Source organism: Perca flavescens, chromosome 1 (genome assembly GCF_004354835.1).
Source record: "Perca flavescens isolate YP-PL-M2 chromosome 1, PFLA_1.0, whole genome shotgun sequence".
Taxonomy (NCBI): domain Eukaryota; kingdom Metazoa; phylum Chordata; class Actinopteri; order Perciformes; family Percidae; genus Perca; species Perca flavescens.
This window is the reverse complement of record NC_041331.1, coordinates 33,625,943-33,686,890: the sequence shown is the minus strand read 5'-3', so window position 1 is coordinate 33,686,890 and position 60,948 is coordinate 33,625,943. Positions and strand designations below refer to the sequence as shown.

Below are 60,948 nucleotides of genomic sequence, written 5' to 3'. Positions count from 1 at the left end.
TCTATGACACAGACAGCAGAAAGGGCTCACCCTACTCACCCTCTCAGTCTTCATGACTCAGGGATGAAAATGCTTTAATCAGAGTTGTGCCCTACGGGTCACTCCTACTCCTTGAAGGGGCGTGAGTGTCTTTCCAAATGCATCCCCAAGACCTCCATTCCCTTTCTGTTCACACAAAAAGACCAGGAGGGGCTGGCCTGTGGGCGGGGAGTATGATAATAGCCTCTAGAGGAAGTGAGCGCAGTGTAGTGGAATGTAGTTACCATTAGTGGGAGTTGAGCTGAGGCTGGCTAACAGCTAGCCTGCTATGTTGAGTTGCTGAGCTGGAGACGCAGAGGATAGTGATGAAAACATGCCTCACTTCACAGTGGTACCGGTGAAGGATCAAGCTCAGTCCAACTACGATAGTCTAGAGGGGATTAACTGGGTGGATTACAGAGACACTGGACAGGACTGCCCTGATCATCAAGATACTGTCAGCTCTGATGGTAAGTCACAACTAACTAACTTCTACTCAGCTCTTTATCTCTCAGCTTGGACACAACATGACTAATTTGAATGTTTTTAACTTGATAAATGTCTCCTAAAAGTGATAGTTCATGAGTTGGACCCAGCACAGCATGGGGCAGCCGTGCTTTGTCTAGAGAGCCCTCTGAACAGCTGGTTGTATGGTTACCATGGGAATTATCCAGGGCCAGAAAGCAGTTTTCCTACAGCAGGCAGGTCTGTGTTTGACAGCTCACTTTAGGTGAAGTGGAAGAAACACTGCTTTTATCGTTTTGGAATATTTTTGCTGCCCGTGGAAGCCTTTTAAAATAAATTCAGGGACAGATGAGTAACAAAGGGAAAACAATGAAAGGCGTGAGAACCATGGGGGAAAGACACAACGGTTGTGGGAATGTGTGAGGGGGCCCTGTACAGCCTCAACAAGAAAAGGCCTCAAGTGCTTCCGTGCACAAAAGATGGAGCTCTCTTTGTGCCAACGGAGGATTTCCTTTCACAGCGACTGGCTGCTCAACAACACAGGAGCAGATTTCTCCCTCCTCACTTCTCTTTTGCAGCTTGTCTCTCACTGTCACTCACTTGTTTTGCTTACAGCATTGAAAGAGGGGGGCAGGGGCAGTCCCAGACAGAAGATAAAGGGAAGACAGAGAGAAGACAAGGAGAGGAGCGAGGAGTTTGTAGCCGCTGGGTAGGATTATGTGAGAGCAGCACTGATTTGTGTGGGCTGAAAGCGTGAACCAACTCGGGGAACAGAGTTTTTTAATAAAAGACACACATGGGTGTGGCCTTCCAAAGAAGCACCCATGCTTTGCCAAGCGTCCAGAAGGCCAGGCTGGGTACAAACCCACACACTGACTGGCCACCCACTTATATTACCTCACCGTCATGCTGCCTGTGAGCTCAACAACAACTGAATTACATCGGAAAGTTCCAGAGTTCAAGGCTGAAGACTCATCATCTAACTATTTGTTTCTGTGTTAATGAGCCTCCAGGGAGTGAACAGCCAGTGTGTGTGGAATTTGATGTATGTGCATTTCTATGTGTTTGTAAGTAAATGTGTGAGTGTAAATGTATACATTTGTATGAAAACTTGCCATGCAGATGAGATTATATATGTTTCAGTGAGACACAGGGCTCAAGTAGACTGCATGAAGCATAACAAGAAGGAATCGAAGCACATGTTGACCTAGCTGTCTGTTTGTATATTTCTGGAATGCATGGACGTTACCGTTTAGAGCCAAATGGCATTCACGAAGTTAATACATTTATAAGATACTGTACATAACAGTGATTCAAGTGTTAAAAAGTAGTGGCCTGAATGTTGTCTAAGCAAATGTTGTCAAAGCAGAAATCTGTACTAGGCCTACATGCCTCCAAAAGGTTTTGACGATAGAGGGAAAAGCAGTTGTCCTCATATAACCCTCGCAGTTTTGTGGTTGGGTTTCACACAAGCTTGTTGCTGCCTCCCTTGTCTTCCTGCTCTCACAATTCCCCCTAACCCTCCTGGGAGAGCTTCCTGTAGCCTGAGAACAACAACAAGCATTAAACTTAGTGGGTAGCTGCAAGGATGACTGTATGATGGAAGGGTGAGAAGGAGGAGAAGAAGAAGGAAGTGAGACTGTGATGCAACGTGATAAGGTGGCGTGTTATCGCGAGGCTACATGTAATCGCAAGGCTACGGTTGGTTTTAACGTCACACACGGGGGAAAAGAAAAACAGGTTGGGATTAGGAAAAGAAGAACAAAACGTGGAAAGGACGTGGTAAGGAAAAAACACACGGAAAACGAAGTAAACATCACACGCAGGACGCAATCCCCGGTCTCCTGGGTGAAAGTCCTGTGTTTTACCCATCCACCACTCTGACCAACCTCCCTACACCGATTTCCGCCCTCTCATACTACTCGCTACAGCGTCAGTTCACAAGCAAACGCAAGGTAATGTAAGTCAATAGAACAAACGGCGTTGATAAACACGCTGAAAAGCGAGTGTGCGTCTTCATAACACGGCAAAAACTGCATACCAATTGGCGTGTCATACATACGCCACTTCATGAGATCAGCCTGTGTGATGAATGATGAGACGGAGCAAAGGGCACGCAGTACCATTAAGTTTCCAACACATGTTGGAACTAAACAGTAACAGCTACTCAAAACAATGTAGTTGACTGCATTTTTGGAACATCTTTACTGTTTTTAGTTATTTAAACATCATCCCGGACAAATATTTAAGCATACAATAAAATATCCTTTTTTTTTAATTATTATTATGCCTATTTTTTCACAAGTAGGCATGTACATATTCAATATTTCTCCGACTTGAGTTTTACATGTAGCATTATGACACATTCAATCAGTAAAAAGTTGGGTGGGAAAGTCCCAGTATTTGCTGTCGTAAAACCAATCGAAAGTGGTTGCATGTACTGGATGATTTCATCATGGGAGTGGTGGGCTTGGGTACGGTACATGCTGTATGTCTCGACCACAGTGTGACATCCGCAGCATGGACGAAGTGACATAGTGCAGAGTCTGTATTAGCTTGTGAACTCAGCTCTGTTCAGCCCAGGACAGGACCAACACTGTGGCCATTGTAACTATCCTATATTCCTGGGCAAGAGCGACTACCCTAAATTGGATTCACATTTCAGAGAGGAAAGTGTGCTGCGAAAGTCTAGCAGGAAAAGTGAGCAAGAAACACTATTTTCTATCTCCTTTCTGCCTAAGTGTCTTTTTGCACGACAAGTAGATATTCCAGGTGTATCAGTTTGAAGTAAGGCAACAAATAATATCCCATGAACTAAATAAAGCTAATGTGCAGGAGATATAACTGTTGATGTAATACATTATCCATAAATGGAATTCAATTGATATACTTACAGTTAACTTTTCATTTTCCTATGAATATAGTGCAAGCTCTTTTTTTTCTGTTATCAATCAATCAAATTTATTTAAAGTGTAATCACCATTAGACATGGTCTCAGTGCACTTTAAATTAAAGGAACACAGAAATAACAGACAGCAGCAACACAATTGAACAGCATTAAAGCAGTAATTATAAACAATACAAAACCAGCAACATAAGACAATAAGTGAAAGAGTTTGTTTGTGTAGGACGCAGAAAGGATGGTGTGTTATGGTTGGCTATAGTATAATGAGTACAGATGGGTTTTCAATCTAGATTAAAAAATGTCTACTGAGTGAGCTTCTTTAACATGTATTGGGAGGCCATTCCACAGATGAGGGGCACGGTAGGAGAATGCTCTATAACCAACAGATTGTTTGCTTACTAGGGGAATGCCCAGGAGACCAGCATCAAGGGAGCAGAGAGAGAGCGTTCTGGTGTATATGGTGTAATAATCTCAGATAAATAAGGTGGTGCGAGTCCATGCAGGGCCTTAAATGTTAAAAGAAGAACCTTAAAATCATCTCTAGCTTGCACTGGGAGCCACATGTGATCATATTTTCTAGTTTTTGTCAAGATTCTGGCTGCAGTATTCTGAGCAAGTCGAAGGCCTCTAGTGGCACAATATGGAAGACCAGAAAAAGGACATTGCAGTAATCAAGTCGGGAAGACAAATGCATGGATTACAGTTTCAGCATCACAAAATGATGAAATGGGTCGAATTTTTTCAATGTTACTGAGACGGAAAAATGCTGTCTTGGTAATAGCCTTGATGTGAGACTGGAAAGACTGGGTAAATAATATAACCATGTAGTGAAAATGTATTTTGCTTGTATTGGCCTCAAACTAAACAGGTGCTGAGAAACTGATGTAATGAGTAGATGACGTGGAGAATGCTCTTTGTGTGTTTCAACTCTAATTCAGGAGAGCAGGATGATCATTCCTGTCATGCTGTCTGGCATGCCACTCAGATAACCCTTGAGAGATTAACACACTGTGGTGGAGCAGAAATGTGGAACTGATGACAGAGTTAGAACAAATTCAGACAGCCACACACACACACACACACACACTGGTGCACAAGTCTTAACAACTCTTTGTAAGTCTAAGAAGTTTAAGTCTTTGTAATGTTCTTAAACTCTTGTGTAGTGTTCATATTTTTGTTACACAGCCAATGTTCCTGGGTCTGGTGGACCCACCACATTATTAGGCTTTTAAATCAATACAGCCATAACAATTTATGCAAAATCACTTAATAGATTTATGGTTTACTTTACTTTACCTCAATTACCAATAATATATACATCATTTATGGTTCATATTTGCCATTTGCCCCTGTGAGATCACATTTATGGTCATTTTCGTTTTTTGTGAGAAAATAAAGAAATTCAATTATAAAAAGGTAAAAAAAATAGAAACAAGGTTTTTGATCAATATTGGTGCTTATTTCTTAGAACTTAATCAGAACAGGTGAAAGTGCTTGAAATGTAACAATTTTGTAACTTTGTGTGGGAATAGCAGGTGCAGAAAGACAACATTGTTTCATAGCACCTACATTTAAATACACTCGGGTCCAGTAGACCCGAAAACCTCATATGTTATATAGTTATGTGTAGGGGGGGTGTACCATGTGCAGTCATTGAAAATAAGTTATTTTTTATGTTCTTCATAGAAAATGAGCCAAGCCCAATGAGTTTCATTTAGAAGAAATAATAAATAGCATCATTTTTCTTTTAGCAAACATTGAAAATGGATCCCACAGACCCGAATACCATACAAGGGTTAAAGATTGTGCTTTAATTGTCACACATCGTTTCCTATGATTCAACTGCCTTGCCATCCAATCATCTGCCATTTTTGTTCTATCTCTTCATTCACATCAAAGTGACAACAGGGCAAGCAAGCAGAGCAGCTCAGATGTTGTTTTTTCCATTGTGTCCCTCAGTTCTTCCAGAAGATCTCCGAGCAATCGTATTCATTCAGTGTGCCTTGGGTCTACCTTACTGCACTGCCTCAGAAATCTGTGAAAGTAGTTTGAAATGATCACTGCTGTAGCACTTTAAGATTGTGATACATGAGAAATGTCCCTTTTGGACATTTTAATACAGTAATTACAGTGCTGCTCATGAGTATTGGAACTCATGCTACAGTTGACTAAAAAGAGGAATAAAAAATCATCTTTTGGAAATTGATCTTAATGCCTTAATTGAAAAAATTAGGAAAAATCAAACCTTTGAGAACACCATGGTTTTATTTCAGTTAGCCTAATAACTGGTTTTGATCTTATGATCTTTGATCTTATGGAAAGTACCCAATGCCAATCTCTAGGTATGGTGACGGCTATGTGATGATGTGGGGCTATTTTAACTCCAAAGGCCAAGGGAACTTTATCAGGATGCATAGTTTCCTGGATCCATGAAATAACTGGCCTTTAAAAATAAAAATCAGCCTGCCTCTATGGGAATTTAACATAGGGGTGTGTATACTTATGCCCCCTGTATTTTAAGGAAGAATATGTATTTATTTATGATACATTATTCATTCACAAAGAAAATTGGTGGTCTCAAAGGTTGGATTTTTCCTAATTTTTTCAATTAAGGCATTAAAATCAATTTCCAAAAGATAATTTTTTTTACTCCTCTTTTTAGTCAACTGTAGCAGGGGTTCCAATACTCATGAGCAGCACTGTATGTTTTTAATTGGCTACAATGGTAACTGGTGGTAATGGTATAATAATAACTAAAAGTGCCTCAACAGAGCGCAAACTTGACTATTGAGTGTGATTTCTGAACAAGGATAACACCTTCTTATCTTATATTATCTTATAGGGGATATTCCTGTTTACGTTCCCTCCATTTGTGTACAAGGAAAGTGCTGACAGCCGGGTTGCAATACAGCAGTGTACAGGGGGAGTAATCTCACTATTATTTCCAAACTCCTCTGTGGACATGACAGGGTACAACTCAAGTACTGAAGTTACTAAAGGATAAACATCCTGTTGCTGACCTCCACAGTAGTGTGCTGTTTATGATATTTAAAGTAGATCATGTGTAGATAGTTTAGCAGTGACTGTTTATCTTTACCATAGACCATACAATCTATAATCTGTACATCTCTAACATTTACGCAAAGCAGACATTTACAAGAATGGGTTGTGTGTGCAGCAAATGTACAGCTTAAATGTCATTAACAATTTTGCAAAGACACTGCAGATAGACAATTCTCCTGTACAGACCACACTTTGGGTTTGTTTAGTCATTAGATCTACACACACTGATGTGCCCATTTAGTTAATTTGTGTCTTTTCAAAAGTCTGTTGTACGATGCACCTCTTCCCGCCCACCTTTACCCCCTGAGGTAATCAGGCTGAGCTACCGTCCTTTTCTCATCATTAGCACACATCAAAGCTAATATGTTTTGCTGTACGGCTCAGCAGGTTAGCATTCCAATGCTCGGTTCAGATGCTGCTCCGCATGAAACACAGCCATTACAGCTAACATTGGCCTATTGCTATAGCACACATTACATTGGTTCTTGCCACAGGCTAGGGAGGAGAAAAAAGTACAATGCAAAAAAAACAACTAGTAGCAATTTCTGAAAATATGCCTACCCACCATGTTTATTTTTAATGACCAAGATGACAGCAGTACACTTGAATGATTTAGGGATTGCCACAGACTACAAAATATGTACCCCCCTGGGCAGTTCATGCTCGGTTTGAGACAAACATTTTCATGGACATATCTGCATTCATATATGCTATTTTATTGGCTTCCCTTCTGCTTCCCTTCAGCATGTGCACTTGGCATGCCTCAGTTATATGGTATTATTTGCAATTATGACAAATACCATGCCTAACAATGTTGTATCCTGCCTCCACAGTGGTGCTTGATGCTGTAACTAACATAATGTGCAGGGTTAGGTCTGTACTGTATACACATGCAAACACATAATGACCCAACTGGACTTTCAGAACTCCTGTTTATGAGTAATGGAAATGACATTTCATATCATGTTGGTAAAGCCGGCCTATACATACTGTAGCAATACTTCAAATAAGTCATGTCAAAGTTTGAGTTCAATCGTAGGATTGGTTTCTCAATCACTATTTTGCCTTCTGCAGCTGATTGGAAAAAGTAAAGCTGGTAAGGTACAGTTGTTGTGACAGTTGTAAGTGGTCAGAGTGGCTCTGATGGTTTGGAGGATCATTTTACAGGCCCAGAAACACAAACAATGAGCTTAATATAATGGACAATAGAGAATAAGTTTACAATTTAACCAGTTGACCTAAGTCCATGCAACAGTTTTGAATTCTGAGTTTGCCCAACTCAGTGGCATAGTCACATCCAGCTATGCTTTAAAGCCATGCAGTGTATAAAAGCAGAGGGAGCTAATCGAATGAAGAAAGGAAGAAATTTACATACTGTCTCTTTCATTGTCTCTCTCTCTCTTTTACACACTTACACAGACACATGCACACACAGCACTTCCAAACACATAATCAGTACAACATTATTGCCAACTAACTGCACAAAGTAGAGTTAGCTAAGCTCTACTACTTTTCTGCCTATCAGTGTTAAGTCTTAAGTGTTTATTAAACAGGTGGTTTAGCAAAGAGGCTTTTTCAAACCCTAAGAAGCTAATGGACAGGGATATTGTTTTCCATGACTAATCTGCTTTTTTTTTTTTTAAATGCAGACACATTACTGTGAAGTTTTTTTCTGCCTTAAACATTCGGCCTACTGGTTTTGAAAATGTCCATTTGAAAGATCACTGTAAAAACATATTAACATATTCCACCCAAGTGCACTGTGCAGTCTAGATAAAGTAAACTAATGCACTGTTTGGTAAAAAGTCTTGAAGAAGTTTAGCATTAGCCGCTTTCTGGAAGTTGTAAAAAATCATAACTCATACTGATTTTGTCTTTGTAGATTTTCCTAAAACGTTGGCTTTTGACAGTCACGCACTTTGCACTTTGAAAAGACTTGACAATGTAGCATTTCTCTGGGAATTGATCTAGTTGTAAACACAAATTATAGCCAGACACCCCTGACACATAAGCAGTCTGTCAAAACATTTGTTTTGGACTTTTGTTGCTTTTAGTGTTTATTGACTGGAGCTAAATACTATGACTTAAATAGTACTTATAATCTTGGCTAATGACTATAGTGCATGTTCTTTTTTTAATGTTTGTCTTTTTCTTATTTCTGACAATGCTGTAAGTGCAGTACCCAGTGCACCCCAACACCAACACTTTATACTTAAGAAAGCTGAGAAACCTCAACAAAACAAATAATAGGTATTCAGTGGAAAAGAAAAAGTAATGTACGCCCTGCTTAACTTCCCTACTTTGATGCACCCTTCTGTAAATGTGTCGGCCCTTCAGCATAGATCTTCTAGCAGTGGTAGCAGTGGTTAGCTGTTTTGGAGGGGGCACTGGTGACATGTCGGTACATGTTGCTGTAAAGCCTCTGTGTGCACACAGCAAGACTCTTACGTGCCTTCGTAACAAGCCAGTTAATCTTTAATCTTTTTAATCAGACATTTAATGTGAAGTTATGAACAGGAGACCCCACACTGTCTCCTCATTGTTAAAGTGACTTTCATTTTGCTGGAATGAGCCGAAAGCTGAACTATTTTAGTGTGTGTGTGTGTGTGTTCCATGTGCTTGTTAGTCAGCGAGTTACCACTGTATCCTCCACTCCCCACCTCTCACCCCCCTCACTGTGCACCATGTGTTAAATCAGGCCCCTGAATGAGTATTCACCCTGGGTGACCGAGTGTCCTGTATAGTAATCGACAATTCCCCAAGCTAGAGCACAGAGTGCTCTGTTGCAGTCTTCACACATCGTATAACTATGCTTACCCACAGAGATACTAGCAGCAGTGGGACACAGAACACAGGTGAGTGAAGACTAGCATTGAAGCTCAACCAACTCACTTACAACAAAGCTGCTATACCTTCAACACTAAATATTTTTCTATTTCATGCCCTCTTGGCTAAATTGGCAGACTTCTTGTTGCAGGATTAATTTGGGTATTGAGATGCCGCTGTTAAGGTTTACATGCTCTAATAACCCAAGGTTAGGTAATTTCTAGGTAATGAGGTGTGTGCGTGCCTGCGAACGTTTGCAGTGCTACTTTGCGCGCAATAATTGCCCCAGGCACTGCGTTCATCTCTGCTTGATTCTTTTCTTCAAAAGCAAAAGTTAAAGAGAGTTGAATCTAATTATATGCCTGTTTATCACCTGGACTGTGCTTTGTCGGTCTGTGCTGCTTTTGGCCTTTCACTGCATGAGTTGTGTTTCTGAAGTTACATGGAGATTATTATGATGTTTAATTATAATTGATAGTGAGAGTTCAAAGCTAACTGAATATTGAAAAATATTGCCATGGACAAAGGTGGATTTTATATTAGGGGTGTGCCATATTATATCACTCATAATAATATATTTGTTCTAATCATGATATGAAAAAATGTATATCGTAATTATGCCAATATTCCGACTTGTTGACGTAATTGCCTAATTTAACTGTTTAGATGTGCACTTTGTTTTACTATTTGTAACAACTGATAACTCTTTTAGTTTTTACTCAATATTTGAAGGCAAACTGTTAATGTTTATGTTGACGTTTTTGTTGCAATTCTATGTTCTTGTAATTAATAATAAAATATTGTCATATCATCACAGATATACCCTGAAATATCATATTCTTTAAGGGCCATATTGCCTACCCCTAATTGGTATAGATTGTTTCCAACAAGTGATCTTATTTTAATTTTTAAGGCAATTTGGGGACAATGATACAAAGAAAATGTATATGTCCATCAATGACTGTTTATCTTGCATAATTAAACATTTAGCTTAATGCCATCATGAAGATGTACATTTTTCATTCTAAAAAAATATTGAATGGATTTTTAATCTTTAAGAAATGTATGTAAAAATTGCTTTCCCCTTAAGTTTTGTGTTACATTTGAGAAGCCTCTGAATCAGCACGGACACCGCTGGGCACTTTAACTGTCCATTGAAGTGTGGTTGTTACATTAAATAAGCATTGTCTTAAGATAGTGTGATACAGAAATTATTGATGCTGCCAATATATCTTTAAGAACAATGTTTGCTTGATTTATTGGCAGGAAAAATAACCTTAATTTAGCCCTATATAGCTCAAAAAGCAACTTTGTTTTTATTGTTAACCATAAGTCTTGTTTTCCTCTGCCTAATAGGACACGGGAATCATAAAGAAGACAGTCCATTTCTCAACAATGCTGATGCTGCTAGCAAAAAGAATGATTTCTATGACCGAAATCTGGCTTTGTTTGAGGTCTGTTATTTTTATTGCCTAATATTTCTGTCAGATGATAGACTTGCACCAAACTCATTAATTTACCTTCTTTCCCCGTTCTTCTTTCAGGAAGAGCTGGACATCCGGCCAAAGGTTTCCTCACTGCTCAGCCGCTTGGTCAGCTACACCAACATCACCCAGGGAGCCAAGGAGCATGAGGAGGCGGAGAGCGCTGAGGCCTCACGCAGGAAGACCCCCAAGGTCAGCAGTCGGGGCACAGCAGAGGAACACTATAGCCTCACTGTTTATTAGCACCCAGTCTTTGGAGGTTTAGAAACATTATCCTCCATCTCTGGCTCTCTCCCTGCCTCACTATCCAAGTTCTTGAATTGTATTAAAAGTTGTTGATTGATTGCTTATGCCTTTGCACGCTCTGCAGTCAGATCGTGGCTGCGTACGACCTGGATACATGCAAAGAGCTGATAACATGATTGAATGACCTTTAAAAAAGTACATCAGTCAATACAAATGATCAATACACTGTCATGGTCAATATTCTCCTCTCTCTCTCTCTCTCTCTTTCTATCTCTTTGCCCCCCTCCCTCTCTCCCTCTTTATCTCTATCAGTCTCCCAACATGGGCACTCTGATGGGGGTCTACTTGCCGTGTCTGCAGAACATCTTTGGTGTCATTCTTTTCCTCCGACTGACGTGGATTGTTGGGATGGCTGGCATCATGCAGTCCCTCCTGATTGTCCTCATGTGCTGCTCATGTGTTAGTATGCACACACACACACACACACACACACACACACACACACACACACACACACACACACACACACACATAGCCTACTGTGCACAGACACACAGACACACACACACACACAATCACACACACACACACACACACACACACACACACTATTATGCTGGGTTGATTACACCAACAATGTGGGCCAGCTTCTATTGCTACATGGTTGCATAAGCAGAAGACATTATTTAAGGCGAATGTCACTTTGAAATGTTTTTTTTGGTATTTTACTTAGTATGGTTTAGTTACCTTTCTTAAATAACAAATACTGTGGTCTTATTAACATCTGGGCTACATTATCTAAATATTTAGAGATACGCTTTATTAGATGGAAGCTGTGCTGGCTTTCAATTTGATCATTGGATATTACCGGAACACCCCAAGTTGCCATAGTTTTTCCATATTAATTCTATTTTTCCCTTTCTTCTGTAGACAATGCTCACGGCCATATCAATGAGTGCCATTGCCACGAATGGTGTTGTTCCAGGTAATACATTGAACTCCACTGTATTCACTGAAAATGTCGCTAAGCAAACATTTATCCAGCGTCCTTCAGCAGTACTATAAATACTTTTTTGTACAAGTAAATAGACATAAACTGCTTTTCAAATAATTACTTGCTGGACCTTGATATCTCCGGACTGCTCCGAATAGATGTAGAAGGTACATTTTCTATTACATATTCTTCCACTTGGGGGCAGCAGAGATTTACTGTTGTGTTCAGTGCATGCAGTACCGATGCTTTCCAGTGGCTTTTTGTGTGCAACACTTTGTTTTACTGTTCTAGCTGGAGGGGCATACTTCATGATCTCCCGCTCCCTTGGCCCTGAGTTTGGAGGAGCTGTGGGTCTGTGCTTCTACTTAGGCACCACCTTTGCTTCTGCCATGTACATACTGGGGGCCATCGAAATCTTCTTGGTCAGTTTGCTGAAAAATGATTCTGTGGTTATATTCCAGCTCGCATTTGTATGCCTAGATATTATTCCTAAACACTGTTCCGTAAACAAATATAGCAGCCATTACATGTGTTTTTAAATATACTGTATATGCAGTAACCTTCCTGTTGTAATTTATTTTTTCCTTAGAAATATTTGGTCCCCCAGGCGGCCATATTTCACGCTACAGACACCCTTGGGAGTGACAGTGCCATGCTGAACAATATGCGAATATACGGCTCTATCTGCCTCAGCCTGATGGCTGTGGTGGTTTTTGTAGGAGTCAAATATGTCAACAAGCTGGCATCTCTTTTCCTGGCCTGCGTCATTATTTCAATTGTTTCCATCTATGCTGGGGCATTTAAATCCATGACTCATCCCCCTGAATTCCCGTAAGTCTGCAGTTTACTAGAATAAACATATGTCCATCCATCTTTGTCCGCTTATCCGGTGACGAGTCCCGGGGGGAGCAGCTCCAGCATAAACATATGTATTAACAGTAAATAGAGTTAATTGTGGGGACCTTTATATATATTTTGTGTCTTATATGGGGGAGAGAGTGCTAATTCTGTGTGGTATTCATTCCACATGGAGAAGGAATACATGCTTTTCTATTGTTATTTTGTTTTTATATTGTATTTTCTCTGTGTTGTTATGATTCTGTCTCCCATCTGCCACTAATTAGGCCTGGGGTGCCTATTTGTAGTATCATTTTCCAGTTAAATAGTTTGAGTATAATTCAACTACTATGGTTAGAATAATAAAGGAGATATGATGAGGACCATGATGATGATGATGATGATGTTGTTGGAAATAATGAAGACTGATATAGTAATCATTTTGATTTGTGTCCATGTTATTGCTGTAGGATCTGCATGCTGGGAAACAGAACGTTGGTGAGAGATCGCTTTGATGTGTGTGCTAAGACTGTGATAAAGGGTAACATCACGGTGCCCAGTCAGCTGTGGGAAAGGTTCTGTCTGCCGGGGAACATGAGCAGCGCTCAGTGTGATGACTACTTCATCCAGAACAATGTGACAGAGATACAGGGCATCCCTGGACTTGGCAGTGGAATTATAAGAGGTACATTTATTATTAGTTGATAGTACTGTAGGGATTAAATTATACAGGATGAGATTTCATTAGATAATACATATGTTAATGTTGACTCTTAAAGGTGCTGTAGGTAGGATTGCAAAGATCCAGGGCTTAGCCAAAAAAAAATTATTTTTTGGCTAAAAAATCACAATTGGCCTTGATTGGTGCATCTGAACAAGGAGCTGTGGATTTTTGCAAATCACACTACAGGCTGTAGGTGGTACCAGAGGAGCCAGATTTTTTTTTTTATTACCTGCTTCACGTAGTTCTTCTCAAACAAAGGGTCAGTTTCAGCAAATATGACAGAAAATTTGTTTTATAAGTCTTACCTACTGCACCTTTAATGTTCCAAGTATATCTCATTACTATAAACATACTGATTAAGGGGTAAAAACGTTTTTTTTTTGTTACCATTCAAGGTAAAAAAAAAAACAACAAAAAAACTTTTGCACATGATTTTAAACAATTTTAAGAATCAATAATTGTTCTATGGCAAACTTGAATGAATAACACACAGGCCTGGTAGAATGTCACTCTCTTAGTTTGTTGCCAATGTTTTAAATGTCTGTTCTCTGTTAGAAAACATGTGGGGCGACTACCAACAGAAAGGGGAGATCTTAGAGAAAGCTGGGCTACAGTCAGTGGATGCCCATGGTGCCGTGGAGAACTTTGGCATGTATGTGTCAGCAGACATCGCTACATCATTCACACTTCTGGTTGGGATCTTCTTCCCATCTGCCACAGGTATAACATCATCACGTCATAAAGCAGAAAAAGTTCTTTTAGTGCACATACCTCAGTCTACAGTCTGTATGAAACTGTAAAATGATTATTTCCTAACATGTTTAACTTACAACTTAAATCATTTAGCAAATTATATGATTGTGACAAAAACTAAAGTGTAATGCCTCAGTGGTTAACCTGTTTAAACGTAAATCTATAATACAGACATGATTCCAAGCCAAATTGTTTGTTTTGCTTTAACTACCTGCTATGTTGTATTATATACAGTACGAGTCAAAAAGTTTGGACACACTTTCACTTTCACTTGAATGGGAAAGTGTGTCCAAACTTTTTGACTGGTACTGTATTTTTTTCTTTCTTACAAAAGTGACTTTGCACACAGTAAAATAGGGATGATTTAAACATCACTTCAATCCATCCAGCAGGGGGCATAGTTACACCGCATGTTCATGTCCTCTGTTGTTTTAAACAGTCTGTTTTGTTTTATAGGTATCATGGCAGGGTCCAACAGATCTGGTGATCTCCGTGATGCTCAAAAGTCCATCCCTGTGGGAACTATCTTAGCCATTACTACTACTTCACTTGTTTGTATCCTTATTCTGTTGACTACCCATAATAAAACTAACAGTCTTGCTCCTTCGAACGGGATAGGAAAGCAGATTTGATGTAGATCTTTGTGTCATCTTGAGCTCCTTGACCTCTCGTCTTCAGATTTCAGTTCTGTGGTTCTGTTTGGATCTTGTATCGAAGGAGTAGTCCTTAGGGACAAGTAAGTTTATGTGCGTCCTACTGCAAGTAACACTTTCTTATAAAGTAGCATTTAAAAAGATCCTATTCTTGGTCATATTCAGTCAGCATGTACTTGCAGGTTTGGAGATGCCGTTCGAAAAAACTTGGTGGTGGGAACGCTCTCCTGGCCGTCTCCGTGGGTTATTGTCATCGGCTCCTTCTTCTCTACGGTTGGGGCGGGCCTGCAGTCGCTCACTGGGGCACCCCGACTTCTACAGGCTATAGCCAAAGACAACATCATTCCTTTCCTCAGGGTGGGACCGTACATACTGTTTATAAATACATTATGTAACAACTTCACATTCTCTGAAAAAATTGCCATTGTTGCTGCAAATCAGAAATGGCTCAACAGTTACTCCATAGTCTGCTTCTTATTATTTCCAAAACATATGATCATTTGACTATTCAGGATAACCTCTAAATCACATGTTGTGCTGGAGATGTTTGCTAATATTTGAATTGCAAGCTTATTTGATTATGATGCAGTAACAAACAATACGTGATTTGCATTGCTGCGTTTGAATGTTTACAATGTTTTTGTTTCAGGTGTTTGGTCACGGAAAGACCAATGGAGAGCCTACATGGGCCCTACTATTGACTGGTCTCATAGCTGAGCTGGGCATCCTTATTGCCTCACTCGACATGGTGGCTCCCATACTTTCAATGTAAGCTTGCATACTGTTCACAAATACGCCAAATATATGACATATGCTAAGTCATTTCATAATTTCCCTTTTTGGTTTAGGCTGACTAAACCACTAATCATATAGTATCTACGTGTTGTCTATGTGTTGAAATTCTCCTTGTGTTTACTCAACAGGTTCTTCTTGATGTGCTATCTCTTTGTGAACTTAGCCTGTGCAGTTCAGACTCTTTTACGAACACCCAACTGGAGGCCAAGGTTTAAATATTACCACTGGTGAGTACAGGTGTAGCTCCACCATACTTCTTAAAGGGGGTAGGGGGACACTTTATTTTTACCAGTCAGATTGTGCTGGCTGCTATACTTATGATGTAATAGTGATGCTGTTCTTGGTATGCAAAAACATTACTTCAGGTGTTATGTGTCACACCCACAGGGCTCTGTCCTTCCTTGGCATGAGTATGTGTCTGGCTCTAATGTTCATCTCCTCCTGGTACTACGCTATTGTGGCCATGGTCATTGCTGGGATGATCTACAAATACATTGAGTACCAGGGGTATGTCTGGAGTCTAATATGCATTTGCACGTTTCTTTTTCTTCTTCTGTTGTTGCTGTCCTATAACAGTACATTCCTGTATAGTATGGGGTAATGATGGATGTCTCTGCGTTTCTGTCTGATCTATGTGGATGCTGGTGGACAGCTGGTCACTCAAATTGTCTGCTGTTCCTTATGTTTGTGTCTTGTCTCATCCACTCCCAAACAACAACAGAGCAGAGAAGGAGTGGGGAGATGGCATAAGAGGACTGTCCCTTAGCGCTGCGCGATACGCCCTGTTGAGACTAGAGGTTGGACCCCCGCACACCAAGAACTGGAGGTACAGCAAGAGTCTCCACATCTGAATGTCTCAACAAAAAAACTCCTTTTGATTGCATCTCTGAGGAGCCACATTGCATGTTGTGGTATAAAAGTTGTTTTCACATCTGTGTTCAGTGACGAGAAGAAAGCATACTCCACAAATAAAGCAGCATCAAACATGCCACACTGTCACCCTCTGACCACCATCAAATAGTTCACATTGTTATGATTGTACAAAGCCCATATGGAGTCAGTTTAAATTTAAAAAATGTTGCATTAGTGAGAAGCTTAAAGTTGTATCAAAATCCTGTCTCTACCTTCTATAAGAAATTACCCTCCAGAATTATGATAATTCCACACAAAATAAACAACATATGAGAGATTTACTACCAGCTGTTATCCATACTGACACACAACGAGTCAGTTTTGGGAAGTTGTGGCCTGAGGAAGGGATTTATTCTTTTAATTTGTAGCATGCTTGCTTGGCATTTCCAATAAGTTAGAGTGTCATCTTTTGCTCTATCACTCAGATTCTGCACTTCCTCTTTCACCACTTCCTCTTAATGCTATGGCAGCAATACTAGCTAGTCAACAATAGCTAGTCTTGATAGTTTTGAACGGGGGCAATATATCAATGAAATGTAAACAAGGCAAGCACCTTAACCCAGTAAGCACCGGCAAGATGGTTCGGAGGTCAAGAAATGTCTAGGCATCTAGATTAAAACCAGGATAAATTTGGCAGATAACAGAGTTATTATTAGTATTTTTTAACCGTTATTTATCCAGGTCAGTCGATGGAGAACAATTTCTGCAACGAAGACCTGTCACATTCACACAGTTACACATTCATACCTGGAAGCTGCCCAGTACAACCACAGTCTGATCTGCTGGCCACTGAGCAGCTCCACTGGAGCGGTTGGAGGTTAAGGGCCTTGCTCAAGGGCACCTCAGTGGTGGTAATGAGGGAAGGGACCAGCACTGCTCTTTCACTTTCCCCACCCAGATTTTATCCTGTCGGTCTGGGGATTGAACCTGGCGAGCTCCCGGTCCCAAGCTCGCTTCCTTAACCCCTAGGCCACCACTGCCAAAGATAGACGTTAGATGTTTATGTTGCGTGTAAAATGGTGGCTCGACAGCATTTCTATTTCTTTATTTAAACATGATTCAACCTGATTTACAGTGAAATACTAATTGTAGTCATTTAGATGATATAGAAGCAACAGTTATATGTACCCTAAATCTCTAAACAAACTTTCACATTTCAACCAAATGTATCCCTGTTTTAAGCTAGACGTATAATGTATATGTGTTTTGACCTGCAGAATCAACTCATATTTACTGTCTTTGACTCTGTGCACCCCAGACCTCAGCTGCTTGTACTGTTGAAACTGGATGAGGACCTCCATGTAAAATACCCTCGTCTGCTCACCTTTGCCTCGCAGCTAAAGGCAGGAAAGGGTCTGACCATTGTGGGCTCTGTCGTCCAGGGCAACTTCCTGGAAAGCTATGGGGAAATGCAGGCCGCTGAGCAGGTAAATACTAGAGAGGGGTGTACGCTGTACATGCTCTATACAATTCTCTATTGTACTCTGTTGCTGACTGTGTTGCAACTCATTGTTACAAATGGCCACCTTTTGTAATTTGAAAAGCACAATGAAGCAAAAAACATGCCTCAATGTGAATTTTCCATTTTTGTGACAGTTCTTTCTCAGCAACAGTTTTTGAAGCTTTTGTCACTTTAATCAAAGAGCATAGCTGGAAATAGCTTGTTGTTGTCACTACAGTATGGTGCCAATGAGCCATTTAATAATAATAAAAGGCATTCAATTTCAGATCAAATAACGGGGACTGGCACAGGAACCTTTTTCCTAATGTGATGTGTTTGGTGAAAAAAACAAACAAGTGAAGCAAAGTTTGCTCTTGTTTACATGACTACAACTGGAGAAATGAATCACCCATCCTCAATTCACTTAGTGTTAAGCCAATATTCATATATTATGTGTCAAGAGTTATCATTAGAGTATGTGCTATACAGGGATGGAGGTAAAACCTAATTCATTTAATTTCAACTGTTTAAAGTGCTCATATTATGTATTTTGCCTTTTTTCCCTTTCCTTTATTGTGTTATATATCTTTTTTGTGCACGTTATAGGTTTACAAAGTGAAAAAGCCCAACTGCTCCAAACAGCTCTACTGTAGTCCAGTCTTTACGTCCGTGACGAACGTGTGTCACTTTGTAACACACGTTATAATGCTCGCCTAGCTGTTAGCGTGGCACACCCTCATACTCTGCTTCTGACTGGCTAGTAGTTTTTACCTAGTTACTGCGCATTTGCAACATTTAAAATCAGGTACTTTTTTACTTTTACTTAAGTAGGGTTATCATTGTGGTACTTCTACTTTTACTAAAGTAAATATGTCTCTGGGTATTTGTACTTTTACTTAAGTACTGAGATTCAGTACTTCCTCCACCACTGGTGATGCCTCACTCTGTAGCTAAAACAGACAGGGTGAAAAGAGGAGCTGCAGCAATGTGCAGGACAACAAAAATATGGTGTTTTTTGAAAATGAAACCATGTAAACCTATTCTGATATAACCTCTAAATACAATTATGAACCTGAAAATTAGCATAATATGAGCACTTTAACATTTGTTTTGCTATATAAATCCTTATTTTGCAAGTGTGTAGTATGCACATGATCTTTTAGATCATTTTGTAGCTATGGTTTACAACTGTTTTGGTTTATCTGCTTACTCCTTATTGTAATCATGAACTACAGTTCTATTTCTGTTCTGTTTGTCCACATTTCTTCTGCCAGACCATTAAGAATATGATGGAGATTGAGCGAGTCAAGGGTTTCTGCCAGATTGTGGTGGCATCTAAGGTGCGGGAGGGTATTGTCCATCTGATCCAGTCCTGTGGTCTGGGGGGCATGAAGCACAACACTGTGATGATGGGCTGGCCGTACGGCTGGCGACAGAGTGAGGACCCTCGTGCCTGGAAGACTTTTATCAGTAAGAGTCTCACTGAAATATTGTACATACAACATGATATTTAAAAGGCCAAATGAGCATTTGCAGTATAGCAACCATATTAAATGACTTTCCATTCCAAATAACCTTTGATTGTGTAATGTTACAGGCATAGTATGCAGTTGTCACAATTAAATGCTCATGCACTAAACTAACGCCTTGCTATATTGACCTGAAAATTACAGCAATTCTGGGCTTAAAAAAAAGCTCATATAAATATAATATTTGGATGTTTGAATACATTCTGTGTTAGTTTCCATCTGGCCTGTACAGAAGTTGTATCTAAATTAATTTATACAAATAGTTAATATCCATGACTCCGTGTTTTCATCTCTACTCAGACACAGTCCGCTGCACCACAGCTGGCCACCTGGCCCTGATGGTGCCCAAAAATGTGTCCTTTTACCCGAGCAACCATGAACGCTTCACAGATGGCAACATTGACGTTTGGTGGATCGTCCATGATGGGGGGATGCTAATGCTGCTGCCTTTTCTGCTCAAACTGCATAAAGTGAGGCAACAGATATCTTTTTATTCCAATACACTACTTTAGATAGTTATAAATAGAACAAAACAAACTTTGTAACTGTAATCCTTCCAAATGTACATGCTTTCCTTTAATAATATTTATTAGTTTCAGGTCTATGTTATTTGGGAGAATGCCGTTTAGTGTTATGTTTTGTGTAAGTAATTATAGTCACATTTGTTCAGTATTGTACATAGTATTACACTTGTGGAAATACCACATGGTTATATTTGCGTTTTAGGTTTGGAGGAAATGCAAGATGCGCATCTTCACTGTAGCCCAGATGGATGATAACAGCATCCAGATGAAGAAAGATCTGGCCACATTCCTTTACCAACTGAGAATAGAGGCTGAGGTGGAGGTGGTGGAGATGGTAAGAATGCCTCTTACACAATCACTAATCTGAGCAAGGTGTTTATGGGTAGAACCAGCTCAAAACAACTCTGTAACTCTGTAATAAAAATTGCAACTGAAACCAGATGCCATAAAAAAAAAAAAAATTGCTTGACTTGAACACTTATGAATTTACTTCCATGGTCACTCCTGTTCATGTTCAACAGACACATATGTTTAAGTTGGATTAACCACTAAAATTATGTTTTGCAAATGGTACTGTAGCACGACAGTGACATCTCAGCGTACACCTATGAGCGAACGTTAATGATGGAGCAGAGGTCCCAAATGTTGAGGCAAATGAGGCTGTCCGGTGCAGAAAGACAAAGAGAGGTATGCTTTTTTGTGTTTATACCTGAAATATTTTACTAATAATATAATCTTATAAATAAAAAAAACTAATGTAACATATGCATAATAAATCACTGAAAGACTGCTGTGTTTTCATGTTTCGACTAAAGGTTGTCTTTAGAGTTGGAATTTGGGAATCTCACCTGCTCGACCTTAACTCTGCTCTGAATAACAGCGGTAGTTATACTCAGTATATTGACAACTCAGCCTCATTATATTCCCATGGCACTTGCAGGCCCAGCTGGTTAAGGACAGACACTCTTTGGTGCGTATGGGAAGTCTATACTCAGATGAGGAGGAGGAGGTGGTGGAGGCTCCTCCAGAGAAGGTCCAGATGACGTGGACAAGAGAGAAGTGTGAGGCTGAGAGGAGGAACAGGAACAATGCACCCGAGAACTTCAGAGAACTCATGAGCCTCAAACCGTGAGTCACATTCAGTTAACCTCAGTATCACCTTTACTGTAGTCTATATCCACGACGTTCCACTTCCGGGATTGCTCTGTTGCCGCTGGAAATTCCACCGGATGTCCTTTTTTTCAGCCGGATATCCATTACATTCTGCTTTCTTTGTGTTTGAATACTACGGTCGATTTATGAGGACTATTGTTAACTGCTCCTCAGATCTCTGCAGATGAATCTAGACAGCTAGCTAGACTATCTGTCCAATCTCAGTGTTCTGTTGCACAACTAAAACAACTTTTGCAGCAATGTGTGGATTAGCCAGACCTTCCTCCGCAGCGCTGTGGAGGAAGGTCTGGCAATGCAAGAATGTCTTTACTCCCTTTCAACCAGAAAAAAAAAACGTGCCGTTAAAATGCTAAACCTTTCATTTCATTTTCCCCTTCCCTTGTTGTAAGTTTCCCTATTTTAAAACAGTGAGAGCTTGCTTGGAAATAGTCCAAAAAAGTTTCTTATTTGCACAAATCCATTCTACTCACTGTCTCTCCCACTTGCTCCACTCCAGGGATCAGTCTAATGTGCGACGAATGCATACAGCTGTGAAGCTGAACGAGGTAATAGTCAACAGGTCCCATGATGCTCGATTAGTGCTGCTCAACATGCCAGGGCCACCTCGTAACACAGACGGAGATGAGAACTGTATCCTTTACCAATATGAACAAAACAGAAGGGGTGTTGCATAAATCAGGGTTTCTGCAGGTTTGAACACATCAAATTTAAGATTTTTTAAGACCTTTATGAATGAAATTTAAGACCTATATCACGACATTACAGTACAACGAAATGCAGAGTCACAATAGTACTTCAAATCAAATGATTTAAATTGAATAAAAGCGATACAGAGTAATAATGATCTGTACATACACAGCAAATTATATTTGAACTATAGCCAAAGAAAGAACTACAACACAGAATGAAAAAAAACAAAAAACATTTCAATGAGCTTTAGAGGTAGCGTTACATGGATGTTGGAAAATTAAGATTGTTTAAAATGATTTGAGACCTAGAACACAATACTTCAGAATGTAAGACTTTTTAAGGCCTAACATTTTGGTTTTAAAATTTTAGACTTTTTTTAGACTTTTTAAAACCACGCGGAAACCCTGAAAAATGTCCAGAAGACGTTGGGCCGCAGTACACATACAAAGTGTGTAGGCTATGGTGTGGCTGGTTTTACTTCTTTAACGTGTACCTCAGATATGGAGTTTCTGGAGGTGTTGACCGAAGGCTTGGAAAGAGTGCTGCTGGTCCGAGGTGGAGGTCGAGAGGTTATCACCATCTACTCATGATCAATTATTAGCTGCTACACCTTAGCATCTGCCTCATCAGAATGCATTCCGCCTCTGGACAGGAGGCAGCACCTGCTTTGCTGCCAGACAGTTCTGGGTAGACGCATGAACTTGACACTTTTATAGTAAAGTATGGATTTTTCAGTACGAAGGAGTTTTTTTTTTTTTATTTGTGTAGAATACTGGGGCACACTAGTGTGCACCTCCACCTGTATGTTCAAAACTCTGCCATTCTTTACAAATGAAAGCTGTTTCTCCTTCAGAAATCAATACTTTAGATAAGCATTTTCTTATTCACAGGTCACAAATACATAATATGTGATAATAAACCTATTTTTGAAAGACTATGGCGGACTATCCTGACTGAGAAGTACACATGTTGGTAGAACAGTTTTAGTAATATGCCAGATTTTTATTCTGAAACAGCTCTTCGATTATTTTTGAAGCACATCTCTATTTATTTATTTATTTTTTTCAATATTTCCCCACTGAGATAAAGTAAATGTTACTGTAGTTATCGAACACACTGCTTGACGTTGGTTGTGCTGTAGAGGTGGCATGCCAGCGATCATAAAGCAAGTTTTCAAAACAAGTTATAATTTATAATTTTTTTGGACAGATATTTGTGTTGTTAATATGAGAGAAAAATGTATATGCATGACTTTTGACTGTTACATTTGTACTTTTTCTACAGACCTGGAAAGCTTAAAAAGATGGCTTAATTTAAAGTTATAATCCCACTTTTGATACTATTTATGGTCTGCATTGTGTATGCAATAGCCATTAAACATATTCACACTGAATGGCAATTGTAAATACCTTTCTATTTAGTTGTTTTCATCGTTAGTGGTGAAGCCATTCCCTCACTGGATTATAACATACCTACAACGTGAGTTTGTTTGTTTGTGCTGAAAACAAATACATTAGTTGGTATTGTGTTGTATTTCTGACAAAGTAGCTGCTCAAGGAGTATTAAACTTCCTTACAATAACCATAGGTGTAGCCAAATCAACCCTGGCTGAAATCTTAAGGATTACAACTTTAAGCAATTCTGATATGAGCTACATGAAACCTTCAGACATTGTTTTGTATATTTTCCGTTTTTTTTTGTTTCTTTTATAGGAAGCTGATTATGATAAGTATTTCAGAATACAGTGTAGATAACAACTGTATGTAACTGTATGTAGACTAAACGATCTGTACAAGCTAACAGGGTTTTATTTGTAAGGGATCAACCGTGACAAGCTGTGCAGTTATTAAAAATTGATTTCACAATGCTAAGAATGCTCCTGGTATTCCCTTCACTTTAATAAAAAACAGGTTGGAGTGGATTATCCCACTGAAAAATTTGTCACTTGCCAGCAATCCAAATATATGTTTTTGCTGATTAAAATGTTGGCAAAATACAATCTTTAAGTGGAAACTTTATGTTGGCAGTATACAGTAGAAGCTATGAGTATTTATTTTTTTTAAGAGTGATGAGGCTATTTTACACAGTGGTTATGTTTACAGTGCTCATATTATGCTTTTGGGCTTTTTCCCTTTCCTTTTTTTGTGTTCTATATCTTTTTTGTGCATGTTATAGGTTTACAAAGTGAAAAACCTCAAAGTCCACCCCAAAGGGACTTGCCATCTCCCACAGAAACACTGTTCACAAACTGCTCCAAACAGCTCTATTGTAGTCCAGCCTTTACTTCCGTGACGAACGTGCGTCACTTTGTAACACACGTTATAATGCTCGCCTAGCTGCTAGCGTGGCACGCCCTCAAACTCAGCGTCTGACTGGCTTGTAGTGCTGACCTAGTTACTGCGCATGTGGGACTCCCAACAAAGATTGAACAGAAATGAGAAGACTTACTTGGTAGCTAAAACGGATAATTCAACACACAGGGTGAAAAGAGGAGCTGCAGCAATGTGCAGTACAACAAAAATATGGTGTTTTTTGAAAAGTAAACCATGTAAACCTATTCTGGTACAACCTACTACTAAATACAATTATGAGCCTGAAAATGAGCATAATATGAGCACTTTAAATCATGTATATGGTGTAGAAGCTCATCAAAATGAGCTTACCAAAGCAAATTCCTATACACTTAAATCTGAATCTTACCAAGGGAATTGTTTCACACTGTTGCTTTGTTCTGCCGTTCTAAGTTTAAGATTGTGTTTGTTAATTCTATGTGCAACACTTTTCTGTTCGGCCAAAAGGCAGAATAGCTCACACTAAAATACACACTATGTTTTGTAAACCTCTATAATATTTTATTATAATTTAAGATCAAATAAAAAGAACATCCGTTTATAAACTGCTCCCCCTGTACTATTTTGTTGAAGCGCCTCATAAAATACCTTAAAGTAATATTATAGAGATAAATAGTTAGCCTGATATTAAAGGTGCAGTAGGTAAGACTTATAAAACTAACTTTCTGTGATCTTTGCTGAAACTGACCCTATGTTTGAGTAGAACTACATGAAGCAGGTAATTTAAAAAAAATCTGGCTCCTCTGGCACCACCTCCAGCCTGTAGTGCGGCTTAGGAGACCGTTGTGTCGATGTTCAAATTTTTTGGCTAAGTCCTGGATCTTCGCAATCCTACCTACAGCACCTTTAATATGACGATAATGCAACATTGTGCATTTAACTGCAGTGTAGCTAAACTGTTTACCTAAGCTATACGTGTCTAGTGATCTCACCACCTGCTCACTGGTCAACAATAGATACTAAAACCCTTAACAAACAAAAACTAAAAATAGAGATTTCAAAAACTTAAAGGTGCCATCTCTGCAGTTTTATTAATCAGTGTCATTATTATTTCCTTCATGTCATATGTTTCATAGAGGTGATTTCAACACAGGTACAACTAATTGACTAAATTTATGGTAAAGTGCCTTTCAGAGGACTGGTCATTAATTTATATGTAAAGCACACTTTATACAGATGTTAAAAGTTGCCTCCCAAATGGGGCTTTTTTGTGTTGGTGGTAAGAAAGTGATTCTCCCCTTATCTTTACTGACCTGTGGAGCACTGGGATGACCTGTAAATGGCTACAACAATCTCATTAAGCTCATTAAGCTCTCCTTATTTATATAAAAAAAATTATGCACTTTAAAACAGAAGAAGTAGCTGAACTGAGTTTTTAAACATTCATTCAATCATAAGTAGGCTGGAAAGCATCAGAAGTATGACCAGGATTAGCAGACCTTTTGGTCCATTTTGGGCTCTGGAGGAGGGACTCATGTCAGAAGGCCTTCTTGGGTCAGGAGGTCTGAGGACCAGCCTGCACGGGTTCTGCACTTCCTCTACGGAGATCTGGACCTCACTGGGCCGATTCAAACTCAACTGATCTCTGACCTGGGAGAAATAAAGTGAGACAAGAGAGGGAGGTGATAAAACGTTTCAACTTTTGAACTCAGATGGGCTGTCGATTTAGTTGAGAATATTTTCAAACTTGCAGTGCAAATAAAGCAATTTATATATATAAAAAATGTTTATATATATAAAAAAAAATGCATGTTTAGGCTTTTCCGCCTTTAATTGACAGGACAACTAGGTGAGAAAGGGGGGGGAAGACATGCAGGAAATTGTTACAGGTCAGATTTGAACCCTGGACCTCTGCGTCGAGGAATAAACCTCTCATTATATGTGCGCCTGCTCTACCCACTGAGCCAACCCAGCCACGTATAATATATTTTAATTATAAGTCAATCTTTCATAGTCTATATACACAATGTTCCATTTCTGGGATTGCTCCGGTGCCGCCATAAATTCCGCATGATGTCCCTCATTTAGGCTAGATATCCTTTGCCTTGGGCTTCCTTTGTGTTGTTTGGCATTCTAAACTCCGGTGGATTTATGAGGACTATGGTTAACCTTTTCTCAGATCTCTGCAGGGTAAATCCAGACAGCTAGCTAGACTATCTGTCCAATCTGAGTTTTACTGTTGCACACGTTCCACCAAAACAAGTTCCTTCCCGAGGCTACTTTGCAGAGTATGGCGCCCAAGATGATTGTGATTGGTTTAAAGAAATGCCAATAAACCAGAGCATGTTTTTCTCCCATCCTGGAATGCTGTGCGGACACCTTCCTCCACAGCACTGCAGAGGAGGGTGTGGCAATGCAAAACAAGTCTTTCAAGGTCATCTATTGCTGATCTGTTGCTAAATATGCATACTGTGGACATTTTCTATAAAACATACATCCTTTAATCCTTCATTATAGCCAAATCACTCCTGGGACAAATATATGATATGTGAATATTTGCCTTTCAGTTACCTACCTACTCCTCATTCATCAAAGAAGGCTGTTCTTTGACATACAATATATTAATCTTCAAGCTCACCCTCTCCACTTCCTCGAACACGCGCAGGAAGTTCCTTCGAAGGACATCTGCCAACTCCTTCTCGGTCCAGTTCCTTTGCAGGAGTTCCTGGATTAGGGCAGGATACTTTGACACATCCTCTAGCCCCTGAGGAAAGCTGTTTACGAAAAACACATTTCAATTCTTGGATATTACTTTGCAAAAGAAACCACTCATCCTGACAGTTTTGATTAGACTTAATACATTACTTATGTGGCACTATGAATAAGTAATACAAGTACTAATAATAAACACATATAAATCTAGTCCTTCAATATTACTTGTTATGTGACATTCCAGTTTGGACTAGATTCTGTCTGTATGCAGGGGGGGGGGAACAAATGCCCACCATTCTGCAGCAAATCTTCTGCAGCAGCTCTCTCTTTATGCCTGTTACAAGTACAAAGTTATTGCTTTTTTTTTTTTTTTTTTTTTTTTTTAGCATTTTTCAGCCTGTTGACAGCTGAGACAGCCAAATTGCTGATATGATGACAGGCTAACAAAAGTACAAAATTGATCTGGAGAGTGCCAGAAAGAAGTCTGTACCCTACTGACATGAGCTTTGTATTTCAGTGTCTATGTGTGTATAGTGTGTTTCTGAAGATCCCCACTCATCCTGGTTCTAGGATAGACGATATGTAGATTTACTGTCTTTTGACTTTCTAGCTATCTGTATGTTGTGTTTGCAAATGGATATTTTTTTTTTACCTCACAGCACCTTCAAAGTCCCCTCCAATTCCTATTGACTCAGCTCCGATCACATTCTTTATGTGATCAAAATGGTCTGTGAAAACCAGGTGGAATAAAAAATCAACTAACATATAAAAAATATGAATTACAGATTTACGTCATGATAAAAAAAAAAAAAAGACAACATGGATGCCTCACCAGCCACACGAGAGATGTTTGCTTCATCACTGCAGGATATGAATTTGCTGTGGAGATTCACCATGATCAACCCCTGATTCTTTTTCTGAAACACAACACATACATGTCACTGCCAAGTCTGGTGAATAAGAAGACATACATAGTGAAGCACTAACTAAAATAAGCTGTGTGTAAATTAGTTTTTCAGACACAAGTACAGAAGCCTTTATTTCTGTCTCATTTACATTGACTAGTTGTAGTGGTAGAAGTGGTAAACATCAGGCTTATGCTTGTCTTATCTCAAACACCGTGTGCAGCAGCAACACACACAGACACAGACACACACACACACACACACACACACACACACACACACACACACACACACACACACACACACACACACACACACACTGTACTGTCCATGCCAAATGTACCTTAAGAAGCAGATTCAAAAACTGGTGTGGATTTAATTATGCTTTATGTTTTTCAGATGTCAGCCAACATGTGGTTATAATTTTGTGAGAAGGGTATAAAAAACTGTGCTCTAACTCCTTGTGCACGCCCAATGGATGTTTCAAATTTTATACTGACATAAACATTTAGAATGATGTGCAGTACACTGAACTTGGCTGTTTCCATTGCATAAAAAAATACTTACTTAAGGAACTATGCCACTCTTAATCACATGCTATCAATATTTACAAAGTAAGACAAGGTATAATTCAGTCTTTTAATAATTAACATATATTACTGGTAGTTCTGTTAAGCAGAAACAGAGAGAAATGGAATACATTATTCGGACTACATTTCTCATGAAGTTGGATGATTGAAAGTGGTGAAGTAGATTCATCTTCTATTGAAAGCAAAGTACAGTATACAGAGTTATAGACTCAAGTGGGAGGAATGAAGAAGTTAGTTATGAGTTGGCCCCAACAACTGAAGCTGAATTAGGAGATGAACTAATGGTAGCTTTAAGGCATATTCATGGGGGGGCATTTTAAATGCTTTGTGAAAAAAAGAAAGATATTCAAAGAAGGGTGGGGGATTGGAAGAAAGAGAGGAGACGACACGTTCAGAGTGCAACACTTTGATACTAATGGTAGATAGCCGATACTTAGCTTTAAAAAAGTCAGAGTACATTCAGGTTGATTCTTTGATCATCAACCTCATAACAACCAAGATAAAGCACTTTACTGTAAGTCTCGCCCACAGCACGAGTGTCGTAGAAATCGACTAAAGAGCAGTGGGTTGTACACTCATACAATTTGCGTAATGTCTTATACTAACAGCTTGCATTATGCTGGAGGAAAAACACTCATCATTAGTGGCTTCAACCAGTTGGTATGCTTTTTTTCAGAAGGTGAATCATTGTTTTATGTTGGAAACTGTACCACACAATCAACTGGGTGCCAACTATAACAGTCTAAAATATACACTGTGCAGTGGATCTAATTTAGATCTTAAATGTCACCCCGTGTGTCATTATCAGGCATTCATTTGTGTAACGTGAGACTAGAGAGGAAATTGTGTTCATGGAAATGATGGAGGATATGGAACGTCATCAATTACATGTTAACTTGATTTCCTGATCCTGCAAATATTCCCTTATTATTTATAATCAATTATACTGACTATTGGTGGGCTGAAATCTAAAAATTGTTCAGTGGTGGAAATCTGTTCACAAATGTTCGATCCTGTTGATTAACAAAAAAAGCTTACAATGAAAACATATTACATGTCAGCGGTATATATATGAATCATAATTACTATCAATGAATCAGTGACGTGATTAATTAATAATATTTCATCAAGCAACTAAACAAGCAATATAATTACTCAAATAATTGGTTTTCTTACCAGATCATGCAGCAGCCAGTCAGGTACGTTGCGGTCATGGCTACAGATTGAAAAGGAAGATGAATGGCTAAAAATAACCGGAGCCTTGGAATGCTTCAGTGCGGCCCAGGCTGTGTCCCAAGAAGTGTGGGAGAGGTCCACTATCATTCCCAGTCTGTTCATCTCCTCCACCACGGCCTCAAAAACACATTCAAAAGCCATTTACAGTAACACAGGAAGGTAGGAAGTCAATTGAGCCGACAACAGGAGATGCTTACGCACACATTATGTAAACACAATCATGCAGAGAGCAATCAAGGAAGTCCTACATGCTGCTTTTGAGAGGGCCAAGCCAAAGAGGAAAAGCATTATCAAAATGTGATGTGAAAATAAGTTAACATTGTACAACAGCATTGCTGACTTGCAAGTCCGATTTGGGTTACAGCAGTTTCTCTTTAAATAGCCTCAAGTCAAGAAAGCATTTTGTATGCAGAGCATCAAACAAGTTCAAAAATAACAACCGCCACATCTATCAAATAATGTGTTTCTCTCTTTAAATCAAATTGTCATCTTAAATATACAGCAGATGTCACGTTCTAATACTTTCTCAAGAAACAGCTGACCAAAACAAGCAAATATGCTTTGTTGAATGTGATAAACCAAACAATTCTGTACAGTTGTTTTGTTTATATAACTGAAGATTAAGCTTACCTTCCCAAAGTGTGTCAGGCTGTTGTTCTGTCTTTGATAGACATTATATATTTTTGAGGATGATTCCGCCCTGCATTGAAAAACAATATAGTCACAAATCATTAAGTGTTGTAAGACCTGTGTATTCTTCACTACCATGAAAATAAAATGTATTTAAATAGGTTACTGCACCATTTAGGGCATCTGGCTGGGGCACATTAAGCTACATGCTATGTCAAGTTACAAAAAGTAGTAATATACAATTAATTTGCATAGAAGGAATAAAATGCAAAAAAAATGCAAAAAAAAAACAAAACATTCAACCTTTCCATTCAGTCAACCCTGTGAATAAACCCCTAATCTAAATATGTAGCAACAGAAGCTTATGATAAAAGGATAGTTCTGGATCAGGTCTGAGCCAATGAACAATGTCAACAGACAAAATTATTAAAGCTTTAGTGCGTAACTTTTTTATATTAATGAACGCCCGTTACATTCAAGCCATTGCCAAATGAGTTGATGCAAAGCTAATGAAGACTTTCAGGGCCACACAACTCTCTCTGTATTTCTCAGTATGGCTATGTTCAGAAGATTGTGGCGTCCGGCGACTTTCGCGCGCAGAAACTCGATTTAAGATAATTACCTCTTAATTCTCCGTGTACTCCTTGGCTACTTGCAACTGTGTGGAGGAGGGGTGGGGGCGCGTGTGCAATTATGGAAGGCTTGGATTACGTGGATGGGCCTATAGTTTTGTCATTACGTAGAATTCCTTGTGGGGGCAACAGAAACTACGCACTATAGCTTTAAGAAACAAGTACGGCTACAGGAGCTTTATATGAAGTTTAAAAAATGTAACATTTGTATTGAATAAAAGAGATCCTGTTTTGCTGTAACCCTTGTATTGATACTATGTTGAGTCATGTGTCCATCATTGCGTTTCTGCAGTATATAAATCACATTTAGGATTCTAAGTAAAGTAATACATTCAGAATAAATTTCTTAACTACCAGGGTGTATTGCAGGTATGTGTGAGAGTCATGGAGCGGACTCCGAGCTGATAAAACATCCGCAGGGCTGGCAGGCTACTGTCAATAGAGTGGCCCCCCTCAATACTTATGAGACAGGCTATCTTATGCCTCATTTCAGAATTCCTGAGCTCTGCAATGACAAGACATACATGTGTTACACATACTGTACACACATTATCCAAAATGAATGTGACCCAAAGATTATTATAACTTGAATGTCTCTTTTCCAAATGTGAACTGTAAATAAGACATACATTAGAGTATGGATTCATTAATGTATGTTTTCTATACATTCATGCTAGAAACAATGTTTTCAAAATAATAATAATAATAATAATAATTATTATTATAATATAATATATATATATATATATATATATATATATATATATATATATATATATTCCTATTCAGATAATCAGCTAGATTTAATTCCTCTTTCATCTCACGGTTTTGTAGGTAAACTGTCTGCAATGCAATGTCAAGGTCTACTATACCCTGAGCAGATGTGACCAGCTCAAAGTCCTGGTACTCAGTGCACATGCGTCTGACCACATCTATTTGCTCCAGAGTCAGCCTCACAGCATCCTTCTCCTGGGCCCCACACAGTACATATACTGCAAACATCTGACAAAGAGACAGGGACGTGACACAAGAGAACAAGAGAGACATTTAAGTTATTGCGGTGAATGTCATTCTAGGTTTGGTCTTTCCACAACATAAACTCAGTAGCCTAGATGCTGTTATTCAAATACTTTAGAACAGAAAAGTGAAAGACGGAATGAAATGCAATACCTGTGCCTGTACATGGCCTGCTTGGAGACGGGTGATGTCGGTGGCCACTTTGCTAACATTACGCAGGTCAATTTGGCTCAGCCGATTGTTGTGAAGTATCCTCAGCTGGAGAGCTAGGTCATTATGACTGACAGATGGAGAGAGAGGGTGTAAGGAAAAGGGAAGGCATGGAGAGGCATTTTCATTTCAATTCCATTAATTCATGTCCACGAATGAAACTGCAGTGTAGACGAGGCAATAAACATCCTTTACCCATCAATAAGAGGATATCTGGACATCAAGTCATGTACTCTCTCTCTCTCAGAGTATCCAGATATCAAACAACACAGAGAGCAGAAAACCACCAGATGTTTCAGGGACTTCATGCACAAGCCGCTTGAAGCACTTGTTACAGTTTTCCTGGAAGGCATAGTCTGATTAGAGAAAACACACCAGTGCATTAAAGTTATATCTGATAACAACATATTATTATTATTATTTTTAATATACTATTATAGAATTATTACAGTGACTGCTAGATTAAAGATAATAGCATAATTGTAAACTTACTGCTTCATATCTCATGCTATGATAATCCTTGTATGGTATGATGGGATCGTGTATTCTCTCCCTACTTATTAGAACAGAAACACAGTGACAAACTGAAAAAGTTAAAATAGGCATATTGTTTAGGTGGTAGCTCATTTGATATGCAAATGCACACTGGACAGTAAAACATGATACATCCTCATTTTCAATAACAGTTTATATCTATAAAACCGTGGAACAGTTCAATTTAAAAATAGACTTACCTGCCAGGTTTTTAAAAAGCAACTTGTTGACCACCTTGTTGTACAAATGCGCACAAGCGGTACGAACTTTCCAGCTCTCTGCCCAGCCTACTCTCCGCCCCAGAAAAATACAGAACAAACCTATACAGAACTGGTCGGTGTGCTGAGTGCTGCATTCAGGCCCTGACGGAATAAATATAAATACACAAAGTTTCAGTTTTCAGACGTGTTTAGCCAACATATGCTGGCATTAGAATGGCAGTGACAATTACTATCTCTCGATGGACTTTAACTTCTCGTATCGCCCCAATTTCAAAGCCTTGCAGTGCATTTGTGTTAGTGTTGCAGTGAGTGTAACTAACAATTGTTACAGATCGGATGAACAAATTGCTTATTGGCACGATGAAAAACAGTCTTTCCATGGGCAATGTTATTCATCTAGCCTACTTACAGTAATTATGTATTTAACTGCGTTGCCTCTCTCAGAGTGAGGGATTTACGAGGAGCGTATGAAGGCACCGTGGAGACCTGTGGTTTCCATCTGTTGGCCAAATAATGTAAACGCTATCATAAAAGGCCCATTGGTCCTGTGCAATCAGCGTTCTTTTTCTTTCTTTTTTTTCTTTTTTTAATATACATTTGGCACGTTTGCAGGTTTGCACCGATGATTACATTCACTGAGCTACCATGTTTAAGATTGACAACACTTTTAGCCGTCAAGATTCACTCAGCTGCTAACATGGCAAGCGGAAGTGACACGCTAATAAAGCATGGCCTTGGTAAGTGACACAAGTAATTAGTCGAACGATAAGCACGCACATTGAATATATGTATATATAACGTTAACGGCGTTAACGGATCAACAGATGGATTGATAAAAAAATGAACCTAATAAAAACAAAACGTGTTATTTTGCTTATACCCACAATAACGGTGGCCAGGAAGGACATTGTTCTGTGACCACCGTTCTTATTTGGCTCAAGTGTGTATGTTTGGAAACACGTTTAAACTTTTTATTTTTGTTTGAGGAATCTGAGAGTCATCTAAACAGGGGTAGCATACGTTTTGTTAAGTAGATGCTTAACATTAGATTGGTGACTGGAACTTATCAGCGGGCAATTATAGCACCCATAGTGTATGGATTGCAAGCTCCTGCACTAGGCTGGTGTTCTTTTGCCCTGTTAATATAATATGGATGACTTGTGCTGCTGAGTGCCAACCAACCTGTCCCAACAACATTGGATAAAAACAATGTTGGGAGGTTTTTTGAGTTCTGGGAGAGTGGTTGGATTCAGTTTTGAGTTCCTGCCATTTTGGGGATAGAAGGCAGTACACCTTTATGATCATGTGGGCGGGGAGGCCAGACAACGCTCAAATTGTGTATCACCCTGGTAGCCAGAATTCAGGAGCAGATGCTCTTTCCAGGCAGTATTCAGAAGATATGGTTGTGGTGCAAACTTTTTAGGACATATTCAATGTTCTGTTGAAGCCACACCAGGACTGCATCTCATAACCCTTATTTGATAGCTCCTCGACTCCGCGGTCCTCGGCTAAACCCGGAAGTTGTTCTGTCCCTTCTCGGTGAAGGCCGTCTCAAAGCTCTCATTTCTGCCCCGAGGAGCGAGCATCGAGGAGGGATCACCGAGGAGCCATGAGCTGCTCTTGTGTGTCCTCGGGAGGATACAATGGGTGGAGTTAGCAACTCCTTCGGCCGTACGGCTTCCGGGAAGGCTGCTCTCGTGTATCCTCGCCTATAGCTCCTCGGTGATCCCTCCTCGATGCTCGCTCCTCGGGGCAGAAATAAGAGCTTTGAGACGGCCTTCACCGAGTCACGGAGTGACAGAACAACTTCCGGTTCAGCAGAGGACTGAGGAGTCGAGGAGCTGTCAAATAAGTGACGTGAGATGCAGCTAATGTGTCTCTCCCGTGCTTCCTCGGTGGGAGGGACTAAGATGCGAGGAAGGGAGGCAAGTAGAGGACTTGAGGAGGCAATTTAAGGGGTATTAGATGCACTGTAGCTGACCACTGCTAGCCCCCAGCAAGATACTACATCTAGCTTTCCTTCCTTTGATATGGCCGCATTAGCAAGTCTTCAACAAGTAGATCCCGTATTATCATCTTTCTGAACATATTGGCTTTAGGGTGTAGAGCTTTGTACTGTTGGGAAAAGAGGTTGCAGGAATGTCTCAAGTTCAGGGTTGAACTTTTGAGGCAGAAGGATGCAGAGAGGTAAAGTTGTTGCTATTGGCCAGGATTGTTTTAAGGATGTTGAGGCTTGTAAACGTTGTATTGTCTCTAAAGCATTATGGAGTGGCATTTACAGGTTACTTGAAGTGATTGCTGGCTACTACCCTGACTTTCTTATGTTTGGGAGGGCCTCTGTGGTCCAACCGAATATCAGGCTGGGGCAGGAAAGGGATGATTTTCAGGGTAATGTGCATAAATGTGTTGAGGAGCATAAGAGGACTGTTGACTTGACATAGAAGTGTTACTGATAACATAAAAAGGATAGTTTGGATATTTTTAAGTGGGGTTGAGATACTTATCAATAGTGTGACTTTGGTGTTTTAAAAGAGTTAGGAACTAACAAGACTAACTAACTAAATTGATTGAGGTAGCGGTACACCAGCAACTAAAAATGACTAAAGTGAATACATTTTTGTCAAAGGAGTTTGATGGCTTTGAAAAGCGCACTATACAGCTTCAGTTTCACTGTCGTAAAGGGCTGTTTCACGGCAACATCCTTTTTCTAGGAGGCTAAACTACATTTTGCTGTGTGGCCCCATCCACAGCAATACATTGCTTAGCTTCCTTGTCGGGACTCCTGTCTGCTTTTCCAAACTGGGGGTGTGCCAACCGCCATCTACTGTAGGTATTAATACACTGACTATGGATAAGTAGGCTACCTCACTTCAAAAGATCCAAACTATCCTTTTAATGAAGTCTTAATTCTGTTGAAGTGTCCCAGTAAGCCATGACAGTGAGCCAGCAGGCACAATTGGACCCTGACACCGAAACCGCTAAATGGAATTCTTTATTACATTTCCTACTGTAATGTGTCAAAGCGCCTTCCGTGAAAATGCAGATGCTAAAATCTCACGTGTAAAGTTGATGATTAGCTACAGAACAATGCTGACACATAGCACAGAGCCGGATTTGAATACTTTGATATCAAAACAATGTAATTCTTCAACCAATAAAGTCATGTTTCTGACTGTACTTCCTGAGATGGGGCAGGAAGTATATCCTCTGCAGGGCCTTTTTTCTGATGGTGTCTATGTTGGGCTCCCACTTTAGGTCCTGGGAGATGGTGGATTTCAAAAACCTGAAGGATTCCACAGCAGCCACAGGTCAGAGTTGGACATTTTGGAGCACACAACAAAACAGGGCAAGAACAAGATCCCCAGGTAAGAGTGCATCATGTTTAATCTTTGGCGTCCCTGAAATGCTATAAGGTGTGAGCTGTTTGTAAATTGCCCAATACGACTATGATCAACAGTCACAGATCTACAAATACTAACTAAGATGTGTATGGTGGCCCAGTATTTGCATGAGTTTGGTTCTTTAGCATTCAGCAGTAGGAGGCCTGCTGATCTTAGTTTCTCAGAGTAGTGGTACGAATGGTGAATGCATTAACTGTTAATGTGTTTGTGATAATTGTTTCTTTTGCTTGAGTAGTACTTTGGTTTGTTTTGGAGAGAGAAAAAGCTCTTGCTTGTGGTGTGTAAATTGTGCATGCTCTGTGAGTGCATTAAACCAATCTGTTTATGTGGACTTTTAGGACCACATGTGGCGTAAAACAAGGTTGGCAACCATTTGGCATGTGGTATATTAGTTTCTCGTGTATTATAAAGGCATGGTAGTCATCTCATATGTTGATGTAGTATTTGTAGGATGCATTACCTGCCACAAGGTGCATTCTGTGTGCAGGATACATCCTAATTTGACCGATTTAATCTGATGACTAAATATAAAACCACCAGTCCATGAGGTGTATCTGGTATGAATTTTTGATACAAGGTAGGTTGTCATTTATTTCTGTCAGATACCCTAAGTAATAGTAAGAGTAAACATTCAGGCACCACTCCACTGGAGCAATACATGCAACCGGTCAGATTACTTTGCTCTGCTTTAACAATAATTGTTCCCGAAAAGATACATCTGATACTGGGAATTGCAGCATCTGGCCTGGAAGCCGAGGTCCAGACCACAGAACACAACCTCTACTTGTACATGCTTTTAAACTTGAAATACGCTTGTGCATAATTAATCCAGGGTGGATTGTGCAAATGTGAATGAGTCTGTGTTGATGGGGAGCATCAGGGTGCCACAAATGAATTTCAATTAATTTCAGTGGGAAGATGCGAAGCCTGATTCCGTGGTCCACCCACTGAGATCTGGCCTTGTAGTCTGTAATGAGGAGAGTGATTCGGCTCTGATTGAAGCACCCTACTGCTTCAATGGAGTAATCACAACTGTGTTGATATTACTCTACCAATCCTCCCACTGAGCGGAGTGGACCCCCAGCTGACACTGTTTGAATTCAAATTAACCAAATCATTTAGTCATATTGTCGACCTTGGTGTGGAATGTGACTGGCAACACAAGAGATAAAAAAATCCCTGACGTTTTAACTGAGTTGTCACTGTTTGATGAGAGCTGAAGCCTGTCATTAGAGCAGCTGGCTGCTGTTTTTGTTTTAAATAATGTGGTGGAAAGGATGGATGCAGGGTTTTAGGTCAATGTCAGGTGAACCACTTCAGAAAACTGATTTTCTAAATGATAATAAAATACGTTTTTTTCCTTAAAATCCCTAATGAAATAGTGCAGAGAAAGCATCACAGAGAAGCACTTTTAATGACCATGAGAAAAAGAAAAAGACTACTCAATTAGAAAATGCCACTGGCCACAGGAATATACATTGTGGAACTTTAATTGTGTTACTTTTAATAATAGTTTTTAAAAACGTCCATTTTGGATGACAGCAGAATTACATGACAAAAACAGCCTTGCAATCAAATTCATAAAGTCACGTCAAAAGTGAATAATTGTTTTAATTTAAATGCTGTTTAAAATGTATGTAGCATAGTACTGAAAATGGCAATGGTGCTGTGGATAATTTATTGTTGCAGCATCTATCACTTTTCACGGTTTCTGTAAAATACTTTGCTTACATGTAGTTTTCTTGTGATTGACACTTGACACTGCTTAACTTTGAACGGAAGACTAACTCTTGTGAATATTGTACACACACTATAGGGGACTGTGTTATCCTTAATGCTGTCTTTCTGTCCGTCTGTCTGTCTTGATAGTGACAGCTAACTAGTTAATACTACTTTATTGACCCCAAAGGGAAATTGCTGTGTTAGCAGCTACTTCACATAAATCACAAATAAGTTAGGTAAGTGGTGCAGTTAATAATATGCCAACTTGTATACAATAACTTAAATAGGCTAAATAAAATTTTAAAATATAAAATTAAATAAAACACTGAGAATAGACATAAAGATAGGACAATAACATTTGCTGAATATATGCTGCACAGTGATAATATAATTTATGTAATTTATTGGTGGAAGTCAAAGCTAGTGCAAGACTAATGAAGAGAAAATAACTCAAACCCTAAAACAATACTCTGAATAATGGGAGTCTCATCTTGGTTGCTAGGCGAGTATAGGAGCCATGTATATATTATGTGTCGTTTAGCTTTCACCTATTACGTAATGTAGGATGTGAGGGGGTGAGTTTGGGCATTTTCTATTTTCTGCATACGCAAATTTCACCACCTCCACATTCACCTTCACACACAGTATTTTTCATGTGCTACTGGATTTTGAATTAATTTTGTGCACCTAATAACCGTCTTCTAAAACCACAAACTATAATACTTGCATTTAGACTGTGTATTTGTCAAAGTTGTTGGGAAGTCTGTAGAGAGTTGTTTAGTCCCTTGCTACTCTAAAGATAAGGTGCCTTTTTTCCAATGATTAAATTGATTACACTGGAAAAGGGGGATCCAATTACACTGATAACACTGGGAGGCGGCAGCTGTTCATCACTCTATCAGTACTGAGAAGCAGACTAACAAATTTTATTTTTGCAACCCAAGAGCATTGCACTTTATACTTGGTTGGTTTTCACCTCTGAACACAGCCAGTATATTAGAGCAGTTCAGTCACCATATTACTCACAGCGGAATTGCATTTCCCCCACATTGTACATGTGCACATTTGTACCTTAGATGTCAAAAGTCGGACCAGCCAGAGGGACTCCTCTTTTGCAGCTCACCATTATTGTGTTTATTTTTATTTTTCCGCAGGTATGAACTGTTCTTCTTTGTGTGTGTGTGTGTGTGTGTGTGTGTGTGTGTGTGTGTGTGTGTGTGTGTGTGTCTTTCTATTCTTTATTTCACATATCATTCCATAAGTACAGTATAGCCTCTCCTGTTTCTCATAGAATAAAAGACAGTGTTTATTATTAAGAGTGCTTTTTAGGAGACCTCCTTTTATACTTCTAGTTTGTTAAGCTAATTGAATCTAAACTCGGGGAAACGGGGAAGGGGTGATGATAAAAGGGTATGGAGTCTATTGAAGGAGGGGGAAAAGCAACATTCCCATGGGCTAGCACTGAGATTGTTATTAACCATTAAAGAAAATAGCACTGCCCACAGCTCCCACATTTGCTTGTTGTTAATTCCATGTTATAGGATGATATATGATTACAGATAATAATCTATTCTGTGACCACTTAGCTTTGTTGTTCAAACTCTCTAGTGCACAGGGCCATAGAAACCAATAATAGCATCACTGAGCATTTGATTTTGAACTTATTTCTCCACCAGAGGGCAGCAACAGTCAGAACAAACCCTTATTGGAAGCCCATCCGTCATGTCAGAAAATTACCTATATAATACACAGAACTGACAGATTCATGTGTGTTACTAAATACATAAAAAGACATGCATAAATAATTTAAAGAGCTTGACAAAGTGAATGTAATTTAGCCTCAGGTTCCATTTTTAAATTCTAACAGCAAAATTCAGCAGTCACAAGCCATACAAATCCATGTTAGTAACCACTAAGTCATAGGTGAATTTTCCTTTTTTTGGTAAATGGTCTTTATTTAGTGTAAATACGACGTGCCCTCATTTTCTATCAGGGCTTTTGTAAGAATGCTGAAGACATTTTGGTCTCTGAACTTTTCATTTATTTTGCCCTGGATTCTGGCAGCCCTGTAGTAATGTGTTCATTATCTACTCTTACAGCTTTGACTTCAGCACAGCAATTACATCCTCAGCTGCACTGATTAATCCAACATGGAGGCATTTCACAAAATGGTTTTCAAAAGACATTTCCAGACACTTACCAGGGTGGAGCTGTGGCATGGCTTGTTTATGCAGATAGAGCGCAGCCAGTCATATTGCAAAAATATGTTTTCAATGGCTCCTTGAGTGTTCTCTTAACCTCTAGTGTATACTGTGCAGGAAACAATAGACTGTTGGGAAAGTGATTAATTCCATCTATTTTACTCCTGACGTAAAATGGAGGTCCTCCTGATGTCATGTTTGGGTATTGTACGTTTCTCCATTGTTGAACGTATTCTCTCTATGGCCATTCGTTAATATGTCTCCACTGCTCTCTGCCTAACTGCGTAACCTTCCATTCTCTCCTGACAATCAGATAATCAATCACTGTCCCATTACTTGACAAGGCAGACAAAGAGAGTGTATGAGTGAGAAAAACCTTTTGGCCTGTCTCGACAAGCAAGAGGAACGTCGACTTCAGAGGGCTAACACAGGCAGAAAACATAGGCCCAGTAAATATTCAATTTAAAGGATTCCCAGATAAGGCGAGTTGAAAAATTGAGGCAGCACCCATTCTTCTAGATAAGAGAAGACAGAGCCATCTGGAGGCTGGGAGATAGCGAACTCCCACACCATCCCAGAGACCTCACTCTCATCTGCTGCAGCGGCAGAGAAGGGAAAAATAGAGTGCCAACACTTTCATTATGTTAACTTCAAAATTAATTTATTCACATTCAGTGCATGTAGTTATTGGCTTTGATAAACAGAACGTTACTGTTGAGCCCACCATTATTAATAACTATGATTGGTCAGTCTTAACAATATGCTCTTCTGTCTTAATGATTTAATTAACTTTAATAAGATGTTATTAAGTGAAAACACAGTTTTCTCTGAATCACCATTTTGAAGTAATCATAACAACAAAAATGTTCTTAAACAATGTCATCCATTCCACAGTTAGATGTATCTTTAAAACTGCTGCATTTAACAGTTACTATCATTCTTTCACTGAAATTGTGCAACATATATACTCAGTGGGATGAAAATATATATATATATATATATATATATATATATATGTGTGTATATATATATACACATACATATGTATATATATATATATATATATATATATATATATATATATATATATATATATATATATATATATATATATATACACACATACACAATATATATGTGTGTATGTGTATATATATATATATATATATATATATATATTAGTACAAAGTTAAACAAACACAAATGGTGTATGTTAGGCCCAGGCCTGTATCTCCTCCTAGTACACCTTGACTACATCTTTGAAAACAAACAATATTGGCAAAATGGACTCAGCTTGTGAATAACCTTGTCCAATTTCTTAGAATACATTTTGTTGACTCCTCCACCATGCTATTTCGTGCCAGCCACAATGGATTTAGCTCCGGGATAATGCTTTTGTCAGTATGTTTTATCTGTTCTCTCACTCAGGTAAGCTATGCCGTTATCCCTAATTACCCCCACTGCATTTTACACTTGGCCCAGAATTCTTAATGCTTGATACCAGATGCAGGTTGATTTTTAAAATTTACTTATAGCAGCATTATCTTTTTGACCTGCATCACAGACTGACTGTCCCATAGGCTCTTTGGTGAAAGCTGTTAACTCTGTGATAACAACGACCTGAAGTGATAACCTTCCAGCATTCTCGAGGACACATAGTTTGCTACATATTGTGCTGTATTGCAGTCGCAGCATTTCTTATTCAACCTTGGGTGCTCTGCTGTGCTCTGATTCATTTAATGGGATCGAGAGGGAGGTTAATCACTATGTCCGCCATAGAGTTTTAAAATACTGGCTGACCATTATATGAAATATTACGATTTGTATTCCTTTGAAAGACGAATTTAAACGCTTATTCCATAGAAGCGAACTCTCCTTTTCTCTCTCTTTTTTTTTTTTTAAGCTGTAACGGTCTCCCCAGTTAGGAGTCACTTTGATTAATTTACTTTAGGAGGCTGACATCTGCGTTTGCAGATTTTCATTAAGATCAACAGTAAAAGCTTCAGACAAGGTTTCCTCTTGTATAAGTTATTATCCCCAGAAGACATGGTTGATTAAGTGGAAAAATCTCTCTGTCTTCAGATAAGTCTGAAGACAGATAACTCTTTGTTTTGTTTAGTCTTGTTTTGGACAACTTTAAAAAAAAATTATATATGTAGAAATCTAATCTAATCCATTAAAACGTACGCTGCCAGCTGTTGTGTTTCTTTTGTTGTTTTTTTTACCACTGTGCATTCTGCTTGGAGTTGAATTTTGATCCAATTGCCATAGATGTCTGCCGAAACCCGTTAAGCTTCAGCAATCACTCACTGGCACCTTTATTGCAATTAAAAAGGTATCTAAATGGTGTGAAAATACAGAGATGTGATGCATTAAAAAATATCAACTGGAGAAAGTCTGCAGCCATTTAATTTATTATGTCAGTCAACTACAAGTGTGTAATGTTACTGTTAGACCACACTGTTCAGCATATTATTTTGCTTTAGAAAAGGTAGAATATAGCAGAAGAGGTAGACTATACTATACAATAGATATGGTGGGTAGGTAGGCCTATTGGCTGAAAGGGGAAGGAGTATAGCGTGTTGCCTTGGTTTAATATTTTACAGGAACAGTGTAGTGTGAAGCTCTGTCAAGCCTAGTTTTAATCCTTTTCTCCACTGTGTTGTGTGATGTTATGTTGTTATCTTAATGATAATCTGTGCCCGTATTTCTTCCCTAGGCATTTCTGTCAGGCTGGGTTGGTTTAGGAGCTGTGCCTTATCAACAGCTTTGTCATTAAATCAGCTTTTTCTACAGACAAATTTCACTGCCGTTATTCTTATCAAAAGATCAGCACACTGTGATTTTCTGTTCAATCAGAGCTTTGCAAATTCAATGATGTGTGAGTAAGAAAGATGAAATACAAAACAAAATTTCCATTGGGGGAAAAATACAATTTATTTGATTCAGTTTTCATGAGAGTTAATAATCAGATAAATAAAATTGGTATGTTTTGCATTTGTCATACCATCAATGGCTTTAAACACTTTTTTTATAGTATATTGTTGGGTCTACCTTGTGCATTTTTAAAGGCTATACTTAAGAGTATGGAGGAATAAAAATGATTGCAACATGATGCTAATAAATGATTTCATCCACAGGCTGTAGATACTTTACTGCAAGCAGGAATCTGGAACCTGTGCAATTCATGGCTTTTTCTTTTGTCAGTGTGAAATGGGATGTGAATCTGTTAAAGATTTTATAGCATGGTAGCACACATCACAATTATGTGGATGTGAGGGACCATGTTGGACGTGCCGAGAAACGCATCCCTTAAATGCTGTATGTACAGAGGCAAGCTTTCGGGTCCCAGTCAAACTGACCTCTGGAGGTTGGAATTGGTACTCAGTTCTTCTGAGAAAGCACTGTTCTGTCTGAGTGAGTGTTCTGATTGTCTCAGCATTGTGCTTGAGTGGAGGGCAGTGCCAAATGAACTCCTCTGATTTAATCCTCTCCACTGTTTGACAACGGTTCAGCAAGTCAGTGAGGAGGGTGTACTGAGACTCCTTCCCCCAAACACACTCTCTTACAGTGAGGGAAACTGCTGTATGGCAAAGGTCCAAGAGGTCTCTTGCATGCTGCCTGCGAGGCAGATTCGACACCCTCCTCCCACAATGCACTGAGAGTCTCTGGAGGCTGATAACCCGGTTCCTGGGGATCCAGTGGGTCTTTGGAAAGAAGGATGCTGATGGAGGGCACAGTCCTGTGCACAGTCATCTCCGATGTCCCCCCTTCACTACTCTCCCACACCTCTTTCACCACCTTGTACCGCAGTTTGGTCAGCTGGTGCAGAGAGCCCACTTTTCGTTTCATGATCTCAGCACAAGTGATGGTCTTTGTGACCGCACGGCCTGAACCAGTGAAGACCACCTGCCTGAGCCCACCACCGCTCACATCTCCCCCACTTACACCCTTCTCTCCTTGCATCCGTGCCATGGCAAATCCCATTAAGTTGCGGATCTTACTCCCCTCCTTCACACGCATCTCCAGCACCCCAGAGGCCAGTCCTGGAAAGGGACAGGGGCTGTCCTCCTCAGTTCGGCAGACTTTCTTAAACCCTTCCTGCCCTAGTTTGAGTGCAGGGGGAGGGGCTGGTAGTGGTGGTGTTGGCTTCAGTGGGCTGGAAACATTGTTGACCACTGCTGGCTGGCCAGCATTGCTGTAGGTTTGATCCTGGTAGACAGAGCAGGTCCCTGGGGTTACCCCATTCTCCATGTGGATCGGTCTGTTCACCTCTAGTCCGGGATGGGGCCTGACAGCTTCTCTGATCAGGTACTGGTTCTGGCCACTGACCACTCCACACCCTCTGAACATTTCTTCTTTCCGTAACGCTCCACCGCAATGTTAGTCCAGATAGACACTTTTCCCACATGGAGAACAGCTCAACATCATTTTCTTATGTATGTGGCACTCTCTCTCTCTTCAGTCAACAGCTGTAAAGTTTCAAAACCTCACATAAGAAATTTTACCCGCTCCCCAAGAGCACTATCAATGAAGTCTTTAAAGCTCCCTCTCAGAAAGAGCTGGAGAAATAAGATAAACGCCTGGCTGCTGAATTAAGAGCACAGTCGGGACCATTCAAGATGTTCTTTAAAGAGCATCTCAATTTCATACCGCAAATGACAATTTTGGAAAGTGGTCTGACGATGGATAAAAATAATAAAAAAAACTAAGATAAATGATCGTCTTTGCATCGTTTTTATGTATTTCATATGGAGCTTTCATCCTTAATAGCTACAAAAGATATAGAGTACTTTGTTGATTCTTCTATACCATAACTTTTCTAAAGAGAAACTAAAAGCTCAAATTAGGACTCCACCTTTTTCTCAGCGATCCAGTCCGGCACTGTTGATTTTGAATTGCTGATCATGTCGCCTTCAACTCAAAATTGACCTCTTGGCTTGTCCAGCTGTTAAAGTTCCACCTCTTGTTTTGGACCTCTGGATGTTTTACTCCAGCTTGAGTAGGTGTGTGTCTCCTCTCCCTGTGCTCATCTTGGCATCCAGTGGCAGTAGTGGAGGAAAGGGTTGCAGGGAGGTCTGCACCTGGGGTGTCCTCCCAAGAGCTCTGTCTTGTCTCCAGTGGTGCTCTGGGAAGTCTGTTCTGTTCCCCACAAAGAGACATAAGGGACACGAGCTGCCTCACAAATGCTCACAGGAGGAGTGTCTGTGTGGTTGAGGGGGAGCATGAGGGAAAGGGGAGACAGCCCTCTTAAAGGCGCAGGTCTTTTCATCTTTTCGATGAACACCCTCCCCTCCACAATTGAAGCCTGCCATCTGAGGAAAAAGAGAAGGGCAGGGCTACTTTGTTCCTTTAACACCTAGAACGCAGATCCCCCGCAACTTTGTCAATCTCTTTAGAGGACGTTCCAGTGTTCAATGTACATGACTGATTAAACCTGAGTTCTGAAATAGAGACTCAGTCAACCTTTAAAATGCATTTTCAGCTACGAAACAATGAATTAAATTAGCTCTGTTATAATTGAAAACATCCTTCAAAGAGCTACTGAAAGTCAGCAGCATTAAATTGCACTGTACTTAGCCTTTATCCTATTAGATGTTTGTGACCATTACAATTTACATAATGCAACATTAATAGCTTCATTGTTGAGGCAATCAAGTGGCTAGGTAAGAATGCTTGTGTCTTATCGCTTGAATTGTTATATTGTTACAAGGCTAGAGAGCCCCTTGTGATCAAGGACACAAGGACCACAAAAAGCATAGAGGCATGACTTCCATGTTCAAGTTGCTGTATTAATAGTCTAATAGTCTAATAGACTGTCTTCATTAGTCTGCCATCTCTGTGCAGGTGATGAGATGGGGCTGACAGTTGGGGTAATAAGCATCTTAATGGGCTTTCCATCACCAGTGGAGGGCGCTGGCTCTCCCCCTTCTGCACCGAGTTAGGCCCAGACAGCTGTAGCATCGCCCTGTTCAGCCCAGTCTCCCGGTCGACAGGTGGATTTGTTTTTGTGTGTGACTGACAGATGGGAGAATAGGTAAAGACAGCCCACTGAGGCTGAACCTATGAGGCCGAGAGAGAGAGAGACAGAGAGAGAGGCAGACAGTCCTAACTACTCTGTGCTCAGTATATCCCATGGTGCAAAGTAGTACACAGACAGTATATACTCACTGTGGCTCAGCCCAGTCCTTACTGTGAGGTTAATTCACAGTGGCATGTGTATTATATTGGATCCCGATGGTAATCAAGGAAAAAATAAGGAAAAGCCCCCACACATCTAACTCCAACTGGCAAAGTGGAAACTGAATGTGAATGTCTATTTATTAGCCTAACAGTTTGAATCCGAATCATCATTGAATAATCAATAGATTGATTGGATTCATTGAATGATTGACTTTTTTTTTTTTTAATTGGTATGTATGTGGTGGGAGAGCTATTTGTCTCCGGAGTCATTCCAGACACTGCAGGAGACGTAGTGACGAATATGTCTTTTTTTGTAAGCTAAAAAGAAAACAGGAGAGAGGGAAGACAGGGGCAGGAGGGGAGGGTCTGTAGCGCTCACTACCAAAGTGATCATTCTGTTGTTTGGGATAAATTACCCACATCAGTCATACAGAGATGCACAGCTGCCTAAGGGGATCTGGTAATGTTACTGCATAATAAACTGTGTGTGTGTGTGTGTGTGTGTGTGTGTGTGTGTGTGTGTGTGTGTGTGTTCAGAGTTGGAGCGAGAGGAGGCGAGAAAGAAATGCAAGAGGGCAGGGGGTTAAAGAAGTCTGATTTAACCACAGAGAGATTACAATTGATGATAAAAGCAGCTCTATAATTACCCCTCCTTACTGCATGATGTTGCCACATCATTGATTGCTTCTCAGTTTAACTTCAGGAACCCGTTTGCTTCTGGAAATGTAATAGATTTGGCAAAAATGGCAGGGTTCTGAGCAAAGTGGCTTCAGACTTATATTCACAACTTTTTGTGTCTCCATCAAGGACAAAACTATTCTCCAAATGGCTAAATGAAACCATCAGCGCTTTGCAGAAGTACCATGCATTGACCTTTTTGAGCGGAGCTTTTTTCCTTTTTAAGTGGCTTCATTTAATGATGGGTAGAGGCAGCGGCGCTCACGCTTGGTCACTCACTCCTTCACACCTACTCCACAGAGTTGGCCTCTGCTCCTGTAGCTCTCTGAGCACTTACTCCTTACTTTATCTGACCTTGGCTGGCATGTGTGACAGTCTAGGCATTCTCTCATGCACGCTCACTACCATGTCTTCCTCCAACAACCACCTTCAGCTTTCACTTCTGCCCACCATAATTTAAGTAAAGAAAACCCATTTATTCCCAAAGATTGTGACAAATAGTAGAGGCTGTGTCTTGCTCCTCTGCCTTTTTGCTATATACTTCAGATGTCTGAAGTGGTTGTTGTTATGAATTGTAGGGCTGTCCCTTTGTTGTTTGTTGCAGCACTGCAGAATCTAGTTGTAGAGAGGCTTGTTGTGCTGTTGTCAGGGCTGCACATAAGCGCGGTGCCTCACTGTGACAGCCGGTCGCTCACTTTACGTTAACCGCAAGTGTTTTCACGGTCATCAACCAATGGTGGCCTGGAGGCTGTCATTTCGCTCCGCGTGGAGCTCGCCCGCGGCTTGGTTCTGCCCCACAAACTCACAGCCGGCCCTGGAGACAGAGCAACACACACATATGCATATGCACACACTTATAGACACGCACACGCCTACTGGATGGGCACACACACACACACACACACAGAAAAACTATATGCTCAGCATAAGGCAGGCTGTTGGAGCAATTACAGAAACATGGCAGAACACGATGAAACAGGCCCCACTATCAGAAGGGAAATAGAGTGAGCAGAGCAAAAATGATGATGCCATTAATAACAGTGAGGCTCGGAGGGAGGTGGCAGTGGATGACCCTCTCTGTGATTTCCCTGTGACAGCACTTTGAGGTGCAAATGGTTGTGTTTGTATTAGGTTTTTGGACGTTTAAATGGACATGTTTTTTCTGTCAAAGGCAAAAAATAATAATAACACTGTGCTGTAATATACCAAATGATGTGTGAAGTGATGTTTTCCTGTCACTCAAGCATCCATTATTTTGGTAAATGACAAGTCAGACGTCCTCAATCTCATTCTCTCGTTTTGCATCTCTGTCTCACGCTATTCAAACACATCTCTTCTCCTCCAGCCGCTGCTTTCCCCTCGGCACTGCAATGCAGATGTGTCTCACACAGTGGCAGGAAACTTTCCCTAAAGATGCTTGTGAAAGAGGAACATGAGAGAGAGGAGGGAAGGGCATGAAAGAGAAGTGGTGGGAATATATGCAATGCTACCAGAAGTGATAAGACAGAAAAATAGAAGAATAAAAACTTGGAAACCCCAAGCTTTAGAATGTGAAGAAGTGGGAGCATATGGTAGACAAAAAATAGACATGGCAACTCTTGATTTATGAGGCTTGTCAATGAAAGTGATGTCTTTAGCTTCATCACCTAAACAGCTTTACAAGGCTGTCATGCCACCTAACAATTGTTTTGATGTTTTGTAAGTCCCACCATGATATAAAAAGGGTGGCATTTTTTTTGTTCAACATTTAATTGAATTGGGCGGAACCGAACCCTGTTGATCCATGCTTTTAGGTGTATTATTGCACACAGTTTGATGAACAGTTCTATTTCTAATTTAAATTGGCAGCAGCAGTTGGTAATCACATTTGTCTTTGGTGCTTCTGTTTTGTCTGGCTCCAGGCTAAAAGTTAATGGACTTTATAGAACATTTTTGATCAATTATATCAAGACTTAATTTGCCATGTTAAAAAAATATAAAGTAAATGAATGCCTCTGAGCAAGTATTCACTAATTCTGTAGCGACTTTTCTGTGACTTTTGGAACAAAATGCTACTTACTGTATATTAGGGCTGTGCATTGGCAAGAATCTGGCGATACGATACGTATCACAATAGATGGGTCAGTACACAGAAAACCAAACTGCCAGTTTGGGATTGTGGTTCACAGGTACTTGGTGAGCTAATTTTTATATGCTAAAGTAGGCCACAGTTCAGCCATAGCTAGGCACTGTTAGGCAAGGACACTAGTGGTGCATCTCAGCATAGCCATCTAGCGGTAGGGGGTTTAAACACAACATAAACGTGAACCACTGTCTTACATGAATATTTTTGAATGTAAAAATCAAAAAAAAAAAAAAGTATTGATTTTCAAAAAGGCAATTAAAAAAAAAATGTAATTTAAAAAAAAAAAAATATTGCCTTTATGAAAATCAATACAGTATGGCAAAATAAAATATCGCAAAACTCAAGTGTATCGATTTTCTTTTTTTCTTACACTCCTACTGTATATTCATAGACAAACCAACAGACATGTCACAACAAGAAGAACGACATATCTGAATAGTATATAACATATATAACAAATATAGCATCAACATCCAAGACAACAGATAGACAAAGCAGATGTTGATGATGCCCTGTTGGGGGATGCTCTTAAGCAGTACGTTCTTACTCCACATTGAGTGCATTTTATGAAATCTAATAGATATACAAACCATTATAGTGATTCTGCATGGATTCTGCATTTATTAGCCCATTTATTACAAACCACTCCTACTGTTTTTTTGTTTGTTTGTTAAATATATTTTTCTGACCTTCCAAACTGCTATTTACTTCAACCTTTTTGTCTTCTCTGTCTTGGAACCCTTTCTGAGATTTGTAATATTTTTTTCGATACCCTGAATTTAAGATATTGTACAATTGTAAAGGCTATGTTTTAGTCCTTAAACGTACAATATGTAATTTTCTGCTGCTAGGGGTCTCTCAATCAAAACAATGGATGTAAACACGGACTTTTGATGACGTCGTGAAGTGGCATTATGGGAGTTGTAGTTTTCATTGTTTAACACAATTGCCGATTAAAATATATCTGACAGATGGGTATAGACATTACAGTTTTATCCACGTTACGTTCATTCATGTCATTCTGATAAAATAGCTGCAGTTTCCCCACGTAATTATGTTTTCTTGATTTGATTTGTATTGGTAGCTAGCTAGTTGACCAGTTAGTGAGCAAGCAAGCTAACATTAGCCACTCAACTAAAACCACAATATCACAATATATTTCACGTCAGTGTCACTTTTTGGATGTTTCAGGGGAAAAGGGTTCGTTGTAACGTTACTCCACACCGCTAAGAGACTTACTTCGCGGCTGTGGCTGGCCGCCAAGTATCTTCGGGGCTACCCGCCGCGGCCCCGGAGATAACGGCCAAGGATACGCCTACATCATTGGGATGTCTGCCGGGTGTTGCTGCTGGACTTTCCCCACTTTCACCTTTTGTCCGCTGGTCAGACACCATTTGTCGGTCAATGTTGACAACATTATGCTGTGTGGCATAAAGCAAGTTGTATTACTGTTACGGAGTATTATTCTTTCTGTGACATTGTATGATTTACAATTACTCTCGAACGTATCATCTGGGTTCCTGTGATTTTTAGAGTAACTAGTTAGAGTAGATTAACAAGAGGGGTCAAAGGTTTTATGACGCCTCTGACAGGCGACTAAATGAAATGTCCTGTGTCATTTAAATAAAAAAATAGATTTTTCTGTGTTTGAACGTTGTTGGAAACATTTGGGTAAGTAAACAACTCAACAAAATATATAACATAGGTATAGTCGTTTTTAGACATTTCAATGCAGAAATGTTACATATTGTACCTTTTTAAGATTCTCATCATACCACACCCTGTATTTTATACTATTTTTCAGTATTAGCTATTCAATATGCATTTATCAATAGACTTTTTGTATAATAGTTTTCATTCTTTTCTGGTAGAGTCAGCTTTTCCTGTGTGGTATTCAAATTGCCTACATGCCCTCAAGCGATTCATAGTAAACATTGCAGGCATGTACTCCAATATTATTGCTCATAATTGTATCTTATTGATGGAAGCCTCCCTGTTTACAGATCACTCTCTTACAGCCTTATCAGAGTTGTATTTGTTAGTGCTAATGGCAAGTGGATTTTTTATTTTTTTTATGCTGCTGCATTAAAATGTATCTCCAAGGTTAGACGTTCTTTTTTAGCGGTGATATTGTTCACTAAAAGTAGTTCTACACAACAATGCATGGACATTTTTAAACATCACGAATTAGGAATGGTACAATAGGAAACGGCCACAGTAAACTAGTAGATGAAGAGCTGCAGGCGACAGGTTTTAACTGCAGTTTGTGCGAACCCGCACACCTCCAACATGTCATTAAGTTAAACAGTGCCTTTTACCATCTGTGTTGTGTATGGAAAGCCATTACCACACAGGATGAAAGCTGATTGCAGGTGCTCATGGCATGGCTCTGTATTCTGGCTACATGACTTTCTTCTTTAATAAAGCAATGTGACACGATAAATCCTCTTAGTTGGCAGTTTGTTTGGCTTTGCTTTACCAGTTACTTTTCTTCTGTTGCATTTTTGTCAGGGGTTTTTACTGCATGGAAATTTTTGGCGTCAAAACGTCTGATTTTCAGCAGCCAACCTTTTTCTTCTCCACAGCCACTATACACATGCGGCTGGTGCTGTAAAACTAGTGCTAATGGGATCTAAATTTGCAGAGTGAAGCTGTACCGGACTCTCCCGGGGCCCATGCTGCTCTGGGGACTGGCGGCGCAGCGAGAAGCCTCTGTTGACCAGCCTTCCGCCAGAGCTCCGACTGGTGTGTGTCCACGCGTCGGGCTGCGCTGCCATGTGATGGCATCGGGATTAAATTGAGACAGTTTCATAATCTGTGAAAATATCTTTTAGTAGTGGTAAATAGTAGTCCAATTCCATGTTTTGGTAGTCGGTTTTAACACCTGATGTGAACCGTACGGGAGTACACATGAAAACCACCGCTTTATCAGCATTGCCCTGACTCCCCGAACAAGCTGTAGAGGCGCCGGCGTCTGGCTCTGTCTCTCTGCTGAGCCCAGTTCACGTAACCGCGGCAGTTAAACTGTATTTCACACTGTAGAGGTTAAATTTACAATTAATCCGCAGTTCAAATGCATTCCGAACCGTACGGGCGGTACGTTACACTAGCCTACTGTATATTTAACATCACAATTCACAATCACAATTTATTGAACAATAAACAAACAACAGGCATGGAAAGTATTTTAAAATAGAAAACATTAAACTTCCTAACGTTTTGTATTCATAACACTATTGTATTATTGTACAAATTAGCTGCAACAATAATAGCATTTGTATTATTAGGTGCTTATCCGAGATGACAAACCTCCAAACAGAAAAAAGATTTCTAGCCTCCACCTCCGCGATCAGCACCTCAACCTCACAGTTGGTGAAGTGTTTTTTCGTCTGCAGCGGTATAACCCATTGTGATTGGACAAAGAATGAGGTCGGGGGCGTTTTATACTTTTATACTTTTCCTTTTTGGCCGTACGCCATTCTGGTATGAAAGCTGCGCAGTCTTTTATACATGAGGCCCCTGGACATTGTGGTCAACTGTAGTCAGATGCAAAAGCCCCCTTCCCTGACTGCATTATATTCCATAACATTTTATATTTTGAATTGTTACCTGCCACCAGAATTTTGTGTTTTCCTTAACATAAATAAAGACGTTTTCTCCATAAATTTGTGCCTAAAAATATATCAGAATGGAGGAAATAAAGTCTTTGACGCTCAAAATTTCCTGGGGGAGGACCCCCAGACCTAGATATATAGATAAAAGATAGATAAACTTTTTATTGTCCATTGAATTTACATACACTGGAAATTCATCTTTGGCACTCTGGCAACATAAAATAATTAAAACACAGCACACAAACAATATAAGTTAAATTGTATAGTTACATAAAATATAAACTAAAAGGAAAAAGGAAAGTAACATGAATGAATAAATACTAGTACAATTCTCAGTACTGATCATTCTCATCATCATCACCCTGACTGGGTGGTGCATGAATGAGTAGGGAGGGGAGTTATTTTAGTTTGCCTTGATTCAAGATGGACACAGCAGAAGGGACAAATTACTTCTTGTACCCGTTTTTCCTGGCCATTGGAACCATCAGTCTCCTGCCAGATGGCAATAGCTGAAAAAATGGATGTAGGTGGTGGGTGGGGTCATTGAAGACCTGGATAGCCTTATGTGTTATGGAACGACTGTATAAGGTGTGGAGTTGTAACTGCTTTTCTCCTGTGATTTTGCTGGCTAGGTTTACCACCTGAGCCAGCTTGTTCCTATGTTTCACTGAGAAGTTCCCGTACCAGGAGGTAATGTTGAATGTGAGAACACTCTCAGTGAGTGACCTGTACACCATGGTCAGGGTGTGCTTGCTGGTGTTAAAGCTTCGCAATTTCCTGAGAAGGGCAAGACACTGTCTTGCCTTTTTATAGCTGTAGTCTGCATTCAGTTGGAATTTGAGATCTTCATCTATAATTGTCCCAAGATATTTAAGATATTGTCCCATTATATTTATACCTGTTCCACATCCTTCCCCTTCATGTTGATGGGCATGAAGTTAGGTTCTCTGTTGCCTGCTCCCCTCTTTCCTCCAAAGAACGGTTCCTTGGTCTTGCTGACATTCAGGTCAAGGTAACTGCTGTCAAACCAGGTGACAAGATGGTTGATGTGATGAAAGTAGGAAGGGCTGTTGGCATCCTGTAGGCAGGCAACAAGGACCATGTCATATTTGATTAAATGTATAGATTCATCGTTGTTGTAGTCGACCTCGTTGTAGTGTTAATTTCGTCAGACGAGACTAAATATGTTCGTCAACGACCTTTTTTTCCATGACTAAGACGAAACGATGACGAGACATCGCCAATGTCCAAAAACGCTGACTAAGACTTACTTAACATGCATTATTGTTGACAAAAAAAGACGAGATAAAAAACTAAGATAAAATCTCTCTTCATTTTTGTCTACAATCGTCTCTACTTTTCCATCATGAGATAGAATATTCAGTTGTTACTAGGGTTGGGTACCGAGACCCGGTGCTAATACGGCACCGACCGGTGCCTTAACGACCGTTATCTACCGGACCGAATAGCAACGCGGATTTCGGTGCCACTTAAATGCCTCCGCTTCTCGCTGATGCTCCTAAACGCACGTTAGAGGCAACCGAAACATCGCTGCACGGGACGCTAGTTAACACTATACTTGGCAGCAGCTAACGTTAGCCTACCGTTAGTTAACACTACACCTGACAGCAGGTGACGTTAGCCTACTGTTAGCTAGCAGCTGGATTAAACACGGTTAAAATGCTGACAGCTGAATGGTGTAAAGTTTGTCTGTATTTCACTGGAGAGGATTCCAACCGGGGGACGTACAACAGTCTGCATCTGCCGTTGTCTGAAAAACAACACATATGCTGCGTTCACTTCAAACTCGCCTCGACAGCCTCGTGCTACGTTCAATGTTATTGTAAAATACCATTTTCCCATTCAGTGGTTGTTTTTGTTGTTTAAAAAGAATTCACTGGGGAAATAAGGAAGAGGCTCGATATTTATATATCTTTATATAATTTTTTTTATATAACTATTTGACAGAAAGCCTTTCCCTCAGGAACTCCCTAATCCATAGGATGAGACTATCGCTGACATTCAGGGAATTTAGGCGTTCACCGGGCAAATTCAAGCCCAATAATCACTCATCTTTAGCTCTGCTGTGTTCTCCATTACATTTCTAACTCCTTTCACAAGGTAAGCAGGCATTGACTGTAAGTGAATTCAGGGTATGTGCAGTTACGTTTAACATATCTGGTCTGACGGCCAAAATTATGCATTGCATTTATTTGCAAAGACTGCTGCCAAATGTGTGGCTAGGAACAGTGCTTTTGCTGTTAAAAAAGCACAATGTCTGCAAGAAATATTTTCTGTGTAAAGATCATGTAAAAATCATGTTTTCCTCCTTTTTATATATATATATATATATATATATATATATATATATATATATATATATATATATATATATATATATAATATAAATGCACACCATAACTGTATAATAGGTTAATAGGTAATAGGCATGTGGCTTTCTGTGTTTTGTAGCTGCTTGTTGCCAAGGTTTCAAATTGGGTCCAGTTTGAGCCAGCTGTCCAGCCAGTACGTACATCATTGACCAGCTAGAAGTCTGTGAACCAGTGCACTTGCCCAAAGTCCTCCATCACTGTGGCTGATACATTACAAAATGTTGATTATCTGATGTAGATGAATGCCTTCATGCAGACGACTTTGGCTATTATTTTTGTATCCCCAAAACCGATTTTCTTTAGCCTAATCTGGCAAATTATACCCTGATTTTGACTATTCACCTACTCATCTATACTTGTTTTCTAGTCTTCCATTTCAGTTTGGACAACATACCATTTGCAGCTTTGCATATCCCTTAAACAAATTTATTGAACAATTTATATCTTCTTCCTTTGGGTCCCAAACCAGCCTTTTAACAACACTGCACTGGATCAGTGGCTTCTGTACAACAAAATGAGACAAAGTAGGTTGTGGCTCTTTGTTCCCCCCAGTCTCTCATAAACACCTTCCTGTCACTGACTTTCCAGATGGCCACGCTCTTCTGTATCCCACAGTTCATAGCTCTAAACTTTCCTAGCACACACATTTGCATCAGGTCACTGCTCACTCCGACACGCTAGAGGAAGAGGAGCACTAATCCTACCCAGCATGCCTCCCTGGAAATGGTCTCTATGCAAATGTTTTTTTTTTTTTTTTTTTTGATCCACAGTGAGTGGTTTGGGTTGCAAGCATGTGCATCCAGTGGTGGTGCTGTAACATACGTGTGGCTATGGCTCAGTAGGTGTGGCTCTTTTGGCAACTGACCTCCTGAACAGACTTGGTTCAGGTTTCCTTGCTGGTGACTGGCTGTTAGAAAACACAACAGTGAACTTCAAAAGATCCATTCACAGGTCCACACCAGATTTATCCTGTATTTAATTGCATGGCAAAGCAATCACTCTCTGCCTTGCAAATTCTTGGTAAAGCTGCACTTTACAATAGAGCCATAATTGCAGGAGTTTAATTGCCTGCCGATGCTCAGCTCCCACTGCCTGCTTGCATTGAAGAGCCCAATAATTAGAAACAGGGAGAAATTAGGTGGCAATTTTGTCTTTGCAATTATCATAATGCAAAAGAAGTGCCATTAATATTGTTAGCCCCACAGTACATAATCCTTTGACACTGTCAAGTCCCTCTCATGGCTGCTGGGTACAACAACTCTTGATTTCCCTGTAGCCTTTGCACTCCCTCAGTCACTACTTTACTTTAGTCATCAGCTATCCAGGCCAGCCAGCACACTCTGAGTCAAACTAGCAGACTGAACACATCCATGCCCCGAGTGCTGGGAGGATTAGAAGCTACAGTATTAGCAGTCTGTGTTTCCTTTAAAGGTATATAAATGGGGTGTTAATCCTCTTCCATCATGTCAACCATGAAATTGTGTGTGATATAACAGAAAAATTAATGCAGTTGACAGATATTGTATTTTTACCGCATTGACATTTCATTTTGTGTCACTGGATTTTCTTTGTCTTGACTCCCAAGTTGGATTCCTGCTTTTTAAAAGTATAGGCCTACATTTTAGCATATTGACAAGGAAATGTGACTTTTCTATTACTTTACTTTTACTATTTTTAGTTTAGTTAAGCGTTGAAACTGCAGTTTGCCTCCAAAACAAAACAAAACAAAACATCTGGTCAATGTTGCCCTTGGACAACTTTCTTCTTTTTGCACTTGTTTTGTACAACATTTTGTCATGCTTCTCAATACCTTGAAATAATGGGTATTTACCTCACAAGTGACATAACAAACTCACTACAGCTCCTATGAATAGATATAACTGCAATAAAAGGAAGTTTCTTAAAAAGATTTACTATACAGTGGTCTGTGGGCATTGAAATTAAGCCAGAACTACATCTGGTATGCACCCTGGCCTTTTGAACAAAGTATTTTATTTATTTGTTATTATTATTTATTTTTGTATAGGTCTAAAGTATAAACTAGGCACTGGGCAATTCTATTATAATACCAACTTTATTTTTCAATTTAAGTTTGTTATGCTTTTATTCTGAAGAATTCTGGCCAGAAGTCTATTTCTGAACACTTGCACAAAACCTAAAGTCATACACACTATTGCCAGTTTATTAGCTACACCTAGCACTATACTAATACACTACACTAATACAACAGTGTCCACCCCATTTATATCAATGATGGTATATCATAAACATCTCTTTGTATGCATTAGGTTTAGTTAGGTGTACCTAAATAAACTGACAACTGAGTGTAGACGCTTGTCCATTTCTAATGTAGGATTTGTCTGCCTAATCAAAATCACAAGGACTTCAAAGAATACTCTGGTTGTCTGTGGGACAATTTTCTAAAAATAATTTGATTTGATTAGGTTTCATTCCGAAAACTATGCTGGGTTAGGTTGTTTTACCCAGCCCTTCAGAGAGTATCACTTCACACTGCTTCTCTTCTCTTTAGCCTACAGCAGTTTTTAAAAAAACTTCTGCCTGAATTCTTTCACAATCTGTTTTTGCAGTCTATTGCAAAATGGCTTTTAACCATTTTAGCAATTTTCTTCATGTGAATGCATGATAGCATATGCTGACTGTTGTGTTTGCCACCCACAGGGGAGGTGACCCTGGTTACTACACATACAGTGGCATCATGTGCATACCCTTGATTGCATATAGCTTTGTTCTTTTTCTTCGTTTTTTTTCTTTCAGCATGTACGTATCTTCACACAGATGACTTTATGACATCAGGCAGCTGGTGTGGCTATTGTTGATATACTGTACGCTGACATATCTGCACAGCAGGTGGCTGTATGTACACCACACCTCAATGTATGAACATAGTTTGTGTTGGATTAGAGCTTTTATTTCCTCTATCTTACAGGATTTTTGGATCTTATCACAAATACTGTCTATCAGAGTCCAGTCATCCTAAGAAGCAGTAGAACATATTCCATCGTAAGGAACCATATTTGGTTATATTTTGGATATTTAAGATTGAATAAGTTGCATTTAAGTTGATCCACACGCAAAAAAGGGTCCAAGATAGATGTAAACCCAACATTGGGGACACGGTGATGCAGATGAAAGGATGCACATGAACTGTTTGTCTCTGCGCATGAACTGTTTGTCTCCTGAGCTAACTGTTTTGTATGAGGCAGTTTAGTACGGGGCTGTTATCTCTGTGTGGAAAATAAGAGGTGCTAATACACGCCTGAATAATGAAGAGAAAATGACTTTGGGAATCAGGAAGTCCTTCACCATTAATGTTGAACAACTCTCAGTGGCTCTCAAGCAATCAAGCAATGGGATTTACAAAAGATTTTAATTTGGATGCATTATCCAAACTCCTCACAGACCAAAAGGCAGGGAATTGCTCTGACAAAAGATATGCACTGATAAGTTTGAAGGTCAACAAGCTGCTGCAGTGGAGATATCAGCAGCTGGTCTGTACCGCACGCAGGCGGACGCAAAAAAAACAAAACAGACACTCTTAATGTATACGTACAGATTAAAGCTTGACCAGGTGAGTGTACAATTAGTCTTTTTCACTCCTCATCAAAGTTTACGACCAGTGAAACACTTTTGTTTCATCACACATTTAAAAGTCGCATGGAGAACAGCTTACAATTTCCACATGCCACAAAGGAGAACAGCTAATGAGGCCCTATGTAGAGAATAAAAAGGGGATTAATGAACAACACGGTTTGAAGAGGCTCGGCAGTCCTCGCCCAAACCCTTTACAGTGTGTGCATATACTAGGTGAGAATATTCAGGCTTTCACACGTTGCCACAGTATTGAATGGTCTGTGCCGCGCTTGGAGGAGCATTCTGCTGATGGAATCAAAACCCCTTTCACAGATTCAAATGAGGTGCACTCAGCTGTGATTGGTATTGGAAAAGCATTTGTCGGAACAGAGGCTCACAGAAGGCTTCTTAAATACAAGGCAATCACAGTGTCTAACGCAGAGACGAGGCGAGAGGTGTGCCCGGACTGCAGAGTGGAAAACAGGACAAAGGATTATGATGGTAATAAGCAGTAAACCAAAACAAAGTCATCCCCTGATCCCTCATTCTCTCTCTCCTTCTGTCTCCTTCTCTCCCTATCTCTCTCACCCCTAAATCCTCTAACATGCTCTCTAGCTTCCCCCCCCCCCTCTCTGCATCACATACACCACATATTGACAGGGCCCATTTTTTCACAGTGCCTGAGCTACAATTTAAAACTCATTTCTCATTATTTGTGGTGAATCCCTACACACACAATTTCTAATCTGTCGAGGCCATGATGGCTGCTGGCAGAAGCAGAAGCTCTTTATGCAGATGCCCGGCTGTACACCTATATGCAATGTCAACTCTTGCACACCCGGCTGGCCTTATTTTATTGCAGGCGTCAGCAAATCTGCATGCCGTCAACTGTGAACCTTTTGTGCTAATGTCCCCCCACCCCCCTCCCTTTAGCTGAGCTTGTGGTGTACAGACTGAAGGCTTTTTTACACCCCAGTGATAATGTGCAAGTGCAGATCAGAAACTGTTTCTAGCTCACAAGCTTCAAGAGATACCCTCCTCTGACAGATCTGAGATACTGAATCTGCAGGCCGGGGACTACAAAAGATAAGGTCGAGGTGGCTGAGCTTTGTTGGTGGGGCTGGGATGGGGTGGGGGTGGGGGGTTTACAAACCTCTAATTTGGTATGTTTAATGAAAGGTTGTCAGGACTTCACTATTTCCCAAAGTGGCTCCCCTCCTACTTTACCCTAGATCTTTTAGAGAGAGAGAGAGAGTGTGTGTGTGTGTGTGTGTGTGTGTGTGTGTGTGTGTGTGTGTGTGTGTGTGTGTGTGTGTGTGTGTGTGTGTAAGGGTTGGCAGCATAGGAAAGAGAAGAAAAGAGGGGAGAAGATTGTGGGAAAGCGAAGAAAAGAGGGGAGAAGATTGTGTCTGGAATTGTCCAAGTGTGGCAGTAGCGGTCCTCAGTCACTTTATCAGTGCCACAGCAACGCTTTTTCCTTCCATCTATCTGCCCAGCGACTATTCTTCCCCTCTCTCAGAGCAGGAAAAAACACTTGCTCTCTCACCATGGATGGCTCAACACAATCACCCAAGTTTTCCCCCCATCCCCACAACCACCACCTATCCTGCTCACACTATCTCTTCACTCAACATTGCCCTTTGTCTAAATGCTATTCTTTGTTGTTTTTTCTTTGCATCGCTCAATCCCATCATATTTGTAGAAGTGCAGAGCACTAAAGAATTACCACACTTCACCTCCTCTGCAGATGCTTTTTCTATCTGTTCACCTAACATCAGGCTTGGGTGTAAATACCACACCATGTCTGGTTACCTAGAGGATATCTTCTACAAGTTTTTGAGTATGTACACACCAAATAAGACAAAGAAACTGAAACCTTTCACCCAGAACTTTTTTTACTATTTTTTTATAAATGATATTGGACCCTTGTTTCACATAACTTTCAGATGATACTTGGATTATAGTTTGGTTTGGAATGACAATGCTCAATATGTTTAATGCGGTCTTTTTCTACCTGGATGTGTTTGTAA

General features: G+C 39.8%; 2 protein-coding genes across 4 annotated transcripts; one reads left to right on the top strand and one right to left on the bottom strand.

The window, feature by feature from the left end:
• Positions 1 to 238: 238 nt before the first annotated feature.
• On the top strand, positions 239 to 23,899 carry slc12a4 (solute carrier family 12 member 4). The gene is made up of 24 exons (XM_028571707.1): positions 239 to 488; positions 10,634 to 10,731; positions 10,822 to 10,953; positions 11,320 to 11,466; positions 11,938 to 11,992; positions 12,293 to 12,423; positions 12,591 to 12,832; positions 13,309 to 13,523; positions 14,118 to 14,282; positions 14,772 to 14,870; positions 14,994 to 15,051; positions 15,151 to 15,325; positions 15,618 to 15,736; positions 15,892 to 15,990; positions 16,151 to 16,270; positions 16,485 to 16,589; positions 17,934 to 18,102; positions 19,391 to 19,586; positions 19,946 to 20,115; positions 20,372 to 20,503; positions 20,749 to 20,856; positions 21,110 to 21,297; positions 21,839 to 21,972; positions 22,531 to 23,899. The coding sequence occupies exons 1-24, from the start codon at positions 353 to 355 to the stop codon at positions 22,620 to 22,622; spliced, it is 3,285 nt and encodes a 1,094-aa protein (XP_028427508.1). The 5' UTR covers positions 239 to 352; the 3' UTR covers positions 22,623 to 23,899.
• A 1,283-nt stretch (positions 23,900 to 25,182) lies between these two features.
• Positions 25,183 to 33,721, bottom strand: dpep2 (dipeptidase 2). Of its 3 annotated transcripts, none has more exons than XM_028600338.1 (13): positions 33,420 to 33,721; positions 32,990 to 33,151; positions 32,748 to 32,811; positions 32,451 to 32,611; positions 32,199 to 32,325; positions 31,901 to 32,030; positions 31,383 to 31,533; positions 30,397 to 30,466; positions 29,707 to 29,883; positions 27,868 to 27,952; positions 27,688 to 27,763; positions 26,962 to 27,097; positions 25,183 to 25,973 (listed from the first exon to the last, which is right to left on the bottom strand). In XM_028600338.1, exons 3-13 carry the CDS (start codon positions 32,760 to 32,762, stop codon positions 25,767 to 25,769), a joined length of 1,335 nt encoding a protein of 444 aa, XP_028456139.1. In that variant the 5' UTR covers positions 32,763 to 32,811; positions 32,990 to 33,151; positions 33,420 to 33,721; the 3' UTR covers positions 25,183 to 25,766. The 3 variants fall into 3 exon arrangements, with proteins under 3 accessions (XP_028456139.1, XP_028456060.1, XP_028456218.1); XM_028600259.1 differs by having other exon boundaries at positions 32,748 to 32,808; XM_028600417.1 differs by having other exon boundaries at positions 32,451 to 32,597; positions 32,748 to 32,808.
• Positions 33,722 to 60,948: the final 27,227 nt, after the last annotated feature.

Bases quoted from the DNA above. Each gene is read 5' to 3' on its own strand.
- slc12a4 (XM_028571707.1), top strand. From the start codon at position 353: ATGCCTCACTTCACAGTGGTACCGGTGAAGGATCAAGCTCAGTCCAAC. The intron at 13,524-14,117 runs GTACATTTATTA...GTTCTCTGTTAG, and splicing joins TGGCAGTGGAATTATAAGAG to AAAACATGTGGGGCGACTAC. The intron at 15,052-15,150 runs GTAAGTTTATGT...ATGTACTTGCAG, and splicing joins GGAGTAGTCCTTAGGGACAA to GTTTGGAGATGCCGTTCGAA.
- dpep2 (XM_028600338.1), bottom strand. The intron at 27,953-29,706 runs GTAAGAAAACCA...GTTGTGTTTCAG, and splicing joins ACTGGCTGCTGCATGATCTG to AAAAAGAATCAGGGGTTGAT. The intron at 25,974-26,961 runs GTGAGCTTGAAG...TATTTCTCCCAG, and splicing joins TGTTCGAGGAAGTGGAGAGG to GTCAGAGATCAGTTGAGTTT.